This window comes from Ovis aries, chromosome 6 (assembly GCF_016772045.2).
Source record: "Ovis aries strain OAR_USU_Benz2616 breed Rambouillet chromosome 6, ARS-UI_Ramb_v3.0, whole genome shotgun sequence".
NCBI lineage: Eukaryota > Metazoa > Chordata > Mammalia > Artiodactyla > Bovidae > Ovis > Ovis aries.
The window spans coordinates 72,698,999-72,771,087 of record NC_056059.1 but is presented as its reverse complement, the minus strand read 5'-3'; the positions used below and the strand labels follow the sequence as shown (position 1 = coordinate 72,771,087).

At 43.9% G+C, this 72,089-nt stretch overlaps 1 protein-coding gene across 6 annotated transcripts; it reads left to right on the top strand.

The window, feature by feature from the left end:
* Nucleotides 1–28,224: 28,224 nt before the first annotated feature.
* On the top strand, nucleotides 28,225–59,471 carry HOPX (HOP homeobox). Of its 6 annotated transcripts, none has more exons than XM_060417141.1 (3): nucleotides 28,225–28,261; nucleotides 51,008–51,164; nucleotides 58,661–59,471. In XM_060417141.1, exons 2-3 carry the CDS (start codon nucleotides 51,021–51,023, stop codon nucleotides 58,736–58,738), a joined length of 222 nt encoding a protein of 73 aa, XP_060273124.1. In that variant the 5' UTR covers nucleotides 28,225–28,261; nucleotides 51,008–51,020; the 3' UTR covers nucleotides 58,739–59,471. The 6 variants fall into 6 exon arrangements, with proteins under 6 accessions (XP_060273124.1, XP_060273126.1, XP_060273127.1 ...); XM_060417143.1 differs by having other exon boundaries at nucleotides 51,005–51,164; XM_060417144.1 differs by having other exon boundaries at nucleotides 28,225–32,111.
* Nucleotides 59,472–72,089: the final 12,618 nt, after the last annotated feature.

Genomic DNA, 72,089 nt, shown 5'->3' with positions numbered 1-72,089 from the left:
CTGTACTGTTCTCTTCTTGATAACACACTTTCTTTCTTGACATCACACTCCTCAGTCATGTCCAACTCTTTGTGACCCCATGGACTGCAGCACACCAGGCTCCCCATCCATCACTAACTCCCAGATCTTGCTCAAACACATGTCCATCAAGTCGGTGATGCCATCCAACCATCTCATCCTCTGTTGTCCCTTTCTCCTGCCTTCAGTCTTTCCCAGCATCAGGGTCTTTTCAAATGGGTCAGTTCTTCCCATCAGGTGGTCAAAGGATTGGAGTTTCAGCTTCAACATCAGGTTTCAGGGGTCCCTCCTCAGTAAAAAACCTAGGCCAAGTCCTGCTATCAGACTCTGATCTGGGGTGAACTCAAACTAAGACAAGAGCTCATGGAAAATCTGGGGAGCACTAACTGTTCTCAGACAGCTTGTCTGTCAACTTAAGGTGAGGAAAAGTTTGGAGATGCAAGAGCCTATTGGAAAATTCTAATTTAAGGCCTCAGTGGTTTGCAGAGCCCTAGGGAGAGGCAGCAGTATCAGACCATCTTTGCCTCACTCCTTCATGATTACATCTTGGATTTTCAGTTCAGTTCAGTCACTCAGTTGTGTCCGACTCTTTGCAACCCCATGGACTGCAGCATGCCAGGTCACCCTATCCATCACCAACTCCCAGAGTTCACTCAAACTCATGTTCATTGAGTCAGTGATGCCATCCAACCATCTCATCCTCTGTTGTCACCTTCTCTTCTCACCTTCAATCTTTCTCAGCATCAGGGTCTTTTCAAATGAGTCAGCTTTTCACATCAGGTAGCCAAAGTATTGGAGTTTCAGCTTCAACATTAGTCCTATCAATGAACAGCCAGGACTGATCTCCTTTAGGATGGACTGGTTGGATCTCCTTGCAGTCCAAGGGACTCTCAAGACTCTTCTCCAACACCACAGTTCAAAAGCACCAATTCTTTGCTGCTCAGCTTCCTTTATAGTTCAACTCTCACATCCATACATGACCACTGGAAAAACCATAGCCTTGACTAGACGGACCTTTGTTGACAAAGTAATGTCTCTGCTTTTGAATATGCTATCTAAGTTGGTCATAACTTTCCTTCCAAGGAGTAAGCATCTTTTAATTTCATGGCTGCAATCACCATCTGCAGTGATTTTGAAGCCCCGAAAAATAAAGTCTGACATTGTTTACCCATCTATTTGCCATGAAGTGATGGGACCAGATGCCATGATCTTCATTTTCTGAATGTTGAGCTTTAAGCCAACTTTTGCACTCTCCTCTTTCACTTTCATCAAGAGGCTCTTTAGTTCTTCTTCACTTTCTGCCATAAGGGTGGTGTCATCTGCATATCTGAGGTTATTGATATTTCTCCCGGCAATCTTGATTCCAGCTTGTGCTTCCTCCAGCCCAGCATTTCTCATGATGCACTCTTCATATAAGTTAAGTAAGCAGGGTGACAATATACAGCCTTGACGTACTCCTTTTCCTATTCAATTAAATTGAATACACTTCAATTAAAGTTAATAAAAGAGGGGCTTCCCTGGTGGTCCAGTGGTTAAGAATCGACCTTGCAATGGAGGGGACAAGGGTTTGATCCCTTGTTGGGGAAGGTCCCACAGGCTGAGGAGCAACCAAGCCCAAGTGCCACAACTACTGAGCTCAAGAGCTGAAACTACTGAAGCCTGTACACCCTAGAGCCTGTACCCCACCACAAGAGAAGTCATTGCAATGATAAGCCAACTCACCATAACTAGAGAAAGCCTAGGATCAGCAAGGAAGACCTAGATCAGCCAAAAATAAAAATCAATTTAGAAAAATGTAAAAAAAAAAAAAGAAGAAGAAGAAAGGAAAGTAATTAAAGCATCTCTATTCCTTATCTGAGCCCACACCTGTGCTGTTCAGTGCTGCTGGAGAAAACCTGCCAGCCTCAGCCATGAGTGCCTGATCTCTGCAGAGCTCTTGTGCTGTCCACCAATCCCTTCACACGTCCGTGGGGAAGGGCTTTCTCTTGCTCCCCATGAGGCTGCTTCAAAGTTCTCTTCTTAAAATTCACTCCGCAAGAGGATCTCCTCCACTCACATCAAATGACCCCGCTGGTAACTTGTCAATGAAAAGGACATCTCTCAAAGGCAACTCCCGAGTACCCTGCTATTCCTCCTCCACACCTCACTGTTACTCTTCCTTCCAGTTAAAAGGAATTCTGCCAAGAATCATTCTGGTCTTTGGATCCCATCTCTTCTAGCCTCTGAAAAGCTCATACTCTTTTGCAGTGTTCTTGTATTTATAAATAAATCCACACTTCCTTCGGCTAATAGAAAGATCTCTCTCATCCCTTCTCACTGCATGTCCTGGAGATTCTGAAATGTGTTCCCTAGCAAGCTGTGCTTGGGTACGTTTTGAGAATCCCTCCATCTTCTCTGTGTCCTCATCTGTGTCATATATTGATCTTTTGACCTGGTATTTCCTGTTGACCCCTCCCCTGCCCCACATTCAGGCAGCTAGGCATTTTGTTTTGTTGTCTCAGGGAAGAGGTGACACAGCAGAATGTGGATAACAAAAGAGGCTCATTTTAGGCTTTGGGGTTTCAAAATCTCAGGCCAGAGAGTAAACGCAATAAATTAGGAAAAATGAAAACAAGCCAAGCTACCTCTGCAGACTAGACAATGAAGAGTGCAAAGAGAGAGCAGCCAGCGGCACACAGAGAGCTCAGAGCCAGTCTGGGGAGAGTGGTGCTATGGAGGCTGCCCACACCCCACTTCAGGACGGAATGCCCCCTTCCCCCAGCTTGCTGGAGTGCTGACCACTGATGGCTCACATCTGAGTCCCTCCCCAGGTGTACAGAAGGCCGCTTTGCCCAGAGTGTGCCCCCTCCCTAGAGACAACCAGAGATTCTTCTGTGTGGATGAACAAAGGTCCAGTCCTCTTGCTTCAACTTAGGATAACTCTTCGAGGACACTCCATGTCCAAGCTTCCTGAGGAACTGGTGGGGGCATCTGCAGCACCCCCAGTTCAATCTCTGCCTCAGCCTGAACATAGCTGCTGTTCCCCAGGTGTTCCCCATTCCCATGCCTTTCTAGCTTCTTGCACTCAAACATCCATCTCCCTAAATAAAGGCTCCAATGGGTCTTGCCACCTCCTGGGAAGACACATCTGAAAACTGAGGAACGGAAGGAGTCTGGAGGGTTCCTAGAGCCCCTGAAGCTCAGCCTAGTGCAGGATCATAGGGAAGAAGTGACACTCGACCTGTGTTGGCTGAGAAAGCCTGAGTCTCTCACTTCCCACGGGCCTGAGCTTCTGCCAGAACAGTAAGGGATCACTGATCTTCTCAGGAGGGTCCCAGACATGAAGAGTGCAAACTGATGATGATGAACCTGAGGAGGCCTCAGGGATGGGGCCTGCATGGACCTACACCGATGACCAGATGGGAACAAGGGGACCTGAGAAGGTGCTGCTATGATGGACTGTGATACGGAGAGCCCAGTATTCTGGCCCTTCACATCCAAGTATTGATACTATACACACACTCCCTCTGAACTTCCTTAAGGAAAGAAAGTCAGCCCGGAAATGGGCAGAAATATAGTTTACATGGGCTATGAAATCATATTTATCAAACCTCCAGATGACCTCCAAGCCAAAAATAAAAAATGAAACATAGATTAGGGGAAATATCAAGCAAATAGGAAGAAGACAATGGATTACTATTTTTTTATATATTTATTTTCATTTATTTATTTGGCTTCACTGGGTCTTAGTTATGGCAGGCAGGATCTTTAGTTACAGCATGCCAGCACTTAGCTGCAGCAAGTGGGATCTAGCTCCTTTCCTAGCAATTGAATCCAGTTCCCCTGCACTGGGAGCTCAGAGTCTTAGCCACCAGGGAAGTCCCAGGACTACTATTTTTAATATGAAGTATCCATACCGAGTCCATACTGATGGACGAGAAAAATACAAAAACCCTAAATGGGGGGAGTCTCTGTTATTTGCATTCATTACCTTACTCAGCTATTACCTCAGTCGTCTTTTAAGCAGGTGCTATGTTTTCTCCGCCTGAGGAATGTGACGGACAGGAGAGGATGGCCATCGCCCAGTGGTGGAATTAGGATTCAAACCAGGAGCCTGACTCTGTAGACGTGGTCTTGACTAGCATGTGGCATACATAAATATGTGTATATACATACATATATACTTGCAGTTAAAATATTTATGAAGACAATCACAAACATTAAAAATGCTAATGAGATAATGTTCCCTGAAAGGTGAATGCGTGTGCACAGTGATTTGTGATTTTCCGTGTGCATGCATATGGTGATCTTTTCTTTTATTTGTCAAAGTCCAGAAAAGTAAGTATCGATCATGAGCTGAGGAGTGAAGTCATTCGTATACAGTTCAGGTGTCCACACAGGACCAGCTCCCTCTCCTTCCTGCTCTACCACCCTGCCGCATCATGCCGGGCTATCATTGCTGGTGTCATTGTTTGTCTCCCCAAACAGCACCATTAGGTCAAAAGGGAACTAGGGATCAGAGAGATAAAGTGTTTGGGCAGCACGGCTGGGAAGAAGCCAAGCATGGACTTAAATCCAAGGTCCTCTAGATCTGACCCTAGTTTTTCCGACTTCTATTAAGGTTTCTATTTCCATTCCATTATTCTACTTCCTTGAGAAACCTGTATGCCGGTCAGGAAGCAACAGTTAGAACTGGACATGGAACAACAGACTGGTTCCAAATAGGAAAAGGAATACATCAAGGTTGTATATTGTCATCCTGCTTATTTAACTTATATGCAGAGTACATCATGAGAAACGCTGGACTGGAAGAAGCACAAGCTGGAATCAAGATTGCTGGGAGAAATATCAATAACCTCAGATATGCAGATGACACCACCCTTATGGCAAAGTGGAGAGGAACTAAAAAGCCTCTTGATGAAAGTGAGAGGAGAGTGAAAAAGTTGACTTAAAGCTCGACATTCAGAAAACGAAGATCATGGCATCTAGTCCCATCACTTCATGGCAAATAGATGGGGAAACAGTGGAAACAGTGTCAGACTTTATTTTGGGGGCTCAAAATCACTGCAGATGGTGACTGCAGCCATGAAATTAAAAGACGCTTACTCCTTGGAAGGAAAGTTATGACCAACTTAGATAGCATATTCAAAAGCAGAGACATTACTTTGCCAACAAAGGTCCATCTAGTCAAGGCTATGGTTTTCCAGTGGTCATGTATGGATGTGAGAGTTGGACTGTGAAGAAAGCTGAGTGCCAAAGAATTGATGCTTTTGAACTGTAGTGTTGGAGAAGCCTCTTGAGAGTCCCTTGGACTGCAAGGAGATCCAACCAGTCCATCCTAAAGGAGATGGGCATGGGTTTGGGTGGACTCCGGGAGTTGGTGATGCTGATGGACAGGGAGGCCTGGCATGCTGTGGTTCATGGGGTCGTGAACAGTCAGACACGACTGAGTGACTGAACTGAACTAAACTGATCTATCTAGGAACTGAAGACTGTTTTTAAAATACACTTTTTATTCTGGAATAATTTTAGAACTATAGAAGAGTTTCAAAGATAGTATAGAGAATTGTGTATAGTCTTCTCCAGTTTACCCTAAATGTTAACATCTTTCAAACTTAACTTTTTCAAAGTTAAGGAATTGGTATTATTATTATTAACCAAACTCGAGACTTTATTCAGATTTCACCAGTTTTCTCACCAATAATCTTTTTCTGTTCTAGGAACCAATCTGCATGTGTGCATGCTAAGTCATGTCAGTCATGTCTGACTTTGTGACCTTACAGACCATAGCCTGCCAGGCTCCTCTGTCCATGGAGATTCTCCAGGCAAGAATACTGCAGTGGGTTGCTGTGCCCTCCTGCAAGGGATCTTCCCAGCCTACAGATCTAAACTGCATGGCATGTCTCCTGTGTCGGCAGGCCGGTTCTTTACCATTAGAGCCACCTGGGAAGCCAGGAACCAATCTAAGATACTGTATTTAGTTGAAACCCATTTTTCTTTCATATACTAAAAGCATGAAAACCCACACTTTAATTCCAGTGGAAAGCACTGTACAATTCTGGCTGTGGTTTTCCAAGTCTGCTCAAACAGCTTTTAGTTTTTTGAACTTCTTTGGGGAACCATGATTCTGACTATCATGAGGGCTTTGAGCAATGAAGTAATGATCACTCTAGCTGCTCTGTTGAAAACAGTTGTGGGAAGGGGTAGGGAGGCCAAGAAAGAAAACAGGGAAACTGGTAAGGAGACTAAAGCAATAATTCAGCAGAGAAATGCTGGTGCCAGGATCAGGGGAGAGGTTATGGAGGAGGGAGTTGAGGTTGGATAAGTGATGGTAGGTTTTATGTGTCAACTTGGCTAGGCTACAGTCCCCAGTTATTCAATCAAACATTGATCTGGGGAACTTCCCTCATGGTCCAGGGGTTAATAATCTGCCTGCCAGTGCAGGGGACACAGGTTCAATCCCCAGCCCAGGAAGATCCCATGTGCCATGGGACAACTAAGCCCATGTGCCACGACTACTGAAGCCTGCACACTCTAGAGCCCGTGCTCCACAATGAGAAGCCCACGCACTGACGCTAGAGAACAGCGCCCACTCCCCGCAACTAGAGGAAGACTGAGAGCAGTAAACAAGACCAGCACAGCCGAAATAAATTCATTTAATTTTTAAAAATTATTTTAGAAAACCCGCTGATCTGGGTATAACTGTGTTGATGTGATTAAGTTTCTAATTCTTGTTTTGTTGCTAAGCCATGTCTGACTCTTTGTGACCTCATGGACTGTACCAGGCTTCCCTGTCCTTCACCATCTGCCAGAGTTTGCTCAAACTCATGTCCATTAAGTAGGTGATGCCATCCAATCATCTCATCCTCTGTTGTCCCCTTCTCCTCCTGCCTTCTATCTTTGCAAGCATCAGGATATTTTCCAATGAGTCAGTTCTTCAAATCAGGCGGCCAAAATATTGGAGCTTCAGCTTCAGCATCAGTCTTTGCAATGACTATTCAGGGTTGATTTCTTTTAGGATTGACTGGTTTGATCTCCCTGTAGTCCAAAGGACTCTCAAGAGTCTTCTCTAATGCCACAGTTCAAAAGCATCAATTCTTTGACACTCAGCCTTCTTTATGGTCCAACTCTCACATCCATACATGACTATTGGAAAAACCATAGCTTTGACTATTTGGACCTTTGTCGGAAAAATGATGTCTCTGCTTTTCAATATACTGTCTAGGTTAGTCATAGCTTTTCTTCCAAGGAGCAAGCTTTTAGCTGACTTTAACTTGGGGAAATCATCCTAGATTCAGGGTGGGCCTGATTCAATCAGCTGGAAAGCCTTGTGAGTGGAACTAAGGTTTCCTTGATGAAGAAGTTCTGCCTGTGGACAGCACCTTTGGCTCACGCCCGAGCGTCTTCTCCTGCCCTTCCTCATGGCCCACGCCACAGATTTCAGACTCATCTAACCAGCTCTACAATCATTTAAGCCAGTTCCTGGCAATACATCTACTGGGTCTGTTTCTGTTGTTGAACCATATATATATAGATACAGATATTGAATACCTTTTGTGATTTAGGTTGTTTTAAATATGAAAAAATTTCTAACGTGGAGCTGACAGGATATGCTGGTGGGCTGGAAGTGGAATGTGAGGAAGAAAGGAGTCAAGGATGATTCCAAAATTTTTACCCTGAGCAGCTAGAAAGTGGCTCACTAGTCTCTATCTAAGGTAGGAATCAATCAACTATGCAAATAATCCAAAGGAGCTCATTCAAACGACATGAAAGAAGATGCCCCATTTCCTCCCGAGGAAGCCCTTTTTGAGAGAGGGAGTCACAGGCAGGAATGGGCAGGAGAGCCTGGCCAGCCTTGAGGTGGGCAGGCTTCAATCCAAGGGGAAAATAGGGACTAGAGTCCCCCTGTGTTTCCCGCCACTCATCCAGAGATAGTGGGGTTTTATCCTGACTCTGGAAGAGCAGATCTTTTCAATGTCCCCTGCTGTGAACCCTACCTCCCCCGCTGGTGTGCACTGTGTGGGAACAAGTTAGCTAACCCCTGAGCCAAAAACAAGCCAGGAGGGCTGAATAGAGACTTTATGAGTACATGCTGCGCTTTGGGCTTCTTTTTCCTGTGAAGGAACAGGGTGTGCTTGAAAGCAGAAAGTGACCTGGGTTTTTTATTTTGTTTTTTTAAAAAATCTTCCTGGAAGGCAGAAAGGAAAAAGGGGAAAAGGAAAGCACAGCATTTGTTTGTCACTCGTTCTGCTCTGGTGAACACAGCGGCGGGGCCTCTGATCCCAACCTGGCACTGAGCAAAACTGAAGAAATGAAAGGGGCGCTCCCCTAAGTCTGGCTGCTCAGAGAGACACTGAGGCGGCAGAGCTGTGAGCTACCGGCCCACACACCAAGACCTCCATTTCTTCTACCTTCCAGAATGCAACCAGCAAACTGGCAGTCCTGTTTCACCCAGCCTCACCAGCACATCAGCTGTTCACAGAGAATGGAAACCTCCACCCCTGTGGGTCTGCAGTGGATTCCTCAGTTTCTAGCCCAGTCGGTGCCAGTATAAACGTTTGAGGGGTTCTCCAGTAAATAAGTCAATGGACTTCCTATGTGGCACATTAGTAAAGAACCTGCCTGTCAATGCAGGAGACTCGGAAGACACAGGTTCGATCCCTGGGTTGGGAAGACCCTCTGGAGAAGGAAATGCCAAGCCACTCCAGTATTCTTGCCTGGAGAATTCCAGGGACAGAGGAACCGGGAGGGCTATAGTCCATGGGGGGTCACAAAGAGTCAGAGAAGAATGAGTGACTGAGTACACACACACACACACACACACACACACAGAGGTAAGTAAATCAGTAGAGCATCTTTCATCTGAAGGGGCCAGATACTGTGCTTCTTCAGTCTCAGATAAACAGCCAATGATTTCATGCCAGGAGGCACTTTTTTAAACCAGCTAGTTTCCAGAACCTTCTTTCTCCCTCTCTCTCCATCTGTACTGGACCTGCAGTGAGAAATCAGGAGCAGATCCTTTGACCCAGAAAAGTATCAGGTGTTTGTTTTTCCTAAAAAAAGCCAACTCTGGGACTTCTCTGGTGGTCTAATGGTTAAGAATCCATCTTCCAATGCAGGGGACGTGGGTTTGATCCCCGGTCAGGGAACTAAGATCCTAAATGTTTTGGAGCACCTAAGCCCATACATCACAACTAGAGAGTCCATGCCCATCAACAGAAGATCCTGTGTGCTGCCACTGAGACCCAATGCAGCCAAATAAATAAATATTTTTTTAAAAAGCCAAGTACTCAGGTTTCAGGTGCACTTTGAGTGATTTCTGCAGGGTCATTGCTTCCTCTCTGTCTGAAAGACTCATTGCTGAGGGAAAATTGGATGAGATCCTAATCACTCAGGTCTGTGCTGCAAAGAAAGTGAAGTATATTTGTCCTACTTCTCTCTGCCCTTGATCTCTACAGGAAAGGGGGAAAGCCCCAAGGAGTCTGGTTTGGGGTAAAAACATGCACCGTACAAGATTTTCATGAAGATTAGACAACTTGGGCCAAGGGCTTGACGACTTGGAAGCTGCTACGGGCTCTACAGATGGGATATACAGAAGTCTTGGCTGAAAACTGACTTAGATTGACAAGCCTAATGCAGACACAAGAAACTGAAATGGCCTCTATGGTCTCTGGAGGGGTGAGGGGTAGGGGGTGCTAGCCAGGCAAGGATGGGAAGGGAATCTCCCTAAAGAAGACTAGAAGAATTCTCAACCCAGCAAAAAGCTAAGGAGACGGGACTGCAAGTAATGTAAGAGGATCTGTGGGGTTTTCCCGTTTCTAGTCTCTAGGGCTTTATATGTATGAAGGACACACTCGGTGAGGGCACAGCCCAGGGGCTTGTGGGAAACCAGCCCCAGGAGTCCCTGTCTTCTCTGTCACAGTGCACGGGGTGAAGGACATCCAGAGCGTGGGATCTGGGGAGCATGGGGAATTTTGGCTTCTATATGGTGTTTCCAGACAAAATATTTCTTCCTTTCTGTTTGTGAAGCTTCTTTTCTGATGATCCTGGCAACGCAAGCTAGCACAAGGACTGAGCTGACCATGTCTGTCCACATCTTTCCAGCTCTTTCCAGTGGTGCTTGGCAAAGGAAAACGAGGATGGAAAGTGTGACAGCAAAACGCCTCAGAAACACGCAGAAGCGGCCACTGCTGGGGAGGATGAAGACAAAGCTAGTGTAAATTGACTGATGACTTGCTATGGGCCAGGCATTCTTCTAAGTATTGTTTATGTATTAGCTCACTTGATCTTCAGTACAGTCCTATGAGGCAAGATAATTCTTGTCGCCATTTAATGGATGAGGAAGCCAAGGCACAAAAAAGTAGTTCTCCCAAGGTCACGAGGGTAAAGTCAGGCTTTGAACACAGATCACCTAACTACACAATCTTCCATTCGGTGGATATAACATATTCCCCTAGCTTGTCATCAGAAAATAAGGAAACAACATGCCAGAAAGGGTAAGACACAGTTCAGTTCAGTTCAGTTGCTCAGTCGTGTCTGACTCTTTGCGACCCCATGAATCGCAGCACGCCAGGCCTCCCTGTCCATCACCATCTCCCGGAGTTCACTCAGACTCATGTTCATCAAGTCCGTGATGCCATCCAGCCATCTCATCCTCGGTCGTCCCGTTCTCCTCTTGCCCCCAATCCCTCCCAGCAGCAGAGTCTTTTCCAATGAGTCAACTCTTCGCATGAGGTGGCCAAAGTACTGGAGTTTCAGCTTCAGCATCATTCCCTCCAAAGAAATCCCAGGGTTGATCTCCTTCAGAATGGACTGGTTGGATCTCCTTGGAGTTCAAAGGACTATCAAGAGTCTTCTCCAACACCACAGTTCAAAAGCATCAATTCTTCGGCCCTCAGCCTTCTTCACAGTCCAACTCTCACATCCATACAGTTCCTATGCAATACTGCATATATATAAAGACACAGGGTGGACTATAAAGATGTAGCTAGAGATGTAGCATAACAGCTTAGAAGGTAAAATGGTTTTGGCTACTCTATCAGCAAGTTACTCTACAAATAACAGAATATCTATGGGGCTTCCCAGGTGGTGCTAGTGGCTAAGAACCCACCCACCCCTGCAGGAAACTTAAGAGATTTGGGTTTGATCCCTGGGACTGGAGATCCCCTGGAGTAGGGCATGGCAACCCACCCCTGTATTCTTACCTGGAGAGTACCACGGACAGAGGAGCCTGGCGGGCTACAGCCCACAGGGTTGAAAGGAGTCAGATACGACTGAAGTGACTTAGCATGCACATACAGAATATCTAACCAAAATTAATTAAACATAAGGACATTTATTCTTTCACATAGCAATAAACCCAGATTCAGTCCAACTTTAAAGGACTGGATCAATGATGTCTTCATGGATCTAGATATTTCCCATCTCTTGGCTCTGCCTTCCTGGGTATCTCAACCATGTCTCCCTCCTACTAACAAGAGGGCTGCACCAGTTCCAGGCACCACGTGTCAACAAGAATATATCCAACAGAGAAGCAGGTTCCCATAAGGCTCTCAGCAGATGTCAGGTCAGTTGTACTAAATTGGATCTCATGTCTGTGCCTTATGCTGCAGGAGAATCTGAGGATGTGAGTAGCTACAATTCACAGCTCTCCCGAAGGACAAGCACCTCCAACAGTCAGAATGAGGTTGGGGAAAGGGGTGTAGTGCCACTAATTTGACCACCTACTTATTGTTTTTATATTTTACTTGTCTTTATCCCTAAGGTGTGGATGCATGAAGAACAAATCAAGGTCATGACATCACAAATTGCTAAACCATGACCCAAAGCCAGCTCCAGTCACGTTCCTGATCTAAGGCTGGGTTTACATTCACATTGGGCAAAACATCCATTTCTGGTGCTGCTACTGGTTCCCTGAAGAGACTGTGCCAACAGTGAGACCCGGGGTCCCCATGGTGTCATGGATGATAGCAGCCTAGAGTCCCTAATTTTACTCCTACTTTTCCCCACCCATTTAGAAAGAATCTATGCTTCTCTTTTATTCCTCAATCAGATAGCTTCCTGTTCACTCAAAGAGAGAGCTGAACAGTTAAACTGGATCATTTCCTCTTAATAGAATGTTTGCAAAATCCTAGAAATTTCTCATGGCCACCAGAGAGACGTTAGCTGCGTGCAGCACTAGAGTGACAGGAATCGTGACTGTTAGAATTAAGTTCGCTGCAACAGGGATGTTAAACATGGCTTAAATATGACTGGTGTGTATTTTTGTCTCATGTAAAAGTCCTGATTTAGCATTTCAGGGCTAGTCAGAGGGTTCCATAGTGGGGCTAGTTAGGGCATGATCCTCTTACTTCATAGGGTAGACGTTCAGATTAAATAAGGTCATTTATACAGTGTCTAGTATTGATACATCATAAAACATCTTTTGTTTAATAATGAAAATAAAGGTAACTAATATTAACTGAGCTTTATCTATGAATATGTGTCAGTCCTGGGTAAGAGGTCTTTACATATTCACTCATTTAATCCTCACAACACCACTATAAGGAAAGGATTGTCATTATCCTCATCTTACAGATGAGGACACTGAGAGATTTGTTGTTGTTCAGTTGCTAAGTCGTGTCTGACTCTGCGACCACATGGACTGCAGCATGCCAGTCTTCCCTGTCCTTCACTGTTTCCTGGAGTTTGCTCAAACTCATGTCCATCGAGTTAGTCATAGCTTTTCTTCCAAGGAGCAAGTTCTTTTAATTTCATGGCTGCAGTAACTGTCTGCAGTGATTTTGGAGCCCAAGATTAGGTGTAATAAGACTGTGTCTTTAGTCAGTGCAGAGCTGAGAGGCAAACCCAGCTTGTGTGATTTCTGAGCCCAAGAGCATAACCACCAATCTGCACCACTGTAGCCCACGTCATCGGCCTCCCACCACCCCTCTCCCTCAGTCCTCTGGCTGTAAGACAGTCACAACAGGGAAAGTAAAGCATATGCTAAGGGCTTATTGGGAATATGAGGCAGTAGGGCTCAGTGCTGAATGTGCGGTATGATTCGGACAGGGAGAGACTCCGTTCCCTGGAGTGCTCAGGGAAGGCATCACAGCGGGGAGGGGCTGAGCTGGGCCGTGATAGCTGGAGGGGGGTGAGCCAGGGGTGGGGACTGGAGTGGGCAAAGGCTTGGATTCCCAGGTGGCTCAGGGGTAAAGAACCTTTCTGCAATGCAGGAGATTCAAGAGATGCAGTTTCAACCCCTAGGTCGGGAAGATCTCCTGGAGAAAGAAATGGCAACCCACTCCAGTATTCTTGCTTGGAAAATTCCATGGACAGAGGAGTCTGGAGGGTTACAGTCTGTGGGGTCACAAAGAGTTGGACACGACAGAGAACGAACCACCAAAGGCTTGGAGGAAGGAAATAGCATGTTTAAGAAATAACAAGGAAACAGTCCTGGCTAAATCATAGGATTCTTACAGAGGAGTCCTGAGGAAAGCATTTGGAAATGAAGATTGGAATTAGATTAAAAAGAAGCCTGAATGTTGTTCTAGAAAGCTGAGCTGTATTCAGTAGACACTGGGTAGTCATTAGGGGGTTTTGAACAGTGAAATCACATGATGGAAGCAGTTTCTTGAGGAATAATGTGGTGGTGGGAGGGGTGACATGGAGCTTGGGAGTCGGGCTAAGAGGCCCTTGAAATGGTCTGGACATGAGGTAATGTGAACTTGAAGTGTTAGCATAAGGTATGGGTGGAATGGAAAGGACATGAGAGGCATCGCTAGAGTAGAAATGGGGTGACTGGTGACTGGAGCTGGGAGCGAGGGAACAGGAGGCGTTGGGAATGACTGCCAGTTTTTAAGGGTGTGTGCTGGGAGAATACTGTCATAAACAGAAGCTCTGACTCTCGTAGTCAGAGGGGAACCCTGTGTGCCATCCTCTGAGAGGTCTCTATCAAGGTACCTGAACCAGCCCGTTGTCTTCTCTTTCTTCTTTGCTGCAAAGTCCCACTTCCTCCAGAGAAGAATCTAGGGAACTAGGGAAAGCATGGATTTAAGGTCAAAGATAGAAATTTAAATCTTCCCCGATTGTTACCAGCAGGGGCACATTTCTTATGGCACGTTTCTGTCACCTTGGACACATTTCTTCATTTCCCTGAGATTCAGTTCTTTTACGTTAAGGATGATAACACATACTTGATAGCGTTTCGGGGGTTTCAATAACACAAAGCAACCCAGTTGGTGCAGTGGTAAAGAACCTGCCTGCCAGTGCTGGCAGTTTCAGTCCTTGGGTCAGGAAGATCCTCTGGAATAGGAAATGGCAACCCATTCCAGTGTTTTTGTCCGGAGAATTCCATGGACAGAGGAGCTTGGTGGGCTACAGTCCACAGGGCTGCAAAGAGTTGAACACGACTGAAGTGACTTAGCATGCACACAAAACATTGTGAAGATTTTATAACTGAAAACCTAAACTAAGACTCTAATGAAGCTGAGCACTAAATTGGGCTCTGAGTTTCTCAGCAGCCAATGTGAAATGAGAAATAGGATGAATTTCCTAGTAGTGATTATGAAAATAGGCCTAAAAGATTATATCCACATGCTTAGGATTTCTGTGCAAGACATAAAGATGGTACCTTGATATGAATATGAGATACCTCAGTTTATATTCTTGCTCATAAAGAATTCCACCTTAGTATCATATAATCAAAGTATCATATAATCAAAGTGAAGCATACCTTACTAAATATACTTCTGCCTAGTAAAAAGCCAGGCACAGTTTTAAAGTAAATGACTAAAGAAAAAAGCAAGGAAAAGGTATGTTTGACACCTTGGGAGAGGAGAATGCAGTTTGGTAAATGTAATTTTGCTTCAGTGGTCTGCCTAAGAGGAATATGCTGGTCTGAGTGGCATCTTGAATTATCTTAAACAAGATAATGTGCATGCCATTGGTTTCCCTTCACTCAAGTGTAAGACCAGCCAATTACATGCAATCTTTCCTCACCAGGGAAATAACAGAGAACTTTGCAAATACTACAGGGCATTATGGTGCCTACCAGTCTTCAGGGAAAGGCTGCCACATAAGATGTCTGGAACTCTTTCTTGTAGAAAATTCCTTGAATTAAGAATAAAGGTTGCTATTATTGTTTTTGGCATAACACAAGACCAAAGTGCTGGGGGCGGGGCTTATTTCTAATAAAGTCTGTGATCAAGACGATGACAGTGTTATAGGACTAGAAGGAACACATTCCGTGTCTTTAGCAGTGTTATTATCATACTGCCTGAAGTTCCCAGATCGCACTACTCAGTAAGTACCAAAGAAATTGCACTTGGATGCCCACCTGCTGACTCATATTCCAAAATGTTTCCTTAAGATTTCTGGGACTTACAGGGGAAGTTTTACGGACACTAATAACAAGCCTACTCTCAGGGGGTATCTGCTAGTCATCCTCCTTGTTTGCTGGGCATGGGCTAAAATCTGCCTTTCCTGCTGCCCCTCTAATGATTGCAGAGCAAGGGGAAAAGTGGGCATGTGGCTTCTGGGAAGAGAAGATAAGGATATGGCCATGAGAATCTGTCCCTGGGCTTGCCCTGAACATAGCTTTAGTTAATGGAATGGCAGACCTCTGCATCTACTCCTGATTTGTTATATCACCTTGCGCAGGTCACCTTGGTGCCTTGACTTCAATTTCCTTTACTAAAAATGGCAAGAATGTTCACATTTTACAAAGATGTAGTGGGAACTGGCTATTTAATGATTGGATGGTATTTTGAAAACAACAAGTGCAAGGTAAGTGCTAGGTCAGGAAAGCCAAAGACTTGTGGCTTCCCTAATGGGACAGTGAGATGAGCCTTTTTTTTTTTTTTTTCACTTTTTGCTTTAGACACACAAAGAAAATAAAATTTAAAATGTGTATATAATATTGAGAGAGACCAATATCAAATCCCCCAAATCAATAGATTATTCTTTCAGTCAGTTCAGTTGCTCAGTCATGTCTGACTCTTTGTGACCCCATGGACTGCTGTGCGCCAGGCTTCCCTGTCCATCGGCAACTCCTGCTGCTTGTTCAAACTCATGTCCATCAAGTCGGTGATGGCATCCAACTGTTTGCTGCTGCTAAGTCACTTCAGTCATGTCCGACTCTATGTGACCCCATAGATGGCAGCCCACCAGGCTCCCCTATCCCTGGGATTCTCCAGGCAAGGATACTGGAGTGGAGTGCCATTGCCTTCTCCATCCGATTGTTTAAACCTCCTTAAATGAATTAGGTTGCTGGAGGTTATAAGGGGACCAGATGGTCAACACCGAAATCAGATTGATTATATTCTTTGCAGCCAAAGATGGAGAAGCTCTATACAGTCAGCAAAAACAAGACCGGGACCTGACTGTGGCTCAGATCATGAACTCCTTATTGCCAAATTCAGACTTAAATTGAAGAAAGTAGGGAAAACCACTAGACCATTCAGGTATGACCTATATCAAATCCCTTATGATTATACAGTAGAAGTGAGAAATAGATTTAAGGGACTAGATCTGATAGATAGAGTGCCTGATGAACTATGGACGGAGGTTTGTGACATTGTACAGGAGACAGGGATCAAGACCATCCTCATGGAAAAGAAATGCAAAAAAGCAAAATGGCTGTCTGGGGAGGCCTTACAAATAGCTGTGAAAAGAAGAGAGCGAAAAGCAAAGGAGAAAAGGAAAGATATAAGCATTTGAATGCAGAGTTCTAAAGAATAGCAAGGAGAGATAAGAAAGCCTTCTTCAGCGATCAATGCAAAGAAATAGAGGAAAACAACAGAATGGGAAAGACTAGAGATCTCTTCAAGAAAATGAGAGATACCAAGGGAACATTTCATGCAAAGATGGGCTCAATAAAGGACAGAAATGGTGTGCACCTAACAGAAGCAGAAGATATTAAGAAGAGGTGGCAAGAATACACAGAAGAACTGTACAAAAAAGATCTTTACAACCCAGATAATCACGATGGTGTGATCACTCACCTAGAGCCAGACATCCTGGAATGTGAAGTCAAGTGGGCCTTAGAAAGCATCACTATGAACAAAGCTAGTGGAGGTGATGGAATTCCAGTTGAGCTATTTCAGATCCTGAAAGATGATGCTGTGAAAGTGTTGCACTCAATATGCCAGCAAATTTGGAAAACTCAGCAGTGGCCACAGGACTGGAAAAGGTCCCAAAGAAAGGCAATGCCAAAGAATGCTCAAACTACCGCACAATTGCACTCATCTCACATGCTAGTAAAGTAATGCTCAAAATTCTCCAAGCCAGGCTTCAGCAATACATGAACCGTGAACTCCCTGATGTTTAAGCTGGTTTTAGAAAAGGCAGAGGAACCAGAGATCAAATTGCCAACATCCACTGGATCATGGAAAAAGCAAGAGAGTTCCAGAAAAACATCTACTTCTGCTCTATTGGCTACGCCAAAGCCTTTGACTGTGTGGATCACAATAAATTGTGGAAAATTCTGAAAGAGATGGGAATACCAGACCACTTAACCTGCCTCTTGAGAAACCTATATGCAGGTCAGGAAGCAACAGTTAGAACTGGACATGGAACCACAGACTGGTTCCAAATAGGAAAAGGAGTATGTCAAGGCTGTATATTGTCACCCTGCTTATTTAACTTATATTCAAAGTACATCATGAGAAATGCTGGGCTGGAAGAAGCATAAGCTGGAATCAAGATTGCCGGGAGAAATATCAACAACCTCAGATATGCAGATGACACCACCCTTATGGCAGAAAGTAAAGAAGAGCTAAAAGGCCTCTTGATGAAAAGTGAAACAGGAGAGTGCAAAAGTTGGCTTAAAGCTCAACATTCAGAAAATGAAGATCATGGCATCTGGTCCCATCACTTCATGGCAAATAGATGGGGAAACAGTGGAAACAGTGTCAGACTTTATTTTGGGGGGCTCCAAAATCCCTGCAGATGGTGACTGCAGCCGTGAAATTAAAAGACGCTTACTCCTTGGCAGGAAAGTTATGACCAACCTAGATAGCATATTCAAAAGCAGAGACATTACCTGGCCAACAAAGGTCCGTCTAGTCAAGGCTATGGTTTTCCAGTGGTCATGTATGGATGTGAGAGTTGGACTGTGAAGAAGGCTGAGCACCAAAGAATTGATGCTTTTGAACTGTGGTGTTGGAGAAGACTCTTGAGAGTCCCTTGGACTGCCAGGAGATCCAACCAGTCCATTCTGAAGGAGATCAGCCCTGGGATTTCTTTGGAAGGAATGATGCTAAAGCTGAAGCTCCAGTACTTTGGCCACCTCATGCGAAGAGTTGACTCATTGGAAAAGACTCTGATGCTGGGAGGGTTTGGGGGCAGGAGGAGAAGGGGACAACAGAGGATGAGATGGCTGGATGGCGTCACCGACTCGATGGACATGAGTTTGGGTAAACTCTGGGAGTTGGTGATGGACAGGGAGGCCTGACTTGCTGCGGTTCATGGGGTCGAAAACAGTCGGACACGACAGAGCGACTTAACTGAACTGAACTGAAAGCCATGAAAAATTCTGTGCCATGTGAAGTTACATAACTAGGGGCATTAGGATGATAGAAAATTTGGGGGTGGGGTGGGGAATGAAATCCCATAGACAACATTTGATCATTACATTTTAACAAAAAGGACATTTACTCCTAAAATATTCTAATGGCATTAACAGCCTTAATGAAAACCTTTCCTTAAAATTTAAAGAAGGTTTTAAGGAGATGCAAGAGTACTGGAGTGGGTTGCCATTTCCTTCTCCAGGGGATCTTCCTGACCCAGGGATCAACCCTGGGTCTCCTGCATTGTAGTCAGATTCTTTGTCCTTTGAGCACTATGCTGCTAATGGGTGTGGCTTAACATGCTACTCTTGATAATCAAATTTCTTGACTTTTAAACTAATTATTCTAGATTTTAATTGTCTTTAGAAAAGAGTAGGGCACATAGGAGAAAAGATGATCTGGTAACCTAGAAACATCTACTTCTCAGATTTCCCCAGAATCTGGGGGCAGTTTTGTATACTCCCTAAAGCCAGCACAGTTGCTGTCCTTGACATGCTTCCCCTTTGTTAGAGAATGAAATGAGAAGGAGGTTGAGAACGAAAATGTAAAGGAGGTACTGTAGGCTGGCTTCGACCCCTCCGGTTATACTCTCGTTTGTGTAAATCAGTAAATTCCTCATTGCAGAGTTCTTTTTCCTTTCTACTCCCAAAGGCGTCCTAACCATGCAAAATTATTCCATCAGTTGCCTTGAACTTCCCTCGTGGCTCAGACAGTAAAGAACCTACCTACAGTTCAGGAGACCCGGGTTTGATCCTCAGGTTGGGAAGATAACCTGGAGAAAGGAATGACTACCCACTCCAGTTTTCCTGCCTGGAGAATCCCATGGACAGAGGAGCCTGGCGGGCTGCCATCCATAGGGTCACAGAGTCAGACACGACTGAGTGACTAACACTTGCCTTGGACACAAGCTAGTTAGTTATCATTGTGCCAGAGTCTTGCATGCTGAATTTTCCAATTTTTGAAGACTTGTATTTTCAGTTAGACCCTGGCACTAATTGTAATGATTCTTATTTCATTTGCAGTCAGGGTGAGAGGGCTGGGGTGGTGATGATGTTTGTACTTTAAATAATCCCCCGGCCTTGGGATCTTCCTAAATAGGGCCTCCTCCTGTCCTTAGCACTGACAGAACTCTGCTCCAGTCATTTCCTTCCTTTCAGAGAAAGCCTGGATCCCTTTTACACCTTCATGTTCCAAATACTCCCTATCAGCCTGTGGGTTGTTTTCTATAATAGTGTCTTTGATTAAGGCCTTCTTCTATCAGGGCGTTTGAATACACAATCCCCACCCCCCACCCCCACCACCCCGCCTCTCTTTTGTCATCCAAGTTCTTGCCTGATGCTTCTGGTCTCCAAGACAGCCCTCAGCTGTCACTGCCAAGGATTAAGATGCTTGTGAAATCCACCCTTGTGCTGCAAATGCCTTGCAAAGGAGTCTTTTGAAAACATTGACTTCTTTTCCTTTTTCAGACCTGAAGCAGTAGTTACCAGGAGATATTCGGAACATGGCTATTAGGTAAGACACCCTGCAGACAATAGCTAAGAGGCAGCAAAGAAATTGAAAAGGCTTCATAATCCCTTATTTGTGCCTCCCAAGTGGTAACTGCTAAAAGTGACTTCTGCAAACAGGCATCTGCTTCTGCCATTTACACTTAATCAGATAATCATAGAGCTGGGAGAGCCCTTAATCTGCCCTTTCGCATTAGCCAGGGCCTGCAAGACTTTCTGCAGACTGTTCCAGAATCTTCAAGTGCTGTACTCATGCCTACACCTGGAAAAGGAAAAACGCCTGGGGAGATGAGACATCCACTCCTTCTGGGACCAGAGGAAGAAAGATATAATTTTTCTCACCCAATCCTCTTTTCTTCCTGAACAATCTCTGGGTGGATATCAACCCCAGCTCTCAAATACCATATAAGGTTGTTATAATTATCCTCATTTCACATATGGAGAAACAAATGTTCAAAGAGGTTAAATTACCAGCTTCCCTGGTGGCTCAGGCGGTAAAGAATCTGCATGCAACGGGGCAGACCCAGGTTCGATCCCTGGGTTGGGAAGATCTCCTGAAGAAGGGAAGGGCAACCCACTCCAGTATTCTTGCCTCCTTTAGACAGAGGAGCCTGGTCGGCTAGAGTCCATGGGGTCTCAAAGTCAGACACAACTGAGCGGACTAATATTTTGACACTTTTGATGAAGTGAGAGAACTAGGGTCAAGTGACCATACCAGACAGACTAGAGGATTTTCTGGGACAAGGAACTTTGAGAGCTAAAACCAGGACAATGCTGGGAAAGGCAGGAAGATTGTTTCCCCAAAGGTTGAACCAGGTCTCTAGAGCCTTTCCCCTGAACCCTGAATCATCCTCAGCCTGAGTTCTGAGCTTGGAACAGTCAGGACACCATGCAAAATGCACAGTTCGTTTCCCTTTGAGTCAGAGAACAAAGTCAGGGCCGTCGGATTTGGGAGATCAGCTCGGTTCACCCAGTTGCAGGCTCCTCAGAATCACTGGAATGATGAGTCTGGGAGCTCCCTCTGCAGAGAGGTGAAAGCCAGACACGAGAGCACGCACCAGCACTTATGCAGTTCCCCACATCATGAGACGCTTACGGGAGACCTCAAATCACTGCCCACTGCACTGCCAGGGCCTCATTACAGAAACCTCAGAGAAGGCCACGGAGGAGTCAGGCTTTTGCTGAAATGCACAGAGCAGGATTGAGCTGAATTAGTTTACAAAATCAGACCACAGCATATTTTTTTCAGGGATGATCTACAGTCCCTTCTCTCTTTTCTCCCCGCACCCTCACCCCCCGGCTTTCTCTTTCAAGATGTCTCCCTGGGTGACAGCAGACTAAACAATGATTGGCTAAACACATGGTGGAAGTGTTGTCACTGGAGCCCAGTCCTGAGTGGGTGGTCCCCCTACACACACACACACACACGCACACACACACATACACACTCACACACACACACTGTGTCAGGTGTTACCCTCTCATTGCTGGATCCTAGGAGGGTAGGGGGTCCCAGGTTATTGAAGGGGAGGACCAGGGAGTGGATACTTACCAATGATAAGGGAGTGGGGGGTTTCAATGTTACAAGTGGTAAAGCTGGGCCTGGGTATTGAGTCTCCTCTCAGCCCTAAGTGGGGGAGCCATCCTTCTACCCTAGCTGCTGGGGGTCCCTCCTTTCCACCCACCCGTGCCTGACTCTGTCTTCTTGGAGGACAGAAGATTAAAATAGAAAGGGCTTCGAAGAGATCATCTAGCTGGACTCCCTCCTCACACAGGGCTGAGGCAGGGGAGGAGCTGAAAGCTGGCAGCACGGCCAGCCCGGGAGTCCACGGGCGCCGCTGGGGTGGAAAGGAGGAGGCAGGAGGAAGACGGTCTGTAGCTTCTGATCAAAACTCTCCTCTCCCTTCTGCTGATCCACAGTTTTAGCCTGAATTATTTTCAACCCTTTTTCCTCCACTATATAAAATATGCAAATCTCTCTGTTTTGTTTTGTCTTAAAACATCATATTTTTGTTAGCTCTGTCCTTTCTTCTTCCTCTCTGTTCCCAACTCCAATCATTCACGGAAGTCAAGTGTCTTAAATAGATGGAGCTCAGAGCTGGGGGGACCAGGGGCGGAGGAGGAGGGGCCGCTCTTCCTCTCCTTCTTGGGGTTTGGCAAGTTGCTGTTAGAAGAGGCTGCAGCATGGGCTCTGGGGCGTGTGGGCTTCAGTAGTTGAGGCACACTGGCTCAATAGCTGTGGCTCACGGGCTCACCGCAACTAGAGAAAAGGCCCAGCAGCAACCATCAAAAAATAAATAGACTTATTTATTTAAAAAAAGAGAAATGGCTGTAAAGATCCTCCCACGCAGTGGTCAGGAACGTGGACTGTACCTGGGTTGGACACCTGGTCAAGCAAGTTTTTACCTAAGGGTTTTGTTTTTCTTTACTCCACTCTCCACCACCTGCTTTCTAAACGCATGGGGCCCATCCCTGAAATTTCAGTAGTGGGTGTGGGGACTCTTTCCTCACCCCATGTGTTAGGGGATTACAAGCAGGCTGAGGTGGCCCCAAACTGCAACATCTTCCCATTATTCATGGACCAGAAAGCCTCTCCGGTGAGGCTCTACCCTGAGAAAGTCGCCATGCTGCTTCTCTTGCAGCTCATGTCAGAGATGGTAGGTCCTCATGCTGAGGGAGGCAGGGGTGACGCAAGGCATCTGGGCTGAAGAGATGTCCCCCTCCATCCTCATTTCACAGATAGGGTGATGCTCCTCATTACCAAGGGCCTTTCCCTCCTCTGACCATTAGATGAATGGAACTTCAAAGGAAAACAAGACCCTCCCCATTCATTAGACTCTGGATGAAACTAAATGGAATGAGAAGAAAAGGCAGCGCAGGCCACACCAGATGGAACAGCCTTACCCAGGCCACTTTGTTAATGGGTGCTGCTTACAGGCAGCAGCATTCTCACCCCCAGTCATCCGCTGACTCAGAACTCTGTCCGGATAACAGATGGATTAGGTAAGATGATGGATTCCACACTGAGGATGGAATGCCTATGGTTCACCGAGAGAATGACCTAATCACTGCTAGGTGTACAACAAACTACAACGAACAGAGTGTGGTTATGTCGTAACCGCCAGCCCTACTTCACCAGGGAACCTGTGACACCCACTGACGGGAGCAGCCAAGGGAGACGCCTCCTACCCAGGCCAACTGGCATCCTCTTCTGGATCCAGGCTCTCTGTCGTCTGCAGATCCTTTTCTGCATCCCACGCTGTTCTGTTCTGCACCCCGGACAGGCTGGACCAGGAAGGGCACGCAGCAGTCAGAACTTCCACATCAACTGTAGAGAATTCTCAGTCTCTCTGTCTACAGGTTCATACCTTGGGGGCAGAACGTCCAGCAAGTATGCTTCTGCATTTTAGTTACCCCCTCTTCCCCATCTGCTTCTGTACAAGTCAGATTTGGGCCTTTGGGAGGTTTGTATCCTTCACAGTGAATTTTCTTAAATGCTTTTGATAGTTTCCTGACTCCCAAGGAATGACTTCTCTCTCTGCTCTAGTGCCCTGTTGCACGTGCTCCCCATTCATATGGGGATGCACCCAGTGATGTCTAGCTTTGGACAGGAAGACAATAGTTATTCAGATATCACTGCCATCTATGTGACTCTACCAAACACCTTTGTTTATTGTAGTACTTGGGGGTTTTAGGCTCAAATACTTTATGCCCACCATGTGTGGGTTCCACAAAGACCAAGGAAAATCTGGGGTCCTGTTTTAAGTATTAGCAGTAGCTACTAATTGTTGGTCATATACCATGTTCTAGGCACTATACTACAATTTACCTATATTATATCTGGTCTTTACGGCAAACCTGTGAGATAAGCATCATTATTCCCATTTTACAGCTGAGGAAACTAAGTCTGAGAGAAGTTACGCAACTTTCTGTGGGTCACATGGATGGAAAGTGGCAGAGATGGGGCTTAAATCCAAGTCTGTATGATTCAGGAGCCCATACGCTTTCCTTTCTACCATTTTTCCAGTCGCTTGGCAAAAACTTTTTTTTTTTTTTTTACCAATTCCCGGACATTGTTCCTTCCTTGTAGAGCATAACAACTAGCTCACTTCTTAATTTGCTCTCTCTTTTTTCTTCTGGTAAGTCAGCAAAAGAGATGATTTATTGTACACGTTACATTCAGCCACAACTGGGAAGAGAACTAGCCCAGAATGTCACAGGTCCAGGGCAGAGGACCAAAAGGGAGGGCTTTGATGTGAACAAGGTGAATCTCCCAAAGCTGGTGGAGGGGATCAGAATGGCCATAGACATTCCAGATCCACTGAGACAAGCTCTAGATAGTAGGCAATTCAACAATTTGTACCACTGTCCCTGGCCTCTGGCTTCTCTTGTTTCTGCTTTGGTGGCTTCCATGGGGTACAAGTTTACTTGGACCTCCGCCTCATCTTTCTTCTTTTGCGCTTTAGCCTGCACTTCTTTCCTCCACTTCATTCTGCTGTTTCTCAAAAGATGGTGCTAAGGCTGAGAGCCATCCTAATTCTCTTGATGGTGACAACAGATAATTCCTGAAGCTCAGGGAAGAGGTCTAGAACAGCAAAGCAAGGGAAAGTAATTACCCATCTGCAGGTGTTAATTTGAAGTGTGTTAACCACCAGGAGAAAAAAAAAAAAAACACATGTGAGAATTACTGTATCAACCATATATTTCTAATTCACACATCCCAGGCAATAGCTGAAGCCCTCAGGCAGAGGCAGATGCATGTGGGATTATGTTGTTCACCAAAAAATAATAAACAAGAGGAGGAGCAGGAAACTGAGCCTTAAACCCCCATACCTTGTTTTGTAATCCTTTTCATAATTAGTTGCATTATTGGGCTTGATGTTTCTAAGGAGTCAACAGCTCCATCAACCCCATTTGACATAGGAGAAGATGAGAGGCTAACAGATTATATGCTATTCCTTGGATATGCAGAACATCAGTGGTCATATAAAGACCTAGGTTCTAAATCGATAGAAAAAAACCACTGTGGTCAGCTACTTCTCTTAATTATGGCTTGATGAAATCGTTTTAATTCTGCTGAGAGCCAAAGCAACCTTTTCTCATTTAAAACAGGTGCATGCATGCATGCTAAGTTGCTTCAGTTGTGTCTAACTCTTTGCAATGCTATGGACCGTAGCCCGACAAGCTCCTCTGTCCTTGGGGATTCTCCAGGCAAGAATACTGAAGCGGGTTGCCATGTGCTCCTCCAGGGATCTTTCCGACCAGGGATTGAACCTGCATCTCTTTTGTCTTCTGCATTGGCAGGCGAGTTCTTTACCACTAGCACCACCTGGGAAGCTCCCACTTAAAACACACCTACACAAATTGAAAACCCGATTTTTGAGGCCTGGATGGTGCCTAAGCACTAAAGCTGTTGAGGTTGTCATACTTCAAAGGACTTCTTAGATTGACAGAACTGTTGGTAGCACTTCTGTACTACCTCTCTATTCACTGAACCCTGATTTTGTTTAGATAACAGGGAAACTTGTCTGAGGAATATGGAACTTTTGCTCTGGGCTCATGAGATAAACTTTGATCAGTGTGATTCATTTCCTCCCTGCAGATGATGGATTTAGCCAATGTGGTATTCATATGATCCACTTCTCAGCAAGAAGACCTAACTGGAAATTTGCTGATGGTTTCTGGATAGATTTTTCTCTCTGACAAAGAGAGATACTAAGGAGAAAGCCCACATTACCTCCTACCTGTCTTGTTGTTGTTCAGTTGCTAAGTCATATCAGACTCTTTGCGACCCCATGGATTGCAGCATGCTAGGCTTCCCTGTCCTTCACCATCTTCCAGAGTTTGCTCAAATTCATGTCTATTAAGTCAGTGATGCCATCCAACCATCTCATTCTCTGTTGCCCCCTTATCCTCCTGCCCACAGTCTTTCCCAGCATCAGGGTCTTTTCCAGTGAGGCAGCTCTTCACATCAGGTGTCTAAAGTACCGGAGCTTCAGCTTCATCTAAGAATGAAATGTACCCAACTACTGCAGCAACCTTGCCACCATGAGGGGTGGTAACACTGCCACTCTGAAGGCTACAGAATGAAAAATAGAAAAAGTCTGGGTCTTGAGGACCTCATTGCACCACTGGACAAACTGAAACCACATACCTGCAGAGTTCTTAATTGACGTAAAACTGCTCTGTGGTTTCAGCCACTTTTAGTTTCATCTCCATGATACACTGGATAAAGAGAAACAGCTTGAAACCAGTGCATTATACAAGAGCGAAAGAAATGTGTCTGGAGCAAGATAAGACTGTTGATGTCAGACTCCGTCTCTTGGGATACACAGCCTTCAAAGGAATTTAGAAACTGAACAAGTATACGCTCAGTAGCGTATACTTACTGAGCAAGCACCTGCTTTGTACTGTACACTGTGCTGGGTGCTGGGTTTACAGGATTGGACAAGTAGGCAAGGTCATTAAGGTCAAGGAAATCACATTCTGGGAGACTAATGATAAACAAGTAAACAAATAAGAATAGGTGAAAACATTCTTAGGCAACTTTCAAAATATTGCTTCAAATCAATCCTGAGTATCATCAGACGCTGGAACCAGAGGCAGGGATTCAAATTCTACCTCTATCACTTGCTGTGACCTTAGGAAAGTCATTTAATTTTTTCTGAGTATCAGTTCCCTCATCTGTGAAGGGATGATACTAAAAAAAAACTAACTCATAGAATTGTGAGGATTAAACAAGCAAGCAAACTCTCTATAAACCATTTTGCCCAGATGCTGGCATGTAGTCAGTTTCTCTAGATCCTAGATGATGATGATGATCACCTTCATTGTCACAAGAGTTTGTGCCAGGAACTGTGGGTGTCAAAAGATGAACAAGACATAGACCTTGTATTCAAGAAACCTGGGAGGCGAGAATCCAGATTTGGCCACAGAACAGTCAGAAGTTAGCCAATGAATTAGGAGAAACAAAAGAATTCCTCTGGTAACCAGGGATAGGGTGGGCTAGGCTCCCTGTCTCCGCTTTTCTCCTACACATGTTTTATGACCATTATCCCCTTTTCCAAGAGAGAAAGAAATATTCTGAATGATTGCTGCTCTTCTTTCACCTACAGCCGCTGTTCCCAAGAGAATCAAGTGGGCCTTTTCTTTCTCCAGTGAAGTGAAAAATATAGGTTGTGTTTATCTGGATGGTACTTACCAGTATGGGCTACATACCAGCAAATATACACAGATGCTCTCATAAATGATCTCACCAAACCCTGTCTCCCTTCATCCTCTTAAAATCAAACCCACTTAATGTGTTTAGTGTCATGCAGTTGACTATTAACTCCTGTATCTAGCTGTAAAATCCAGATAAACACTGACTACCTGGGTCCCCACACCCACTCACATACCCTTACCCTTAGGAAGCTTTCCTCTGATGGCCACACAAACCACTGAACATGCACCCTGAGAGAGCATCTTCCCACAGCCTTGCTCACACACTGGTTATTTATTTGAGCTCTCATGGGGAATCCTGCAACTCTCAGCTAGGAATTTCATTAACAAAGGAAGAGGAGGGACAACTGGGAGGACAGTCTAGATGCAGAGGGAAAGAAATTAACATCTCTTTCAAAAGGGACCTCACATTGTATCATCCTAGCCTGATCCTCCCTTATAACTGTTATTTGAACATTCTGTGCCTGAAGAAAACAAAACAAAACACTTTTCATTGATTGGGCTGTTGCCCAGGCTTTTAGTTTGTCATCCTGTCCACGGAGCTGCAAAATCAACCTCACCAAGCCTATGCTTTGAAATGAGGCAACATTTAACTGGAAGTCCATTCAAAATAAGGAGCTCAGCCCAAGGGTCCAGGGTCTTGCATTTGTTCCTTTTTCTCTCAGCTGCACCTCTCTCATGCGATCTTGGTGAAGAGTTCTCCTCTGCCAAGAAAGAGATCAGGGATAAGAAGGCAGTGCCGAGAAAGTTCCACGAGACTGTCAGAAGTCACCGCCTGAATACCAAACCTGAATTACCAGGAGGGATGGAACTCTCGGCTGTTCTCCGCCTGCCCACGCTGCAGGTTTTTCAGGCCCCTGCTTGAGCGTGCACTCACAGGCGTAAATAAACGTGCTATCCACAGCCTGCGTCAGCCAACCCAGCTATTTAAGCAGGCTGGCATCAGCTAACTCAGCATCTAAATCCAGGGCTTGCCTTTGCCGCTTCCACGTAAGTAACTTTCAGAGGTTTGCCTTTCGGGCAGAGGAATGAACTTGTGTAGAGACTGGACTGAAATGCTGTCGTGACCGTGTTTGCTATTCTGATAGGAAAAGGTAGAATTAGCAAAAGGGAGAATTAAAGAGCCGGCCCCAAGCAGGGAGCCAGAGAACGCTGAGGGATGTGAGGCATTAGACGTTTGCAACCCTGCCTGGGGGTGGAGGGGGATTTGGAGCCAGGGGGAGTCTGTGTTGACCTTTTGACTAGCAGGTGAGATATTTTTCTTTTTCTCTCCTATCTCTGAGAGACGCAGTGAAAGCAGCGCTTGTAGGACTATGCTCAATGCATGTGAATTTCTATCCTTTAGAAGTCGATATTGTTATTCTACACCTTAGTTTAAAATCAGATGTAGTATCATTTTAAAATATTTTTTGACCCAAAAGAGTCAAAATTTCTCAAAGGGAAGGTGTCTCTGGGTTGATTAGAGGTGGCTCCGCTGAGAATCTGCCATGCTGTTTGTTGTTACTTCTGGTTCTCATAATCCTTATCAGTTATAATAATGAAAACATTGATCTTGTTTAAGATGAAAGTAAATATGCTCTGGGGCTTTGCAGAAATGTAGCTGTGTGATATTTGAGCACTAGGTATCTAGGCAGATTGTTAAGTAAAAGTGGAATAAGAATTAAAAGGCACAACATACCACAAAGCTTAGGTGAGACGATCTTAGACTAGGAATGCAAAAAAATTTCCATGAGGTAGCACTGACAGTCGACAGGACCCTGGAGCGTGTTTAGTTCAGTAGGGTTAAGAGTAACCAGAGTCCAGAAAACAAAACACAGGTACTGGGGATTGGGGAAGGAAAAAGTAGGGGGAGCAGATAGTAGGGGGTTTATAATTAGACATCATGTTCATAAATGCCTAGGACTAGAATAAGGAATGAAACATGATGTGAATTCCATGTGTGTGTCTTAGTAGCTCAGTCGTGTCCAACTCTGTGCGACCCCATGGACTGTAGCCCACCAGACTCCTCTGTCCATGGAATTCTCCAGGCAAGAATACTGTAGTGGGTTGCCATTCCCTTCTCCAGGGGATCTTCCCGACCCAGGGATCAAACCCGGAATTCCATAGTTCCTCCTTTTGGATCAAGAGTCTGGTAATTAAGAATCTGGGGAAATCCAAGAGCTTTTTCCATGTAGTTCCCCTGCCCTCTGCCCTCAGTACTAATCTGGACGCTCATTTTCTGGATCCCTAGTAGTCCATGACCCTAAATAGACTCAGATTTAAGAAAGTGCATAATTTTTTAACTGAGCTGAAGCTGCTGACTAGGAACCTACAGAGAAGTAGAGGGGAGTCGAGATCATTAACACAGCAGGCACTTCTTGCCACCAAACCGAAGCTCAGTTGTAAGGTCATAAAGGTCTGATTTCCATCGAGCAAATAATGATTAAGGGGCTTCTCTGAGCAAAGGTTAGTTGGGGGCCGAGAGGAAGAGAAAAGAAATATAAGGTGGCTTCTGTTCCTAAAGAGTTTGAAATCTCAAGCACAAGGATATAAGAAGCCAAGCAAAAAGTAGTACATACTGCATGGCACAAAATGATAAAATATTCAAACTACTCTATAGTAACAGCAAGCAGCTCAGTGGCTACCTGAGACAGGGGAGCTGGAAAGACAGTTACGCAGATTAGGAGGGTTTGGGGATGATGGGTGTGTTCACTATCATGATTAGGCAACCATTTCTCACTTGTGAAAACTGATCAGATCGCACACTTTAAACGTGCAGTGTTAGAAACCAGTTATATTCAACAAGCAATAATTTAACAATTCATCTTTTTTTAGGTAACTAAAAGCATTTCTAAGAATCTGCCTATGCAGCATAATGAAAATGAAAAATGAGTATTTTGGGGGAAAATTAACTCAGTAAATAAAGTGAAGGCTCAAACCATCAGGATTGTGGACTTTTATAGAACTGGAAGGGTCCCAGAGATCATCTCAGGCAGTGGTTGTGCACCTGGAGAAAAATACCTGGGACTGAGCCTCGCCCCAACCTATTAAATCAGAACCCAGGAATGGGTGGTTCCAGTATTACTTTTTAAAGCTCCGCAGGTGATTCTAATGTGCAGCTGGGGATGGGAACCAGTGAAACCCAAATCACTCACGAGACACATGGACAGGGCAGGGCCTGCCCTTGGCCACATGACCCCCCAAACCCCTCAACCATCGTGTTCCAGGGACCGAGTTGGATAGTGATAGGACCTCAGAGGATGAGGGACCCCCAAGACCACTGCTTCTGAGTCCTCAGCACCACACTTCCAACTCTAGCTAGGGAAGGGTATCCGGCGCATTTCCAGCAAATTCTTAGAACCCAGACATGTTCCCGGTGGCAGGCGTGACGAATTAGTCAGAGCCTCAAAGGTGCATTATTTAAGGATTGTGCTAACGTGTGAGAAGGGATGTTTCAAAACTAAAGCTTCCTTTTGTTTCCTACATAATATCTAATCTAAGCCAGGGGATTATAATTATTGAAAAGAATCAGGGCGGATGCACCAGGCGCTCTGCTCTGGGGGACAGCCAAGTCGGTCTTTTGGGAGCTAGCCCAGGTTCTCAGCGTTGGGATGAGTCTATTTGGCACCATGGGTCTTTTCATCATGATTCCCAGGGCAGCTCGGGCAGAAACATGAGCGGAGTGGAGTTTGTGGTTTCTGCTCTTCCTGTGGGGCCCTTGCCTTCGCACCTGTGTCCATGCAGGGGTGGGTGTGGGGCTGCCCTTGGGGCCACAGAGCCTCACCTGCTCTGCCTGGGCCACCTGCCGTATTTTAGGTGGTTTCTTCCATTTCTCCTCCAAGTCCAATAATTTCTAGGGTCTCATCCCCGTAGGGCTTTGCTTACCCAGCTCTGGAAAACTAATTAAAGTTATAATGTTAATAGACAATGATTGTTTAATGAGTTATGTCCCTCCCTGGTATATTACATAGGTTCCAGCAAGATAACACATCTGAGAGTTCTTTGAATATAATTACCATTGGGAGTAATCAGCAGAATCAAAGTTTTAGGCAAAATGTGCTGTGCAGGAGACGTGGGTTCAATCCCTGGGTTAGGAAGATCCCCTGGAGAAGGGAATGGCAACCCACTCCAGTATTCTTGCCCAGGAAATCCCATGGACGGAGGAGCCTGCCAGGCTACAGTCCATGGGGTCACAAAAGAGTTGGATATGACTTGGCGACTAAACCATCACCATCACCATAATGCCTATTACTCAGAATCCCAGGCAACTTGCTGGGGGAAATTATACCAAGATGGGGAGTTTTCAATAGAAGTCCTGCAGTCACTTCCCCTATGGACCTTCCTACACATTGTGGGCCCTAAGAGATTTCTTTTTCTGAATGAATCTTTGTTAAATGCATTCATCCTCCTCAAAGAGGGCTGCCTTTCATGTATCTCTCTGAGAAATGGAAAGTCACCGTCAGGTTACTATAGCAGAGATTAAGAAGTCAATAAATTCTGCTCCCAGGGCTCTATAAATATTACCTTCTTCCTTCTCAGGGCAGAAGGCTGGCACTGGCAGAGCAACTTGCCCAGGCTTAGTGACAATGGGCCTCCTCCCTTGGGGACCCAGTCCTGCAGCCTGGGGCAAGGCGTCCCCTTAGTTCCTGTGACTCTGACAGACTTGCTTCCATTTGGAAAGCTCAGATTGCTGCAGCTCTTGTTGGCAAGTGGCCCTATACTAGGTAGGGCCAGCCTCTGAAGAGGGGTGTGGTCGGGGTGTTCTGAACCTCTCTCTGGGGAAGCAGAGTCTGCTGGATACAGGAGCCACACGGCACAGAGTCCTGACTGGTGAGAACAGCCGTGAGCGAGGAGGGGAAAGGTGAGCATTGTCCTGGGCCTCTGGGGACCAGGAGACAGCAGACCCAAGCTCTGGGGTAAAGAATTAGACTGTTGTCACCAGGGTAGCACCCTCAAATTTGGTTTAATGCTGCAGATGAAGCCAAACGTTTCTTCTTCTTACCATTCAGAGTTTCACCAAAAAAAAAAAAAAATTTTTTTTTAAGTAAGTGACAGGTTTGCACCACTGATGAAATAGGGTTATAAAACAATGACAGAATTTCTACCTTCTTGGTATGACATGTCTGAATATTTTCCCTTGATCTTTGTTTCTAAATTCTCTCAGTGTAGAATGGCTTACTTTTCTTGGCTATACATATATATTTTAAGGCTTTGTCATGATCTGTCACCCAGATCAGTTTTTGGATTTTTTTGATGGTTTCCCCCAAATTGAAAAAGCCAGGTGAATAGGGCTATGCAATGATGAAATTGTTAGAGGGGTGGCCTGTGGCCTGGAGTGATTTATGAAGAACTAACCTGTGATCTTGCCTGGAGAATCCCAGGAATGGGGGAGCCTGGTGGGCTGCTGTCTATGGGGTCACACAGAGTTGGACATGACTGAAGTGACTTAGCAGCAGCAGCAGCAGCAGCAGCAACCTGCCTATTAAAAACCAACACCTGAGGAGGGACTCCGTGCTTCCATGCAGGGGGCACAGATTAAATCACTGGTCAGGAACTAAGATCCTGAATTCCATGTGATGCCTTACCCCCCACCCCCACCCCACCCCCATAAAAAAACCCAACAACTGAGGATCCCAAGGCAGCCCCTGGAACACGCCTGTCCTGTCCACAGGCCTTGGGCCAGTGGAGAACAGGCTTGAGGCTGCAAAGAAAAGGGCCTGTCCCCACACAGGGGTTGCCTGCATCTGCCCTCTTCCTGGCCCGGCTCCCTTAGCCTCCCCTGCCTGCCAGTGACCTTGATGTGGCTTTAGGGTTCCAGTGCTGTAGATTCTGAACACAGGCAGGGTCTGGGTCATATGAGTGCCTGACCAAGCAGGTGCAGATCAGGCTATCCTTTTTAATGGCTGGGGAAGTGCCTTGATCTTTAGGTGATACAGGAAACACTCCTCCACAGATCTCCAAGGTAGACAGGTCCTCACAGTGCAGACAGCCTACCCTGGGAAGCAGAGCAGGAGTCTGGTGGTCAGGAACCTGTTATATTTTCAGCTCTACTTCAGCTATTATGGAATTTTAAGTGGGAAGGAAAATCTTAAAACATCAGTTGTTCCAGTGGATTACTACTAGTGCCTCCTTTCATTCTAAAAAATACCTGACCTTGAGCAATATATTATTTGGTCACCTGTGACTACAGTATATGAAGGTACAAGAGAGTAGGGTGAGTTGCCCTCTATCTTGAGTTAGTTGGAGGCTGAGCTGACTGTGAACCCAGGCCTCCTCACTCTTTATTCTGGCCTCTCTGCCAAGTCACTCACTCCCCAATGACTCAGGTTCCCTGTGGGAAGCACTGTATCCGTCCTGCCCGGCCAGAGAGCTGGTTTATTTATATTGGCACACCAAAAAGAAGTTCAAAATGAATGCTAGGGGTTCAAGGAAACTTGTGATCAACAAATCACAAGGTCAAGTTACTCTGATATTTGCTTTAGGCTCTTGTTAGCACATGGCCATGTTTAGGACATGATAGAAGGTCTTTTGAAAGTAGAGAAGTTAAGCTTTTCAGGTGGCGCTAGTGGTAAGAACCCACCTGCCAATGCAGGAGACTTAAGAGACTGAGTTTCGGTCCCTGGGTTGGGAAGATCCCCTGGAGAAGGACATGGCAACCTGCTAGTATTCTTGCCTGGAGAATCCCATGGACAGAGGAGCCTGGAGGGCTACAGTCCACAAGGTTGCAAAGAGTCGGACACAACTGAAGAGACTTAGCACGCACATTACTTTTACCTATCCTCATATAATTTCTTGTAACTTACTTCTGGTGGTTTTGATAAAAAGTGATCAAACATAAAAATCCAATCAGATCATTCGTGAATGAACTATTCTATCTTTATATGTTAAAACAAAAACAAAGTCACATACAACATAAGGCAGACACTGATCCACTCTAATCTCTCTGTGTACACTGGGCAGGAAACTAATGGCCGTCATTCCAGCTATTAGACCTAGATGGATCATGAAGGAAGCTTCCTGTAATTCTTAAGAGCATGACAGATCTGTTTAGACAGTCTAGTTTTTGTTGATGTATTTTTGTTTCCTTCCTGTGTGCTTGCTCCCTGAGGAAATTCACATAAACGACTTTCCCTGGTGCTTATATTCCCTCCCTCCTTTCCAAATTTCTAGTCTACTGGTCCAGGAGTGAAATCTGTTTTTTTAAAAATCTTCAATAATTTATGCCTGTACGTGTCTATCACTTTATTATGTGTTCTTCACGCTCTTTGTGAATAGTAGAATAGCATCCTTTGGAGATGACTAGAACTGAGGTTTATGAAGCATGTGTGAAGAAAGAGGGAGGTCTTCTCCTGCCTTCATTAGCCTGGTACCCAGTTTAGGGTTCCACAGTTTAAAAGGAAAGAGAGTCTTCCCAACTAGCTCAAAAGAAACAAGTCTATGAGAAGTGGCAAAAGGACCCTATGCTGTTTCAACTGGGTGAGAGACGGCTAGAGAGTCATTTGATGATGGCACTGAAAAGCATGGAGTATGTGGACATGGAGGTCAATGACCAGCTATTCACCTTGTCCTTCGGGAAAAAAAGCCAGCCCAGGTAGTCTGCAGCATGAAGGGTATGAGGTAAGCTGTAATATATTCCCTCATTATGCAGCAAATGCATTGGAAAGAATTATACAGGCAAGCTCTGAAAGATGGGGCAGTCCAACAGTATTTTCGTCTTCAAAGTCTCTTTTTTGTCTTTAGGCTCATGTTGAATTAACACATTCCTTAATTCATAGTACACCACATTTTTGTGGTCTACCTATGTTGCCAGTTATATTTCTAATATTTCCAATGCATTATTTCTAACTCCATTTTAATAGTCTGCTACTTAATCCATTGGTTTATCTAATCCTCTAGTTTTAGACATTTCTTCTGCCTACAATTCTCGCAAATGTTGCTATAATGAATACCCTCACAGGTATATTCAACCACCATTTAGATCTGGTTAGTGGAAGACAGGGGAATGGAGTGGAGTGGGCTAGCTGGCCTGTGTTTTCTCTAAGCAGTATGGAATATTGAATCGCCCATACAAAATGGAGATGCCTGATATTGTACGGAGAAGGAAATGGCATCCCACTCCAGTATTCTTGCCTGGAGACTCCTGTGGATGGAGGAGCCTGGTGGGCTGCTGTCCATGGGGGTCGCACAGAGTTGGATACAACTGAAGTGACTTGGCATGCATGCATGCATTGGAGAAGGAAATGGCAACCCACTCCAGTGTTCGTGACTGGAGAATCCCAGGGACAGAGGAGCCTGGTGGGCTGCCAGCTATGGGGTCGCAGAGTTGGACACGACTGAAGCAACTTAGCAGCAGCAGCAGTCTAGTATTCAAACATTTAGAAGCTTCACTAAGTTTCTTTTATAAGACTTTAAAAACTGATTGAAATAATTTTCTAGAACTTGAAGAGCATGATCAAAATGTTATTTTCTTAAACTTGAGTTGGCAGTTTTAGAAGCATTTCATTTCTCTGTATTGCTGACTGATTGCTGGACAAAGCAAATAAAATATTTTAAGAAATCTTATTGGGAATAAAGCAGAGTAAAGTCTTTATGGTGTTTTGTCAGATTAATGATCTCAAAACCTGATGTTATCAGTTGCCCAACGTTGTATCCTGAACCACTGAAAGCTGGATTAGAACCTTAACAATGGTATCTTATATCTATACCATGTTTATAATCTATAGTGATATTCATCAGCTTAATCTGTCTCACTGAATCCTACATCAACCCTGTGAGACAAGTGGAGTAGGATTATAGCTTCAATTATAGATGAAGAAATGGAGGTTCAAAACAATGAAGTGAGTTGTCCAAAGTCACTTGGAGACTTAAGTGCTACTGTTGGAAGGAGCATGCAGGTCTTCTGATGCTCCATCCAGGCTCTTTCTGCAAAATTATATCTGATGCTCAGAGAAAAGATCTACTGTAGGTTCAGAGCTAGCTTTCTGGTATATCTGTCCTTTCTAATTATTTTGTGATGTTAATTGTTAGGCTAGAGCTGCACGCTCTCTGTTTATCCCATTAGCTGAACACCTGTTCATAAAAACCACTCAATGGGGGAAAAAATAAGGCCCATATAACTGAGTATCATGGCAACAAGCAGCATGCATGGTTGGACTTTGGCATAATTTGGAGCTCTACAAAGAAACCAGGTGTGTGTCATTTTATCCATTACTTAAAGTACAGTCATAAAATAAGAATGATAGTTGGACCATAAAAAATAATAATTGATTCAAGTGTATTTGTGCAAAGAGATAATTCCATTCTATCAAAGAACCTTTCCAGCAAATGCACAAACAACCGGAGGAAGTTACGCCTGCTTGCACTGGGCAGGTTTCAACAGCCTATGAGCCAGCAGCCTGAACATCTACTGATCATGCATGTGTAGTCCCATGAAGGTGCCCAACTACTGTTCCTTACTAGGTAATTAGGACTCTGGCAAAAATACTATATAACCCAGCATACATTTTGAAAACAATAAATCATGATGACATGTCCCCAGATTTACAAATGAACAACCCTCTTCAGAGTCAGGCACAGGAGTGAGAACATTTTCAGAAAGAAACTAATTTTTTAACATTCTAAAGTGACAGGATGATGACAGAGAAATATGACAGTTCTACTTTAATCTCAATTATCTATGCATGGTTTAGAGGGACCAAATTTTTAAAATACCAGATTGATTTCCATGATCAGAATTTAAAGTTTATTTTTATTTTTTATTTGGCTATGCTAGGTCTTATGAGGGATCATAGTTGCAGTATGCGGAATCTAGTTCTATGACCAGGGATGGAACCCAGACCCCTTGCATTGGGAGGGCAGAGTCTTAACCAATGGACCACTAGGGAAGTCCCAACTTTTTAAGTTTGTGAGCATCCTTCCTTTTCTATGCAACAAACACATGCACCTCAATACTGACTTTATATAATTAATGTTCTAGATAAAACATAATTAGGAAGCTTAATGGGTGACATAAAAACTAATATTAAAAATATACTCCAAAACATAGAAAGAATGTTAATCTGCCCTTTTGACTTGTTTGTGCCATTTTTTTTCTCCACAAACTTCAGAAAGTTGATCTTTTGTTACTTGATTCTGCAAATTTGTCTTTATGGTTAATGGTTCTCTTTAGAAATACCATAACAGAAGTCTAATTTCTTCGTGTGTTAGAGCATCAGACATTTTTCAAACAGAAGGTTTGATGATTCAGTTTTCTTCACAAGTCTCATGCCTCCTGTTTTATCTGGTTTGAAAAGGCTTGGCTCTGATTCATGGAAATCTCTAGTACAAGCTATTTTCGTTTTATTTATGTTTGGTCATAGGACCAATCTCTGTTTGATAGGTAATAGGTATTCACACTTACTAAGCTCTAGTACAACTCTGCTAACAATATCCAAAGCAGGCAGAAGCCCAAGCATTATTCACCCTTTGAGATAAATTCTATTCTGTGTATTCAAACTGAAATAAAAATGAAAGTTAGGAAATTTGAAGCTATAGTGTATCCTCTTACCTTTTAACCATAGAGCTGCAAGAGTATGCTTTCTTGAGAGCAAAAAGCAGCCTCCTATTCAATACTTTGGGTAGGTATATGTCGTCTATCCTCAAGATCCTAATAAGGCCTGCATATTGCTAATACATAACAGTAGCTCAGATCCCTAAATTCAAAGGAGAATTTTTACTATCCCACACCAAAATGAGAAATTTAAAGTTTTACATGTAATGAGGGGACTAGACGTCCAGGTTTGCCTGGACATTTTTCATATATGCCTGTGGTTCTGGTGTGATTATTCAAGTGTCCCTTTTACACTTAAATGTCACCACTCAAGTGATGACAAATTATATGGCCATGTTAATTTAACTGATAGACTGAATATTTAAAAAGGCACTGTGGCTCAAAATGTTTCTTGGGTCCCTCAGTTGTCCTTTGAAGTACAAACTAGGTACAAAGTGCTGAGTAGATCATGGACATGCTCTAGGGGGACACTGTATTCCCCTTTCTCAGGTCCATGACATCATTAAACAGCTGATGAAGAATAACATGAAAATTCAAAACCCAGGCCATTCTCATCATCAGAATTTAAAAAGAGAAACGATCTCAGAGGTCATCTGACCCAATAACTTCACTTTTTCTGGCTGAAGAAATAATCATAACACTCTTAGAAATGTGTATGTTATTTTACAGCTTTCTAAGTTGTCTCATGAGCATAACATTCAGCAATTTCACTGGATCACAACCAGAGTAAATAGGCAGGAAGGGAAGTTTTTATTCACATTTTACAGAGAAGAGAACTAAATTTCAAATAAGTTAAAAAAGAAAAAAATCCCCAAACTAAAAAAACCAAACCTCAGCCAAGATAATGTAACTATTAAGTAGAGGCGTTAAAGTTAAAATCAGCTCTGACTTCTTGCTCAATGATCTTTCCATTATTCAATACGAGTTTAGTATTTTCACTCATTAATGAGGATTTAACATGTATCCCCTACATATAATTCATCTGTTAAAGAAACACAAACATTCCCTCTTTTTTATTTTTTTTTATTTTTTTATTTTTTATTTTCAAACATTCCCTCTTTCAAGAGAACTTTATTTCTGCTTCTCTTTCCCTTCCCACCTACAAAGAGCTCTGGCCAGCAACTAAACTGTTCTTGTCTGACAGCGCCACTTAGGGACTGGCTAAAAGGATGAGGAGGAGAGGACCATGCAAAGTAACCTCTGGCTTTTTCTTCACCATTCACATCATTAATCGTATCTCAGATGACCTGCTTTTCACATCAATCCTTCTCAACATTCCCCTTTTCTTCTTCTTCCTCTTTCCCCCTCCTTAGTTCATCTAGGACACACAGACAAAATGCAGTTCTAATTACTATGCCTTCATATCAAGACAAAGATAAGTCATGATTTTTGAAAATAAAGTTCAATCAACATATGTTTGATCATAAGCCTTCACTACACACCCAGCAAAGTGTCAGGGACTATTCTGCATACTTCACATGCACCAAAGTTGTGCTATAAGCATCTAATATTCTCAAAACTTTCCCTGCCAAACCCCTTTCATATCTGCACCAAAACCTCGTCTCTCTTAAGTCAAATTTTAATTAACATTCCTTTTTCTTAAGCATTGCTTTCAGAATAAAGAAATGATTTCTTATTAAATTTCACTAGGATAATTTATCAGGATTATTTTCTATTCTTTTCCAGTTATGAATTATATAGCATTTCAGTTACATTTCCCTTTGTGGGTTAGCCTGGGATTCTATCTACTATAATTATAATACTATAGTTTATAGTATTATTCCTAGAGAAAAATTTCTGAATTCATAACAATCATAGTGGAAATGACCCTTTGAAAAGCAACCTGCTTACAAAATGGAGATCTCCTCTAGGATGGTTGTGGAAATGGGATTGCCCTCTTTCATTCGCCCATCTATTTCTAAGGAGGTATAGACTGAGTGCTCCACTTATTTCACAAAAGGAGTCTAAGGTTTTATTATTGATTTTCACTGTTTTCCCATGTTTCCACATACAAATCTTTGGATTAGAACATGAGTTGGGCTATCAGTGAAAAGAACTCAGTGTTCAGGCAAAGAATTTTATGTCCAAAGTTAATTAATGATTAATTCACTGCTGGAAGTCATTCATTCCCAACAGTTTTTCACAATATCTTGCTATTTTCTGTAAATGGCTATAGAAGGTCTGGACTGCTGAAGGATTTGTTCCAACAATAGTCTTAGGAAGTTCCTTAATCAAGTCAACGAAACTGCGTACATGTAGGGGTTAAAATAGCAGCAATACTCACTAAGATCCAGCTGATCTGGTTGGAGCCAACCCATCTGACCCATTCTGTCAGATGCTGTAACTCTTTCTCATTTGTATACTGTATTATTCATAGAATGTCATCTTTCAAGCACATCTGTACTAATTAAAGAAGAGCATGCGTGGGGGGGAAAAAAAGCTACCCTGACTGGTGGTGCTGCTGGTATTAACTGAAATCACAACTAATCCATTTAGCTGGGTCAGAGTCATGTCTGGTCACCAGGGTTGAGAAACGTGTCACAGGGAGGAAGCTCTGCTCTCAGACCAGCCCCACCCCACAGAAGCTGGAGCAGACAGGGAACACAGCCCACTCCTGTCCCAGGAGCACCACTTACTGCCCCCCTTCCCGCAACCAGCTATCAGGGTGCTTCTATCTACCTAGCTACTTGGTACACATAGGAAAGGCAATGTGATGGTTAAAAACGTGGATGCAGAAATTACACTTTCTGGGTTTTAATGCCTGCTCTGCCACTCACTTTGATTTGTGACCTGGGGAAAGTTACACACATTTCCTTGTGGGAAAGTGTATAATTTCCATCAGTTTACACATGTATTAAGTGGAGACAATAAGAGTGTCTATCACATAGTGTTATTGTTCTTCTAACACTTAAACGAGTCAATATGTCTAAGACATTTAGGACTGTGCCTGGCACATAATAATTCCTCAATACATATGTTGTTGTGAGGTTTCTGTATCTGATTCAAAAATAGGAATCAGCTCTGTTGTTTGGGGCAGTGAGAACCAAAGGGCATTATTAGGAGGCTAGAATGTTATTTTTTCCAGTATTATGTTTTGGTTTTGAACATGGCAGGTCCTGATTGTTGAAAACACAGAGCACTGTCTTCCTAACTTTTGTCCTAAATCAAGTCATGTCAGATGCCATTGGCTACATTCAGTTCAAAAGACACACAATGAGCACCTATTAAGTGGTAGACACGCCTAATGAATGCTGAAGAAATGGAAATCTGTAAGAGATGACATAAACACCAAGGAAAGCCTATAATTTGGTTGGGAAGACAAGCCTATGAACAAATTATTTCAAAATGACTTCAATTTGGTCATTATTCTCATAGGCCAAGATAGCCTCAAAAACTCTACTCACCAATTCATGGAATAATTGTTCCTGCTTATTAACTTCCTCACTACTCAACTTCTGTCCTAGTAATGCTTTCTCATTAGTAGATGAAAGTAGAAGTTAGGGAGTGGTGGTGAGGAATGAGCGAAGAAACTAATATTTTATGGAAAATATCAATAGCTAAGTTCAAATCAATATACAAGTGTAGAACTGCTAATGAGAAAACCTGCCACCCTCATCTGGTTAGTACTGAGAAGTTCCATCTAGGAATATCTCTAAAGATGGAGCAATATATACAGCATTTGTTTTTTGTTTTTTTTTTTTTCAAAAAAAGGTTCTGATTTCAACCATTGTGCATTACCATTCCAGAAAGATTGAAAAAGGGACTGAAACTCAGAAAGAATGAAACCTAAAATTCTTATCAGTTTGCTACCCAGAAGATGCCCTACGGAAGTACGGTTTTTAAAAAACAATAGTACAGGACTGGGGCTTCCTAGGTAGCTCTAGTGGTGAAGAACCCTCCTGCCAATGCAGGAGACATAAGAGACGTGGGTTCTATCCCTGGGTCAGGGAAGATCCCCTGGAGGAGAGGATGACAACCCACTCAGTATTCTTGCCTGGGAAATCCCATGGACAGAGGAGCCTGGCAGGCTATAGTCCATAGGGTGGCAAAGAGTCGGACACGACTGATGTGATTTAGCATGAACGCACGCATAAGGATTTCCCTGGTGATTCAGTGGGTAGGGCTCTGCACTCCCAAAGCAGAGGACCTGCGTTCCATCCCTAGTCAGGGAACTAGATCCCACATGTTGCAACTAAAATCCTACATGCCATAAGGAAGACCTGGCACTGCCAAATAAGTTAGTTACTTTAAAAACTAGTATTTTCCATAAGCAAACACTTTACAGTTTAGAAACACTTTCCTTACAACGATATCATATGAACTTTACAACAGAGCTGTGAACTAGACTCAGGTGAGTATTATTATACCCCTTCTTTCCATGAAAGAAACGGAGGCTCAGCAAAGTGATATTTCAAACGATTAGTGCTCAAGATTTCTAATTATTTGACCTTTTGACTACATTAACTCAAGTTTCAGTTTGCTTTTCATTCTGCTGAGTTTCCTGAAATAGAGCAGCTTCTAAGGCAAGAGGAAAGCAAGTCTAAAGAGGAGGACCTGGAAAGTACTAAGCCGAATTAGCAAATACACAGAACATATATAAAAGTGTACACAGGATATACAGAACTTAGAATATAGCAAGGCAGCATTTCATATTTTTAAGTCTTGGCTTAACTCCTAAGAGATAAGCAACCCCAGAGCAGGGCTGAAACACTGAAAACTAAATCTGATGATACCTTCGCCTAACAAAACTTTGAGAAATGAGAGGTACTTGGGGTGGTAGCATTGCTGGTGACCAGTAGGAAGGAATGAATTCAAGCACTAAGCCTTCCTGCCCCATGAGGTCAAGTGCAGCATGTTTGGGGAGAATAAAGCGTACTTGTCATTGTGAGCTGGCAGGTGGTTCCGTGTGTGCCCATAGCTGTTACACTGGATCAGAAGTTAAGGGTTCAGATCTTACCAGACAGACTTGAACGTTTCCCCAAAATGTACTTCAAAGTGTGGAGTCAGAACAAAACTTGAAAGGGGGTGATTTCATTCTCTCTGTTGCCTTGGTGTCAAGTAGATACTAGGGGTTTCCCAGGAGAGGTGAAGAATTCTACAAGAGGGTTGGGCAGTGGCAGCCACTAAGGGAATGAGGCTGGAGAGACCAGTCAGTCAGAAATGGCCTGGCTGCCCCAGTTCCAGCTCTTCACTAAAGGGAAAGACCATGACCAAAACTGGAGCTCAAAGATCCAAGTAGGTGATTTAATCATACCTTAGAGTTCCTGTGACATCAAAAGAGTGCAAGGAGACTGCCTTTTGGAAGTAGGCATCAATCTTGCTCATGACATCAAGAGCTGACGTTACAGCTGTGGCCAGAATAAAAAGGAGAATTCTGAGTCTTCCTCTGACACTGTAGATAAGTTAGTTAACCTTTCTTGATCACAAAACAGGATCAATTCCATTCTATTTCTAAGAGGATTGTGAGCAAAACTGAAAGAGCTAATACTAACCCGCTTTTAAACTGGAAGGCAGTACCCCCATGATCACGGTATTGCGGTTCAAACACTGAGCACATTAGTTGGTCTCACATGTTTATATCTTATTTTAAGCCCACAGCCAAATAATCCCTTTCATTCTTCCTGCCTATCCCTACATCCTTTCTTCTTCCTTATTCAGTTGTTTTAAGTCCATCTCTGTCCTTTTGATCTGGAGACTTTGATATTTGCTTTAAGGGTGAGGGAAAAATAAATTGATACAGCTAACGCATTTTTTAAGTGCAGAGTCAAGTCCTGACTCCCAGGAGCTCTGTAGAAGGGAAGATAGAAACATTTTTAGCATTATACAGACAAAAGGTCTGCTGTAATTAGTTTTCCATCCATCTTTCCTATTGTTCTTGGTGACCAGTGGAAATAACGAGCTAGCCTGCAGACAGTCTAAACTCTCCAAAAATACCTCAAATCTCCTTCTGGGCTCCAGCAGGAAACACTCTTTTTACACACTAAATAGTAAATGTATGGAAACTTTTAGCGTCAAGAAGTTAAGCAGGATGGAAACATAAACAGCTTCAAGAAGATTTAGATATTATTCATGGACGAAAAAAAAACTAACCATTTTGGAAAAAAATTAAAAAGTTTGACAGTACAAGTGTTGATGAGAATGTAGAGAAAAGGAAATGCTATTCATTGCTGGTAGTAGTACAGTTTTTCTTTTTTCCATTTGCAGTTTTTTAAAACTAATCTTTATTGGAGTATTGTTCCTTTACAATGTTGTTAGTTTCTACTGTACAACAAAGTGAGTCAGCTATACATATATATCCCCCCCTTTTTTGGGGATTTTCTTCCCATTTAGGTCACCAGAGAGCATTGAGTCCCCTGTGCTATATTAGTCCCCTGTTCTTGTAGTTATCTATTTTATACACGGTATCAATAGTATATGTATGAGGAGTATAGTATAGTTTTGTTTAACAATTTTGGAAAAGAAGTTGGTATAATGCTGTAAAGCTACTAGTCACATGCCTTATGACCAGTTCCACTCCTAGAAAAATCTTCCTAAAAGTGCTTCAGAGGACATATACAAAAGTGTTCAGAGACACAGTGTTCATAATAGCAATACACTGGAGACAACCCAAATATCCACCAACAGGAAAAGACATAAATACATTGTAGTATGTTCACTAAATGGAAACAACTGAATATAAATAAACTTCTCTACGTGCTGAGATATGAATGAATCTTGAAAACATGTTGATGGATAAAGCAATCTACGGAAGAATTATATATAGTGTGATATTGTTTTTATAGATCTCAAAAACATAAAAACTTTCAGAAAGCTCTTTTAGGGATGCATACACATGTGATAGAACTAATTTTTCCACAATATTGTAAAGTAATTAGCCTCAAATTAAAATAAGTAAATGAATTTTTAAAATTAAAAATAAATAAAAATAAAGGACTAATTTTTAAAGAAAAATACTAAATCTTCTAATTTCAAGGTAATAAATATTAAAAAGAGAAAAATATAAAAAAGAAAAAATTTAGGTCATCTGTTTCCCACAGTCTAGATATAAACACTGTTAATATTTTGTTGTATTTTCCTCTGTTTTTTTTTAACAAGTAAAATTGTAATCAATATAGCATTAAAAAGTCTTTTCCTATTTAGATTTGGAACCTTGTTTATCTGAAGACAGCAATGATGCTAGGTGTGTAGGTGTATTCATAATCTAATGTTCAGTTTTAAGTTGTATTCTATAAATTGTCTATATAAATAATAACTTAAACTTGAGCATTTCCTGCATTGGAAAATTCAAAAATGTATAGAATCGTTTGTCAAGGTTGGCAAATCTCTTCCACTGTAATCTTTGGTTTCTAAATCAATTATGGAAATTTGTATGGTAATAAGGTAGAAGGAATTTTCCTTATGATGCTCTGCTTTCTTACATTCTAATCTTGGAGTTCCCTGGTGTCGCAGTGGTTAAGAATCTGCCTGCCGATGCAGGGGACACAGATTGGATCCCTGATCTGGGGAGATTCTACACGCCGTGGAGCAGCTAACCCCATGGGCCACGACTCCTGAGTCCGGGCTCTAGAGCCTGTGCTCCAGAACAAGTGAAAGCACCGCAAGGAGAAGCCTGTGCTCCACAACAAAGAGTAGCTCGTGTTCACCACAGCTAGAGAAATCCTGTGCAAGGCAAAGAAGACCCAGCACAGCCAAAAATAAATTGAAAAAAAAATTCTAATCTCAACACAAGAATGTGTTTTTCTATGAGGGAGGGGATATATGCATAAACTTAGTCATGCAGCAGAAAGTTAACATAACATTGTAGAGCAATTGTACTCCAATTTAAAAAAAGAAAAAACTTCAAAGAAAACAGAATTTTTTTTAAGATTTATTTTATTTTTGGACTGTGGTGGGTTTTTTGCCGCTGCATGAAGGCTTTCTCAGTCGAGGTGAGCAGGGGCCACCCTTCATTGTGTGCTCCGACTTCTCATTTCGGTGCCTTGTCTTTTTATCTCGATGGCTTGTCTTGCTGCACGGGCTCAGTAGTTGTGGCGCATGGGCTTAGTTGCTCCTCGGCACATGGGATCTCCGATTCTTAACCACTGAATCACCAGGGAAGCCCAAGAATATGTTCTATTTGAAAAAGATTTTTAAAGGGTTTTATATTATTTCTGAATTTTTCAAAGCATAGTGAAATTTCTCTTAATAATTCATAATATTAAAGACATTTTCCACATTCCTGACCATATATATGAAAGGTAAATAGTGTAATGTCTAAATTTCTTCTCCAATGTATATTTTTAGAAGTTTATTCCTTTAAAACTACCTCAACCTACTGTCTGCTCAAGTGTTGAGATGATATATAGCAGCAGAGTTAGAAGATACTTTAAAGCATCTTTACAGTATAAGAAATGCTGCTAAGTCGCTTCAGTCGTGTCCGACTCTGTGCGACCCCATAGATGGCAGCCCACGAGGCTCTCCCGTCCCTGGGATTCTCCAGGCAAGAACAGTGGAGTGGGTTGCCATTTCCTTCTCCAATGCATGAAAGTGAAAAGTGAAAGTGAAGTCATGTCCGACTCTTAGTGACCCCATGGACTGCAGCCCACCAGGCTCCTCTGCCCATGGGATTTTCCAGGCAAGAGTACTGGAGTGGGGTGCCATCGCCTTCTCTGAGTATAAGAAATAAGAGGTCCTAAATGTTTATAGTTGATTTTAACAATTAAGTTGTAAAATCTTGTGAGAGCCAAAATATTCTTTGTGTTTCTACCGTGCTGGCTTCCTACAGTGTGGTTTTGGTTCAGGAGGTCTGTAGTGGTCCTGGACATTTCTACAGGTGATTGTAAGGCCCAGCAGGCATGAGAACTACTGTTCTAAGCTTAAAGACATTAACCACCAGGTTCATATTTGAAGAACAAACACAAACAAGAAAGTCCTTTCCTTTAACATAGCCTTGTGTTAACCTGAGGAAGCAGATCAATATTCTACTCCTATGCGTCAATTTCTGAGAGACACTGACAGCCTGGGTGATCCCCCCTGGCTCTCCATCCAGAGTAGCTCAGTAAGTGATGAGGGAGAAAGCTCTGCTTCCAAAGACCCACCACCTTCCTTGGAGAAATGGTGGCATGTTATTTTTTTCACTTAAGAAAATACAGAATGGTTCAAGAGCTCGTTGCTTTCAGAAAGTCCACAGTGAACATAAAGGAGACACAAGCTAAAGTAAATTGGGAGATGACCCTAAAGAATGATCCATCTGCTTTCTTTGTTTTGTCAGTTCACCATGGGACGGTTTATTGAGAGTATCTGCCACTGATCTTTTTTTTTTTTTTTAATGTATTTATTTGACTGTACTGGGTCTTAGCTGTGGCTTATGGGATCTAGTTCCCCGACCAGGAATGGAACCCAGGGCCCTTGCATTGGGAGCTAGGATTCTCTGCCACTGGACCACCAGAAAAGTCCAGGAAGCCCCTCCCATGCCACTGATAACCTTTTTCTCTTAGTTGGTATTTTCGGCATTACAGAGATATCAGAATGACTGGGAGGGGGAGGAGAAGATGGTAAATGTGAGCCCAGAGAGATTTCTGCAGGTCCCAGCTAGTAGCACCTTCCATGAGCTGGTTCATATAGGTAGATGCTTTCAAAAAAATAAAATAAAATAAATGACTATAGGATTAAGGGTGGAGAAGGCAATGGCACTCCACTCCAGTACTCTTGCCTGGAAAATCCCATGGATGGAGGAGTCTGGTAGGCTGCAGTCTAAGGGGTCGCTAAGAGTCGGACACGACTGAGCAACTTCACTTTCACTTTTCTCTTTCATGCATTGGAGAAGGAAATGGCAACCCACTCCAGTGTTCTTGCCTGGAGAATCCCAGGGACGGGGGAGCCTGGTGGGCCGCCGTCCATAGGGTCACACAGAGTCAGACACGACTGAAGTGACTTAGCAATAGCAATAGGATTAAGGGACAAAGGTAAAGCTATAAGATTGGCACAAATGTCTATCCAGGCATTGAAATTTACAAAAGAGCCAGCAGTTTTCATTTAACCTCTTGCAAAAGTTTATGCATTGTCTTCTTGCAACCACAAAAGAAAACACAACCACAGGACTCTTTGAATGTTTCATAAGATATTAATAACCACAGCAATGATACAATTGTGCTCAGAGTAAAGTTTAAGAAGCTTTAAAATATTTTTAGTTCCTTTCATCTGACATTGTTTAGACTACCTTCAGAGATGTTTTTCAACAGTTTCCTTACTGGAAAGAGTTGAGAAGTTTTATAAGGCCAAGGTTACTACGGTGATGTGATTTATAAATTTCCTTTGAAAGAAAGAGGGGGAAAGAAGAAATGGAGGAGCAGCAGCAAACACATGTTAACCAAAGATAACTGAAGTAACAGAGACTGAGTTTTGTGGAGAAATAAAAGGTAGATATCTCTATTGTGGTTAGATCTTCTATCCTCGTTTCTAGAAATCAAGTTTGTTTGGTGTACGTTAGAGAAGTAGGTACTTTCTTTTTTTTTTTTTAATTTTAGTTTTTTATTTTTTAAATTTTAAAATCTTTAATTCTTACATGCGTTCCCAAACATGAACCCCCTCCCACCTCCCTCCCCATAACATCTAGAAGTAGGTACTTTCTAATGGTCCTCCCATAGCAACCAACCAAGTCCAATGCCCTTAGTCCAATAACTCAAGGAGAACTTTAAAGCCAAGTGGACCTATCCATAAAACTTCATATGAAGTCCTGTAACAGGGAGCCACAAAATTATCAGAGAAAATGCACCTGATTAAGAATGTGTCACCTTTGAATCATGTAATAATGGTTAAGACACAAAAAGAGGGAAAGAAGTACACGAGGAACAGTCCTTGAATCTGAGTTCAGTTTATAAATTTGTGCATTTGATGAACACTTCTGAAAGACTGGGGATTCTACAAAGAAGCAGCAAAAATTTTCCTGGAAGAGCCACCGTAACTGTGTCACTGGAAATAGTTGGGCTCTTTCTAGGGCAAGGAACAAAATCAGAGGCAGGAGTTTCCTCTTGCCTGTGTTTTCTTTCTTCTTTTTTTTTTCCAGGCAAAATGAGCAGTGGTGGGTGTTTCCAGTGGTCAGGTTTGGCTGGAGTTGGTATCCTATGAGGTCAGTCAGTGCCCATTCGAAATAGCAACAAGCCCCTACCTGATTTTTTCTGCCAAACTAAAGACAGGATGGCCTGTTGAGAAGGGTCTAGAAGAGCACAGTATTGAAACAGAAGCAAAGGCTTTCCATTCTAGGATGCTGGGCATCAAGGTTCTTTCCAGCTTTGAAGTTTTGTGTCAAAGAAAGAGGGACAGGTACCAACAGGAGAAGAGGCATTTACGACCTGGCTTAACCTCATCCTGCCTCACCACTGGGACAGGCATCACTGGGACAGATTTTAAAGTTGGGGAGCACAGAACTGCCTAAAAACACCAAGATTTCACTATGACCCAACAACTGGTTTGACCCCAGGCTCTCTCACAGTAGAATGATTTCTTGTCTCACCGGAAACCCTCTTCAAGTGACCAAGAGGAGAGTGAAAAACATTTAGGGAGCCCAGGATGCAGGTCACAATATAAAAGTTTATCACAGCCTCAGGGACATTATGCAGGCAGGTCAGTGGAGTGTGGCTCATCCCCAGGTACAAACTACATCAAAATCCACTCAGGATTGTGCTGGCTGATTTTGCAATTGTTTGTTAAAACAACAAACCAAGGTGTTTCCCACACATGTGCTTATCTTTTACTGTCAGAGATGGCAAGTCCTGACCTGTCTGTCCAAAGTCCTCAGCCAAGAACTTGAACACTCTAACTTCCTATATCTCAATACATTTTAAACTGGGGGAAGGGGATGGGTGCACATCTGCCATTTTTTAGCCCCATTTCAGAGGCTACTTAGGTATGAGATATGCAGCGGGAAGTCATGTTGCCTCAAATTTGCTAGAACAATCCATACGTGCATGCTATTGCTGCAGTTGTGTCCGACTTTGTGACTGCATGGACTGCAGCCTCCCAGGCTCCTCTGTCCCTGGGATTCTCCAGACAAGAATACTTGAGTGGGTTGCCATGCCCTCCTCCACGGGATCTTCCCTGGACCAGGGATTGAACCGGCATCTCTACCTCTCCGGTATTGGCAGGTGGTTCTTCACCATTAACGTCACCTGAGAAGCCCCTGCTAGAGCACTGTTTGGCTCTAAAGTAAGGAAATATAAACGACCTTGAAGCTGGTCAAAGACCTGTTCTCTTGACTTTGCAGTTATTTTTAATGCAATCACAGGGGATGTCGGATTAAAAAGACAGTTGCTGTAGATCCTTCTCAGCTGGATTTGGGCTCTGTCTTGGAAATCCTCATCTAGAGAGGCTCATAGTGAAGTGGACACTGCACCCTGCCGGAACCATGTCCAGGCCACGCTGGGCCATGAAGAGCCGGTTGACAGGAAGATTCCTACTCACAGCTTTAGTTCGAAAAACCTGGGGTAGAGGGATGAAGGAGGTTGCAGATTGCAGGGTGACTCACACAAGCCCTCAGGTGGAAATTTCTCCTGCTTCTCAGTCCCTGGCCCTGGGAAGTGTAGGGGTGAAGCGCTGCGGACCTATCTCCACCTCTGTAAAAGGCAGAGATTAAAAGCGCCGCCCCCATTTCCCCAACTATGAAAAGTAACTTCTGTCCTCTGGGTCATTTCTCTGAAGGAGGTGTGGGGTGTACCGCCCTCCCTGGAGAGGCTGCAAAGTGCTAAACCGCTTTAGAGGCAGCAGGGCTTGCAAGGGTGAGGCGTCCCGCCGTGGAACCGGGCTGCCAGCCCAGCGATCCGTCAGGACTGTCCCCAGGGCAGCTCTCTCTGCCCAGAGGAAGCGTTTGAAGGCGATTTTTCCAAAATCACCGCCGCTCTTCCTCCACTCCTTCCTTAAAGCCTCAAGGCGGGGAGGGCGCGGCCGCCTTCTCCTCCCACTGCCTTAGAGCAGGGGCCCCGGGGAAACCTGTTGTAAAAATTGGGGTCAGGAGGGAGGCCCAAGGACGCGCAGGTCTACGGGGGGATCCCCTAGGCGGGCCCCCGGAAGGGCCCCGCGCAGGCTCCCGGCACAGCCTGCAGCGCGGGACACCCGCGCGCCGTGCCACCGCGGGCGGGGACAGCCCGGTGGGCTGAGGGCGCCCCGGATCGCCGTTCCTCCCTGCGCTCTGCCCACGGCCTCGCTCATCACCGCCGCTTCTCCCTCTCCAGCAGCCGTGCCGGGACCATGTCGACCGAGACCGCGAGCGGCCCCACTGAGGACCAGGTGGAGATCCTGGAGTACAACTTCAACAAGGTCAACAAGCATCCGGACCCCACCACGCTGTGCCTGATCGCGGCGGAGGCAGGCCTTTCAGAGGAGGAGACCCAGGTAAGCCCCGGCGCGCGCCCCGCGCGCCCACACGCCCGCCCCTCGGGACAGCCTCGATCTCGAGAAGGTGAGGGCCTCCCTCACCCTCGGCTCCCGCCTGGCCCTCTTCCCCCGATCTGTCAGCGTTTCTGCCCGCACCCCGGGAGCCCAGACCTGCATCGCTTCCACCGCAGCATCCCTGCTTCTCGGCTCCACCCGCGCCGGGTCTGCCCTGCACCCCAGCCGAGTGGCTCCCGCAGGAGCTGCTTAGAAACCCCACGCCCGCCTTCCTGTCTGTTTGATTTTCCTCTCTCCCCTACAGCCAGAGAAAGCACTCTCTCCTCCCGCCGGGCTGGGAGCCGCGTCAATGGGCCCACTTTTGTCTCGCTTTCCCGGGTTCACTTTCCCCTTTGGGCTCTGAGCGAAATCTTCCGGAGAGGTGCGGTGTGCGCCCACTGAGCCCAGCGTCCACAAATCTGTTCCCAGCGGGAATGTCAGAGCTGGACGAGATCCTAGTGATAAGCTATAAATTTAGTCCTCGGGGTTGGTAAACGAGGAAACAGGTTCAGGGGGAGGGAATTGTCATGATGGCTCAGGTCGTTATGCATCCTCTTTCCACCACATCTCGCTGCAGCTTCCGCTCAGCTGCAGAGCTAAAATTGAAGGGAGTCAGGGAGATTTGGTTCTGATTTTTAAAAATTCCACGGCCCTAGGAGATCTAGGATCTTCTTTTTCTGGAGTTTTCTGACAAGGTAGACATCTAACATTACAACTGAAGGGAGTGAAGAAAGATGTCACTATAAGTGCATTGATTTATTTATCTATTTTAAAAGCTTCTGTATTATCCTGAAAATCGTTTAGGACAGAGAATGTAACACTGCCCAGGATTTTAACCACTAGGAGCTGGCTTGAAGGAGTACTGGCTCCTTCAACCGACTTTTTTTTTTTAACCCCTGCCTAAACTCTGACTTCTATTTTCCCTTTGGTCATGGAAAGACAATTAGTTATGCCTGATAATATCACTTGGAACTCCTCTAGCATCTCTCCCATGGGAACCCAAAGCACTTCGCACCACTCATCACAAGTCTAAAGCAGAGACTTTCTTAATCTTCCCATTTTATAGACCAGGGCATCAGACATTTTGTTCTCTCCTCACCATGAATCATTCTTAGATGAAGCTTAAGAGCTTACAATGGGTACTTCAATGGATCCTAGAATCAAGACCCCAAGATACATCTTGGATCCCAAGTCCAAAATGACTTTTACTAACTAAGCCTTTGAACGTGGTGGGCTACAGTCCATGGGGTTGCAAAGAGTCGGACACGACTGAGCGACTAACACTTTTGAAGAATTTGCCTGTAGGAGATCCTCCCATTTCTAGGTCAAACAGAAAGTCAAACATATCTTTTTAGAGAAGGAAACAGCTGTCTGGCTAACCAGAACCAGAACTTAATAGAAGGTAATTTAGTGATTTAGTGTAACCCAAGTCTAACAGCTCAAGTTTCTGTGAACCACCCCCTCTTTCCCCAGGAGGCAGCCTGCTGAACTTCTGTCATTTAAAATCCCACGCTATATTTAGAAAAGAGGAGTGATCATAGAGACAGTAACTCAACTTCTTAAAAAGAAAGCTGTGGATTCACTGTGGGCTCTGTGAAAGTGTTAGTCACTCAGTTATGTCCAAGCTGCTCTGTTTGTGGGATTTTCCAGACAAGAATACTGGAGTGGGTCACCATTCCCTTCTCCAGGGGATCTTCCCCACCCAGGGATTAAACCTGAGTCTCCCACATTACAGGCAGATTCTTTATCATCTGAGTCAGATTCTCCCTTGGCAAGTTACTGTCATTCCCTTACCTGTAAAGCAGAATGATTACGTTGACCTTTATGAGAGATGATACTTGCCACCTATTGTTCCAGGTATTCTCCAAGTATTAAATCCTTTATTTTCCACAACAATGCTGTGAAGTAGGTGCTTTTGGCCCCATTGCACAGATTAGGGAATTGATTTACAGAAAGGTTAAATAATTTGCTTAAGGCCACAGCTAGGAGGTGGCAGAGCTGGGATCTGTGCCCTGGCAGTCTGGCCCCCTGGCCTGGATGCTTAAACACCATGCTGTTTTGTCTCCACAGAAAAGAAATGGAAACAACTGGATGGGATGGGAGGAAAGGACTGAAAATTCAATTTATGTTCTCTTTATTCCTAAAAAAAAAAAAAAAAAAAAACTATACCAAAAATGACAGTCATCTCAGGCCACATTTAGTCTTTCCTCAGGATACACCTTATATGAGAGAATTGCACTGAAATCAGGTTTGAGGCAGGAAGAAAGAGAGGGCACCCTTCTGTAATCAAGGTCAGTCAGTTCAGACCCTTGCACAGCAGGTTCCTCCACCATCTTAGGCATCCCTTCTCCCATCTCACCTCTTCTCCCACCCTCAAATGGGCAAATGGTCGACCCAGCTCTGAAGTGAGCCTTTGCGGGGATGAGTCAGCCTCATAGCAGGGCCCTTTGCTTCCTTTTCCTGCCACAAGGCCAACACCTTCTTCCTCCCCAACATTGCCACAGCTCGGCTTTACCCCTCTGTCTTCCAGCACCAACTACAAGGAAGCATCTGAGACCCCAGAGCTCAGAGAGAGGAGAAATTGAGCAATTTCAGAGGAAGAGGCTTCCTAGGTGACCCTCTGTCCTCTCTTATCAGATTGGATCTCATCTTCCAACTTCCCATCCTCCCCACCAACCCACCATCCCCTTAACTCCTTGCCAGCCGTCCCACCCCCAACGTGGACTGGTGGGTGGGAACAGTTTCCCTGGAGGGACCCTGTAAACAACTGCTGGAGACCAGGGTGTGCCCAGCCTGCATGTAAGCAGTGTCTGCTATCAATGCTTTCTCTGTTTCTTTTCTTTATTAATGTTACCTTTTTCCATAAGAAAAGGTCATCAAAGCCAAGATAATATTTATTTCACATGCTTGCTCTCTTTATGCCTAATACCACCCACCTCCAGAATTGGATTCATATTCTTTTTCCTAGAACAAGGAATACTAGGAAAAGAAAAATAAGCATGCTATGCTACTGTGAGATATTAACAGTTTACTCAAGCTGATTCACACTGCTGATACTTTGGCAAAAGTAAGAGGGACTAAAAGGTTAAACTGTTCCCTGACTGGGGACTTTGACCCCTTTGTAACTGTCCCACTGTAGGACAGTGTTCTCTACTTGCAGGGAACGCCAACAGGAACCCAGCATGAGGTGAAGGATGCTCTAATGTAAATTACTTTTTAAGGTGCATTTGCTGGGATCCTTGTTATCCAGCTGTGTCTAACTCTTTGCGATCCCGTGCACTGCAGCACACCAGGCTTCCCTGTCCTTCACTAGGTCCCAAAGTTTGAGCAAACTTCTGTCCATTCAGTCCATGATGCTGTCCAACCATCTCATCCTCTGCTGTGCCCTTCTCCTTCTGCCTTCAATCTTTCCCAACATCAGGGTCTTTTCTAATGGGTCAGTTCTTTGCATCAGAATGCCAAAGTATTGGAGCTTCAGCTTCAGTCCCAGAATGGATTTTTTTCTCATGACAGTAATTAGATTTCCCTTATATTTAAATTAGATAAACTTTACAGAATCTCAACCCCTGTGTCTTTTATTATTTTGGAGTCAGTGTGAGAAGGGGCTGGGAAAGCTCTCATCAGCCCCTTGGGAGGTTAGGATGATCTGCCATTTTCTATTTTCACTGATTCAACCCCAGTGTAGTTGGCATTGGTTCTTAGATTGGTTTCCAGAATTTTTATCTCCTCTTAATATCCTGGGATTCTTCCCAGAACCCTGGTTTTAGTTGTTAGATGTTTCATCAGTGGAAAAAGACCTCTAAAGGTCTCTTACTAAAAAGAATGAAATGTTAGTTACTGGAGAAAAGGACAGGAACAGTGTTATTTTGCCTCAACCCCTCCACATCACAGGGTCTAATTATCATCTGTCCCCTTGGAGTAAATAAATCTCCATCAATGGGTGAGGCTAATGAGGGCATCCATTTATAAGCAAGAAAGGGATGAATGTCTTTCCCAGGGGATGACCGACCAAAACAAAGAAGAGAAGGAGAAAAGCCAGGTGGAAAATTAGTCTCAACATGAGTGAGATGTGATAAGATTCTGCTCTGAAGGTGAAAAAAAGCAAGCAAGGTGTTTAATGGTTTTTGTTGAAGAGCAACTGGTTTGCTAAATTATTATACATGTGTGTGATTTAAAATATATATCTTCAGAAAATCAGTTCAGTTGCTCAAAAAGCTGAGCTTTTCTTGAGCCTCCCCCCATTCCCCAATGCTAGGGTTCAATTTATTAAGCATTCGGATGCCAACTCACCGATTCACAAATGTGGTCATTGCTGAAGTTATTTTCAGTAACTGTATATTAATATTCTGCTTCATTACTCATGTAAGAATTGGCTCTTCTGAATGAGTCCAGCTCAATCATTTTGTCCTAAATGAATCCTGATAGAAAATGAGCCTTTCTCCCCCCAAGTTTTAATTAGTTGGTCTGTAAAACTCTGCTGCTTATTCAGCTCTAGTAACTGGAAATTCTGTTGAATCAGACCTTGTAGCCTCAAAATCCCTGCAGAGGCACCTCATTAATGAAACTGGAACCATGCTGCTCTCACACCAGATTCCAGAGTTAGCTAAATATACACATGGATCCCTGAAGCAAATATGCCCATCTTTAGCAGTAGAACATTGGCTGAAGTGTGAAGTGTTAGTCACTCAGTTGTGTCTGACTCCTTTTGAACCTGTGGACTGCAGCCCACCAAGCTTCTCTGCCCATGGAGTTTTCCAGGCAAGAGTACTGGAGTGTATAGCCATTGCCTTCTCTAGGGGATCTTCCCCACCCAGGGATTGAACCCGGGTCTCCAGCACTGCAGGCAGATTCTTTACCATCTGTGCCACCAGGGAAGCCCAGAACATTGGTTAAAGCTACCAAAAACGTGAGCTCTCTATTGTCCTTAAGGAGGGAGACCCCTAAGAGCGAAATACTGCATCCAGAAAGCAACCCCTAAGAGGTTTCCCCAAGAGCAATCTGCTGCCACTGGTTTTCAATTCTTTTCTCTGCTGCCGCATCAACAGTACAAAGGTGTATAAGACCACAGATCTCAGTGGCTGTGTAACGGACTTCAGTGTGTAAACTCTGTTGAACAGTTAGGGTGAAGTATAGGCGTGGTCCCTTGCTGTTCAGCCAGCTGAGCCTTGGTGCAGACCCTAGACCATCCTGTTTCCTCACTTCCTAGCTCTCAGGCCTTGAGACACAGAAGCACTCCTTCCCCTGTGGTCCTTGCCCTTTCTTCTCATCTGGGGTGTATGCTGAAGTGCCTTTTGATTCCCTAGATCTCTGTAGAGATGAGGTCTTCCCAAGTGTGGCGCTGGAGCCCACGCTGTTTGTTGGGAGGCTGTGCTAAGTCAGAGACGTCTAGGTGTCACCACACAATCTCCACACCATCTCCATCAGCACATCCCAGGTCTGGCATCCATCCCACAGCTGTGTTCTTTCTCTCTGCTTCCTTTCTGTCCCCTCATCTATTGGCCCCTAGAATAGGTACATTTAAAGTTTTATTTTATCTTTTAATATTTGTTCATTTATTTGGCTGTACTGGGGCTTAGTTGCAATGTACAGACCCTCTAGTTGCGGTGCCTGGGCTCAGTTGCTCCCAGGCATGTGGGATCTTAGTTCCCTGACCAGGGAACGAATCTGCATGCCATGCATTGCAAGGTGGATTCTTAACCACCAGACTCCCAGGGAAGTCCTAGGAATAGGTAAATGTTAGAAACCCTAACCAGGACAATAGAGACTCCCTAAGATTCCCTCTTCACTTATAGTTGAGCTGACTGGTGCTCTAACGTCCTCAAGTTCTCAGAGCCAGTTGATTAGAATAGAGCTTCCTGTTGGCAGGGCCCAGGACTACAGAGCCACCAGTGGTCACCTACTCAAGCATTGAGGTAGAGAAAGTGTGCCATGTTATGTGAAAGGTTGGGAAGCACAGGAGAATAAAGCCTAGAGGTTCCGTCCTGCCCATAGAACCTTCTACTCATCATCTCCCGTGTAGATCAATGCTTGCTGCTTCTATGCCTTCACTCTTCTCTCTTCAATGTTGTTTTCTGAAAAATCCAGATCCCTCCTGGCCAACCTGCTTCAGTCGTGTCTGACTCTTTGTGACCCCATGGACTATAGCCCCTCCAGGCTCCTCTGTCCGTGGAATTTTCCAGGCAAGAATATTGGAATGAGTTGCCATTTCTTTCTCCAATGGTATAATCTCAGTGGTGTAATTATGGTGTACTTGATGCTTTTGAACTGTGGTGTTGGAGAAGACTTTTGACAGTCTCTTGGACTGCAAGGAGATCAAACCAGTCAATCCTAAATGAAATCAGTCCTGAATATTCGTTGGCCACCTGACGTGAAAAACTGACTCATCAGAAAAGACCCTGATGCTGGGAAAGATTGAAGGTGGGAGGAGAAGGGGACGACAGAGGATGAGTTGGTCGGATAGCATCACTGACTCGATGGACATGAGTTTGAGTAAGCTCCAGAAGTTGGTGATGGACAGGGAAGCCTGGCGTGCTGCAGTCGATGAGGTCAAAAAGAGACAGAAGCAACTGAGTGACTGAACTGAACTGACTGATATGTTGTAAGGCAATTCTACAACATATGAAGAATGTTTTAGCCTTCACATAGGACCATGGCTAGAACTATCCCATCTGGGGCTTTTCTAAATCCATGGTTAATTTTGTGAGGTATGAATATTTGGGTCACACAAATCTAGAAGATTTTAAGTAAACTGGGAGTTCTACTCTATCTTTTCTCACTGCTCAGTGGCCCTGGAGCAAGAAAGATTGGGCCAGACTACTCCATAGATTCCCCCAAAAGAAGAGCCCCAAGGCTGTCCAGTGCTTAGTTTTTCATTCATTTTATTCAACAAATTCTAATGAAGCACTGTGGATGACCAAGGCCCTTGGGATCACCCCATACTGATGAGGTAAAACAGTTATATAGATTTATCTGGGGCAACAAGAAGATGCTTTGATTTCTTTTATCATTCAACGAACATTGATTAATCTCTGTTAAGCCCTTATGCTAGGGGCTAATAGTGATAAGACAGATACAGACTCTGCTTTCACGGCTCTTATCTTTTAGAAGGAAACGTAGACTAAAAGCAAGTGAATGCACAAGTTGATGAATTCATTACAGATATTCAAAGTTCTGGGAAGGTAACCAAGTATTAAAATAGAGACTAAGGAGAAGGATAGAGAATCTACTTTAGATAAAATGGTCAGGGAAGGCTTCAGTGAGGTTTTATTTAAGCATAGGAAATAGTATGTGCAAAGGTCCTGGGGCAGAAAGGTAAGTAAGTATCACAGAGAGAAGAACCAGCCCCATGGGCTCAGTTCTTACTTTCCTTTTTTACAACTGGGTCACAGAAGCTACTTTGAGAAAGGGAATGGATATTTTTCAATACGTGACAAGTAACTTTGCACATTTTCCTCCTCCAGAAATGGTTCAAGCAGCGCCTGGCCCAGTGGCGGCGGTCTGAAGGCCTACCCTCTGAGTGCAGATCCGTCACAGACTGAGGAGATGGTGGGCATTGGCACTCCCCTTCATGAAGACCATCTGCTATTTCTCTTCTCAGCTTCATTAAGCTATTTTGGTTTTTCAGTGTAGCGTTGTTATGTCCCACTGTTAGCTGTCCTGCTATTTAACACAATGTTGTATTTTTTTTTAATGTACATAACTAAAGAAGATAATAACAATCTTTCTGTGTGCAAGCACATAGGAAGCTATGTGCAGCAGCTTCTGTGTAAAGCAGAGGTGTGGCTGCAAATGGTGTGGCTGGCATTTCCTTTTGAGTCATGATAACAGATGGTGTTAAAAACCACCTAAGTTTCCTTTTGACCATCACCTCCCAATAACAATTTACTGTCAACATCCATTTCAGAATGGTCAAGGCTTCTGTTGAAAAGATAACATGACCAAGAGAAAGACGCATCTCCTTCTAATTCCACTTCCCTAATTCATTTTCCTTGTGTTTCATTTAATACATTGAGTGAGAATACAGAGGGACTTTGAGTCATGTGGATTTCATAAAGCAGTTCCTTGGATTATAGCTGAATTAACTTGGAAAGCACTCAGGCTGGAAGTCAGAAATCCCAACTGGCAAAAATCAAATAACTAAGGGGAAAAATCCACAAAAGTCTTAAATTTCCCTTATTTAAATACATTTGTCAATTTATTTTGCTAAACAAAATGAACTGCTTTTTGTCTCTGAAATGATGTTCTAAATAAAACCTTAACATTTTGTGAAAATGCACTGAGTCCTCTGCAGATTTTTAACTGAATAATAAGCATATCAAAGGAAAGCAGAATAGCTCAGCATAAGAGCAGCCTGACAAAAGAGCTGTCATTTTCTAATCCTTGCTATTCAAAGTGTGGTCCAGGACTGGCATCATCAGCATTAGCTGCAAGCTTGTGAGAAAGAAAAGTACAGAATCTCAGCTCCAATCCAGGCCTACTGAATCAGAATCTGCATTTTCAACAAGCTCTCCAGGTGATGTACATGCACACAAAAGCTTGAGCAACACTGATCTGAAAACTCTACGGTCGATTTGCATCCATTTTTTATTATACACAGCACATGAAACAGCTTAGCGGGGTCTATATTTGAGTGCATGAACAGTAACGTAATTACAATGGATTAACCAAATAGGCTTTCTATATGTTTGTTTAATTGACTGTTTTTACATAAGACATCAGCAGGTGAGGGTGACAAGGAACTGCAGTTGTTTTATTTTCCTACTTTCCTATCTTTAGCATGTGGCTCTTGTGTTCATGGAGACAAGATGGGTGCATTTTAAATAAAAAAGGAAAAAACAAAGGGCAAATGCTAGGTAAAACTCTTCCCTTTAAAAGTTTCTGGAGGCCCCTACCTAGGGACTTGCACCTACATCTCATCGGCCAGAGTTGGGTCACATGGTCACTCCCAATTGCAAGGGAGTCTGGGAAGGTGAGCATATGTAATTGGGCATCATACTGCCTTAAGAAAAATTAGGGTTCTGTTGGTAAGGAAGAAGAAAGGGGAGGATGGATATTGGAAAGGCCACTAGCAGTATCTGCCAACCCAGCCCAGAATGAGGCTGGTGTCCACTTCTGAACTCTTATGCAGGCACGGTCTTTTCAGTTCTTTATAAAGAGCTCAGAATAAGAAACAGTAACAGTTATTTGGAATACAAATATTTACAAGATCCCATTAAACATCTGCGGCAAGCTTCCTCCTCCTTTACCTTAAAACATTTCTTCTCTAAACAACACACAGTGAACCAGCATCTGAGCAGGACAGCCTCGTCTGGCATACTCCTCTGCAGCCCAGTCGGCGGTAGTCGGAGCATCTGTCAGCACGTGGCTCGGTGCTGACGTCATGTTCTGGAAGGAGAGAAGGGAGATGCACAAGAATGTGCACACTTCATAAGCACCTGCATAGAGAGAGCATTCTTTACTGTTCAGAGCACCTTCATAGTCACGGTCTAACAGGGAAAAAATGCACTGTTAATATTACAGGGGGCGAAGCAAACCCAGACAGCATGGAGATGAGCCCATGTCAGGCAATGAGAGAGTTGCTAAACCAGGTCTAAGCCCCAGCTCAGAAGTCTGTCCAACACCAGAGAAATGATTCAAGAACAAGCCATCCAGAACAAGAAGAGTTAACCAGCTGAGCAGAAAGTGCACCTTTGGCTTGGAGTTGAGAAGCATGTTTATGATAGAGGATCACTTCCCGTGTTTATCTGGCCCAAGAGTTGAATCCTCGAATGGCAGGTGCTGGAGGGGAATGAAGATAGAGTATCCTTTAACAAATTAATTATTCAATTAATATATGTATCTAACTAGGGTCAGGATCATTGTTTGTTCATTTCTTGCATTTTAAGTATTCCTTGACGATATCGTTGTCATAGTCCTTAACCACCACACAACAGCAACCAACCACTATGCCATGTTTTTCTCTCTGTCAGTGTTTCAGCGGTCTACCCACTGCCCTCGTTTCTTGATGTCATCAGCCTTAAGGTTGATTTAGTGTTCAGCAAGCGGAGCAAGCCCGGTCTGTGCTTCTGATGGACTGGCTGTAAATTGGAGGTTTCATGATCTTCTCCTCGGGGTGGATTGATTTTCCAGAGCAGCTCACAGAACTCAGGAAAAGTGTACTCCCTAGATTACCAGTTTATTATAAAGGCTGTAACTCAGCAACAGTCGGATGGAAGAGATGCAGAGGGCAAGACTTGGGGGAAGAATGTGGAGCTCCCAGGCTGGCTCTGGGCGCCACTCTCCCAGCACCTTCTCCTCTTTACCAAGCCAGGAGCTCTCTGAACCTTGCACTTTAGGGGCTTTTTACAGAGATTTCATTATGTAGGTGTGATTGGTTAAATCATTGGCTAATCATGATTAAACTCAATCTCCAGCCCTGATCCCCTCCCTGGAGGTCAGCAGTGGGAGGTGGGAGGGGGCTGAAAGTTCCAGCTCTCTAACCACCTGCTTGGTTCCCCTGGTGACCAGTCCCCAGTCCTGTGGTTATCTAAGGGCTTTCCAAAAATCACCTCCATAACACAAACTCAGGTGTGGTTGAAAGTGAAGTGAAATTCACTCAGCCGTGTCCGACTCTTCGACTCCATGGACTGTAGCCTGCCAGACTACTCTGTCCATTGGCTTACTCAAGCGAGAATACTGGAGTGGGTTGCCATTTCCTTCTCCAGGGGATCTTCCCGACCTAGAGATTGAACCCGGGTCTCCTGCATTGCAGGCAGATTCTTTACCATCTGAGCCACCAGGGAAGTCCTTGTTATTCATGACAAGAGGTTTCTTTTGCCTTTCTCACTCTGGAGCTACTTCAGGAACTGGAGCTATTTGAGGGCAAAAGACCAAATACTATTAAAAAAAAATAGCAAGACGTTCCCATTGCTCTCATCACTTAGGAAATTACAAGGGTTTTGGGAACTCTGTGCCAGGAGCAAGATGAAGAGCAAACATATATATTACTTATTAATAATCATAAGATCACAATATCCTTAGAAAGATTCTTCCTAAGGGAGAATTTGCTCTTTTGTTTATGAAAACACCTTGATGAGTTTGGGGGACCATAAAACATAAGCCTAGAAGGGAAGAAAATGAAGAATTCAGTGGCTGTGCACAAGAAAGTAGAAGAAACTTAGGACTGTATCCCATGGATGCTCAGGTGGGCAGCTAGCTGGGGCCCTCAGGCACTGAGGGGAGAGACAGAGGAGCATGATCTGGGACAGAGCACAAGCTCCAGCAACCTGCCTGCTGACCCAGAAGGCTGGTGGGTTGGCTCAGGGACTTTTAAATGCCATTTTATATTAACACTGCACAGTGGCTACCATCCCGCCACTGCTCTTTGTTATCCGTCACCTCGAGGATGGCGCTATTACACAAAATGGCCTTGCCTTGGCGATGCTTTGCGGGGTGGAGAGGGCAGGAGCCGCTTGGGCCATGTCTGTGGCCCAGAGCGGGCAGTAGAAGCACTTGTTTCTGTCGGCTGTCTTCCTGTGAAGGGGTAATAACACCCCTTTACATCTGGGGAGCACCTCCCACTTCATGCAGTAGAGCGGTTAATCATAGCATCCCCGTTTCCCTGCCCTACTCAGAGTTAGACACACGACCCAGGCCAGACAGTCACAACGTCACGGCCCTTCACACTTGGGGACTGAACCAAGATATGGGCTTTGGATCTAAGCTGGGCCAATTAAAATCCCTCACCAGAGTTTTCCCAACTGGAATGGTAGGGGAAGTTCTTTACTGTCCTTGTGCTTAGAGAGTTGTGAGGGTGGAGGCCTGGGGTTGCAGGCAGCCATAGACCCAGCTAGGGAGGGAACGTCATGAGAGAGAATGAAGCCAGACAGTGATGAAAGTTAGAAAGAGAGAGACACAGAGAGTGAGAGAGCACTAGGTTCACGCTTCCATCCCTGCCTTCCTAGATCTGTGAACTAGTGAATCCCCTTCTTGGTGTGTATCTGCCATTGGCAGCAAAAAGAATCCTAACTAATGGGAGAGTGAAAAAAGGAAGAGAGGAGTGCACAGAAGGAGGAATCCTGGCCACTAGAGTAACTATGAATCCAGAAGAAGCAGGAATTCAGAGTAAAAGAAAGCCAGGAATACATAGGCCAACAAACCCTAAACAGAACCAGACAGAACACCAGACAATTCTCAGTTGATGGGGACTTGAGAAAAAAGTTATTTTTGCATATTAAAGGAAAAGATGACCACTGACAGGTAGGTAATTTATGGACATTAAATACATACTTTTTGTAAGTAAGTGCAAATGTTTGATAGATAGGATTTTGTTACTTTCTTGTGGACATTTGGCTGCTCTCCCTCAACCCTGGCCATCTCCATGCAGCAATCTTGTTCCACATATTCCACTTTCCACTAAAGGGTCATTTGAAAACCTTAACAAACTGTTTCAAATGTATCCTTGCCCAACGTCAATGCCAGAGTAACTAGCAATAACAACGGTAAGAAGAAAAGTCATTTTAAAATGTCATATTCTCAGATTTCCCTGGTGGTCCAGTGGATAAGAATTTGCCTGATCCAGAAAGATCGCACATGCCTTGGAGCAGCTAAGCCTATGCACCTCAACTACTGGTCCATGCGCTGCAACTACTGAAGCCCGTCTGCCGAGAGCCCACGCTCCACGACAAGAAGCCCCTACGATGAGAAGCGTGTGCGCTGCAACTAAAGAAAGCCTGCTTGCAGCTACAAGGACCCAGTGCAACCAAAAGATAAATAAATAAATAAATAAATTTTAAAAACTTCATAGTCTCTTCCCATGATGGAAGTACTAGGAGACGGTAGTGGAGTGCACAGAAGTCAGGCAAGGATACGGAACATGAGCCGTGCTTATATTGACAAGGCAGGAGAATAAGATTTCTTGGTTTTATGAAGCCCGGGGCTTTGATGGTGTGGTCTCCGTGAACAATTATAGGCATGAAGAAGTGAAGGTTTTAGAGAGAGTCTCCCTTCAGCTTCACCATCATCAGCTGTCATCTTACAAATATTTGAGCACTGCTCCCCTGGGGATGTACTCCTATAAAGATAAGTTTCCATGTGACTTCTTATAAGAGTTTTCCACCTAAACTTAGAAAAATATGAGAAACATTGGACTGGAATCTCAATTTATGTAACGCATCCAACTACCGAAATACTCATGACTCACTGACTCACAGTTCATGTGACTCATCCTTGGAGTTCCAGATGAGCAATGCAGAAGGATTTCCTTTCTCTTTCTTCCAGATGCAAGCTCCCTCTCCTCCTGCATTAAAAAAACAAAACAAAACAAAAAACAAACAAACAAAAAAAACCTTGTACCTTGGAATTCGACACTGCCCAGGAGCAAAGAAGGCAAGTTTCTGGGGATAGTGACGCTGAGGATGAGAATCCTCAAGGCACAGCATAGGAACCATACTACAGAAGCACAGAATCTTTTCAAGATACAGAATGTGTGTTCATGAACCAGGAGAGATGTGAGCACATATATATATGTCCCCTTTCTCCAGGGGGAGAGCTGAGGCAGAGAACGCTGGTTGTCCCCTTAGGCCTTCTCTCTCTCTCTTTTCAAGAGTGCTTGCTGTTGGGTTTTTGTTTATCTGGTTGTGTGTACACTAGCACTTCTCTCTTTCTTCCTGTAATTTTATCTGAGGAGAACGGCTGTCCAGCTAAAGACTAAATAGTCTCATTTCCCACGTAGATAGATTTTTTTAGCCAGCCTCCAACGAGCTCTGCTTCCTGGTATTCACATATTTGCATAGGCCCTTCCCACACTGAACCAGGGCTGGTCTGTGTGACCAGAAAAAAAAAACAAAAACAAAAACGATGTGTCACTTCTGAGATTAGTTTCTAAAAGATACTGCAGCTTCTCTCTCTCTTTCTCTCTCTCTCTCCCCCTGCTTCTTGGATTAGTTGCTCTGGGGAAAGGCAGCTGCCATGTGGAACTGAGAGCCCTGAAAACAGCCAGTGAGGATAGAGGTCTGCCAAGAACCTATGAGTAGGCTTGAAAGTGCATCCTCCGGCCCCTGTCTAGCCTTTAGATAACTGCAACCTCAGAACCACAACCACCCAGCTAAGCTGCTCTTGGAATGGTTTGATAGAATAAAGGTCTGTTGTTTTAGTCTGGTAAGCTTGGGGATATTTGTTATGCAGCAATAGATAACTAAAGCACTGGATATGACCAATGAAGTGATGTGTGCTACTTCCAGGTAATGCTCCTAAAAAGAGTAAGTGCGCTCTCTTGTTACTCTTTCCCACTTCCCATGATCAAGGATGTGAGTATCTTAGTAAGCAGGAAGCCCACGTGGCCCAGTGGTAAAGAATCCACCTGCCAGCAGGAGATGCAAAAGACACGTGTTTCAATCCCGTCAGACACTGAAATCCCATGGACCGAGGAGCCTGGGGGGCTACAGTCCATGGCATCGCACAGAGTCAGACACGACTGAGTGCCATCCATACAATGTAGTGAGCTTTCTCAGATATGCAGATGACTGCAACCCTTTAGGCTCAGGAGGGCAACAGAAGAGAAAGACCCTGGGTCTCAGGATTAGTCAAGAAATGCCAGGTTTAGCTGTGCTAACAACCTCTGATCTCAGAGGCCTGAGAGCAATGCTGTGTTTCTCACATCCACAAATCTGATACAGTTCTCTTCTGCAAGAGTTTCCGAAGAGAAACTCTCAGGATGGCTGTCCTTCATGTCAATAGTTCGCCCACAAATTTCAGGGAAAGGGGAAACAAGCACGAGAGCCTCGCGTTGGCATCTAAATGCTTCGGTGACACACCTCACACTCACTCACATTGTTGCTGTTGTTCAGTAGCTAAGCTGTGTCCGACTCTTTGTGACCCTATGGACTGCAGCATGCCAGGCTTCCCTGTCCTTCACCATCTCCCAGAGTTTGCGCAAACTCATGTCCACTGACTTGATAATGCCATCCAGCCATCTCGTTCTCTGTCACATTTCACTGGCCAAAGCAAGCTGCATGACCACAACTAACCCCAAGCAGGCAGAGAAGCACATTCCTTCCTTATTCGCAGAGGAAGAAGACTGGAAACACTTTTTCATAGAACTAACAATCACCAAAGTACTCAACACCACCAAGTCATTACATCAACCCTGGACTTCTATGCAGGATGATAACTGGTAGAGAAATAAACTTACATATTGATTAAGTCACAGTGTTGGGGATCTCTTATTATAGAGCTTAGCTTTTATCCTGAGCAATAAAGGCATATAGATTAATGAATGGATCTATATTTTAGTCAAGGCCATGGCTTCTGGCAGGAAGTCCTTTCACAGCTATAAGTCTCTTCAGCTTCCAGTTACCTCTTCCTTTCCTTGACCCATTCTAATCCAAGAGGTAATAACTGTTATCAGCTGGCATATTTCACTTCCTTGTTGGTTCCCTTACATCCTTGTAGAGGCCTTTCATTTAGTTCAGTTCAGTAGCTTGTCATGTCCGACTCTTTGCAACCCCATGGACTGCAGCATACCAGGTTTCCCTGTCCATCACCAACTCCCAGAGCTTGCTCAAACTCACGTCCTTCTCTTAATTACTTCTGATATCTCTTTCCTGTCAGTACCGAAACCAATACAACATTCCTCCCTGGACTTAAAGCTGTTAGTCAAAATAAGCAATGACATAAGAAATGGGCAGATATGAAAATCTCAGAAGGATGGTGATGATGTTTCAGATCAACAATGTAATAAAAGAGCAAACAGGGATTAGCACCCAGATCTCAGAGTGCACAGGAAATCTATCCCATGTATTGGCATCATCAAGATGGTGAGAAGCCAAGTGGCATCTTAAATACTTGCAACTTTACACTAAAATTGTTCCAGCAAAAGCTATTTGACATACTTATTCCAAAATTAAAGCTTATCCCCAAATATCTCCATTATTCATTTCAAATATCCCTGGCTTACCAACTTAATTCCTTAGCTGGAGTTCCACTGAGTTCAGCCAGGAAGCTTTGAATTAGAACATGGAATTTGCCCGGTTTCTCTTTGAACAAGATTCAAGGAGCCTCCAAAAATTTCACAGGTTACAAAGAGTACAGCTCACAGCCTCACTCATCTCGGGTAAAAGAAAGAAAGAGAAAAAAATAGTGAATGAGAGTGTGTGTGAGAGAGAGTGCTGGGGTGGGGGAAGAGAAGGAGGAAGTTTAGGGAGAGAGGGAGGGAGGAAGGAATGAAACCGCCTATCAAATTCATAGTAAGAAAGGTGATTCTTCAAACAAGGAGCTGCCTCTTCCGCATTAAAAAACCAAAATACCCTCAATTTGGAGTGCTCCCAAAGGCCCAACAGCTAGGGGACCCAGAAGAGAATGTGGCTTTGCTGCCAGACACATCAGCTTCCTGTGGAGGGATCTGCAATGGCTGAAGGAAGAGACAGATCAAGGGAAATGACTTTCACACATAGAGATGTCTGGGATTTAAATTCCTCTAAGATCAAACAACACAGTTGAGAAGAAAATGAAAAATATGAGTCTTCATCCATTTATTAAAATATTCACTTCAGTTCAGTTCAGTCGCTCAGTCATGTCCAACTCTTTGCGACCCCATCAATCGCAGCACACCAGGCCTCCCTGTCCATCACCAACTCCCGGAGTTCACTCAAACTCATGTCCATTGAGTCAGTGATGCCATCCAGCCATCTCATCCTCTGTTGTCCCCTGCTCCTCCTGCCCCCAATCCCTCCCAGCATCAGAGTCTTTTCCAATGAGTCAACTCTTCGCATGAGGTGGCCAAAGTTTTGGAGTTTCAGCTTTAGCATCATTCCTTCCAAAGAACACCCAGGACTGATCTCCTTCAGAATGGACTGGTTGGATCTCCTTGCAGTCCAGGGGACTCTCAAGAGTCTTCTCCAACACCACAGTTCAAAAGCATCAATTCTACAGTGCTCAGCTTTCTTCACAGTCCAACTCTCACATCCATACATGACCACAGGAAAAACCATAGCCTTGACTAGATGGACCTTAGTCGGCAAAGTAATGTCTCTGCTTTTTTTTTTTTAATTTATTTATTTTAATTGGAGGTTAATTACTTCACAATACTGTATTGGTTCTGTCATACATCAACATGAATCCACCACAGGTATACACATGTTCCCCATCCTGAACCCCCCTCCCTCCCCCCTCCCTGTACCACCCCTCCGGGTCATCCCCAGCACCAGCCCCAAGCATCCAGTATCATGCATCGAACCTGGACTGACGATTCGTTTCATATATGATATTATACATGTTTCAATGCCATTCTCCCAAATCATCCCACCCTTTCCTTCTCCCACAGAGTCCAAAAGACTGTTCTATACATCTGTGTCTCTTTTGCTGACTTGCATATAGGGTTATCATTACCATCTTTCTAAATTCCGTTAGTATACTGTACTGGTGTTTTTCTTTCCGGCTTACTTCACTCTGTATAATAGGCTCCAGTTTCATCCACCTCATTAGAACTGATTCAAATGTATTCTTTTTAATGGCTGAGTAATATTCCATGTACCACAGCTTTCTTATCCATTCATCTGCTGATGGACATCTAGGTTGCTTCCATGTCCTGGCTATTATAAACAGTGCTGTGATGAACATTGGGGTACATGTGTCTCTTTCAGTTCTGGTTTCCTCAGTGTGTATGCCCAGCAGTGGGATTGCTGGGTCATAAGGCAATTCTATTTCCAGTTTTTTAAGGCATCTCCACACTGTTCTCCATAGTGGCTGTACTAGTTTGCATTCCCACCAACAGCGTAAGAGGGTTCCCTTTTCTCCACACCCTCTCCAGCATTTATTGCTTGTAGACTTTTGGATCGCAGCCATTCTGACTGGTGTGAAATGGTACCACATTATGGTTTTGATTTGCATTTCTCTGATAATAAGTGATATTGAGCATCTTTTCATGTGTTTGTTAGCCATCTGTATGTCTTCTTAGGAGAAATGCCTATTTGGTTCTTTGGCCCATTTTTTGATTGGGTCATTTATTTTTCTGGAATTGAGCTGCATAAGTTGCTTGTATATTTTTGAGATTAGTTGTTTGTCAGTTGCTTCATTTGCTATTATTTTCTCCCATTCTGAAGGCTGTCTTTTCACCTTGCTTATAGTTTTCTTTTCAATGTCCTGTCTAGGTTGCTCATAACTTTCCTTCCAAGGAGTAAGCATCTTTTAATTTCATGGCTGCAATCACCATCTGCAGTGATTTTGGAGCCCAGAAAAATAAAGTTTGACACTGTTTCCACTCTTTCCCCATCTATTTCTCATGAAATGATGGGACCAGATGCCATGATCTTCGTTTTCTGAATGTTGAGCTTTAAGCCAACTTTTTCACTCTCCTCTTTCACTTTCAGCAAGAGGCTTTTTAGTTCCTCTTCACTTTCTGCCATAAGGGTGGTGTCACCTGCATATCTGAGGTTATTGATATTTCTCCTGACAGTCTTGATTCCAGCTTGTGCTTCTTCCAGCCCAGCGTTTCTCATGATGTACTCTGCATATAAATTAAATAAACAAGGTGACAATATACAGCCTTGATGTACTTCTTTTCCTATTTGGAACCAGTCTGTTGTTCCATGTCCAGTTCTAACTGTTGCTTCCTGACCTGCATACAGATTTCTCAAGAGGCAGGTCAGGTGGTCTGGTATTCCCATCTCTTGAAGAATTTTCCATAATTTATTGTGATCCACACAGACAAAGGCTTTGGCATAGTCAATAAAGCAGAGATAGATGTTTTTTCTGGAACTCTCTGGCTTTTTCCATGATCCAGCAGATGTTGGCAATTTGATCTCTGGTTCCTCTGCCTTTTCTAAAACCAGCTTGAACATCTGGAAGTTCATGGTTCATGTATTGCTGAAGCCTGGCTTGGAGCATTACTTTACTAGTGTGTGAGATGAGTGCAATTGTGTGGTAGTTTGAGCATTCTTTGGCATTGCCTTTCTTTGGGATTGGAATGAAAACTGACCTTTTCCAGTCCTGTGGCCTCTGGTGAGTTTTCCAAATTTGCTGGTATATTGAGTGCAGCACTTTCACAGCATCATCTTTCAGGATTTGAAATAGCTCCACTGGAATTCCATCACCTCCACTAGCTTTGTTCGTAGTGATGCTTCCTAAGGCCCATTTGACTTCACATTCCAGGATGTCTGGCTCTAGGTGAGTGATCACACCATCGTGATTATCTGGGTTGTGAAGATCTTTTTGTACAGTTCTTCTGTGTATTCTTGCCACCTCTTCTTAATATCTTCTGCTTCTGTTAGGTCCGTACCATTTTGGTCCTTTATTGAGCCCATCTTTGCATGAAATGTTCCCTTGGTATCTCTAATTTTCTTGAAGAGATCTCTAGTCTTTCCCATTCTGTTGTTTTCCTCTATTTCTTTGCATTGATCACTGAAGAAGGCTTTCTTATCTCTCCTTGCTATTCTTTGGAGCTCTGCATTCAGATGCTTGTATCTTTCCTTTTCTCCTTTGCTTTTTGCTTCTCTTCTTTTCACAGCTATTTGTAAGGCCTCCTCAGACAGCCATTTTGCTTTTTTGCATTTCTTTTCCATGGGGATGGTCTTAATCCCTGTCTCCTGTACAATGTCACAAACCTCTGTCCATAGTTCATCAGGCACTCTATCTATCAGATCTAGTCCCTTAAATCTATTTCTCACTTTCACTGTATAATCATAAGGGATTTGATATAGGTCATACCTGAATGGTCTAGTGGTTTTCCCTACTTTCTTCAATTTAAGTCTGAATTTGGCAATAAGGAGCTCATGATCTGAGCCACAGTCAGCTCCTAGTCTTGTTTTTGCTGACTGTATAAAGCTTCTCCATCTTTGGCTGCAAAGAATATAATCAATCTGATTTCAGTGTTGACCATCTGGTGATGTCCATGTGTAGAGTCTTCTCTTGTGTTGTTGGAAGAGGGTGTTTGCTATGACCAGTGTGTTCTCTTGGCAAAATTTTATTAGCCTTTGCCCTGCTTCATTCTGTATTCCAAGGCCAAATTTGCCTGTTACCCCAGGTGTTTCTTGACTTCTTACTTTTGCATTCCAGCCCCCTACAATGAAAAGGACATCTTTTTGGGTGTCAGTTCTGAAAGGTCTTGTAGGTCTTCATAGAACCATTCAACTTCAGCTTCTTCAGCGTTACTGGTTGGGGTGTAGACTTGGATTACTGTGATATTGAATGGTTTGCCTTGGAAACAAACAGAGATCATTCTGTTGTTTGTGAGATTGCATCCAAGTACTGCATTTCGGACTCTTTTGTTGACCATGATGGCTACTCCATTTCTTCTGAGGGATTCCTGCCTGCAGTAGTAGATATAATGGTCATCTGAGTTAAATTCAGCCATTCAAGTCCATTTTAGTTCGCTGATTCCTAGAATGTCGACGTTCACTCTTGCCATCTCTTGTTTGACCACTTCCAATTTGCCTTGATTCATGGACCTGATATTCCAGGTTCCTATGCAATATTGCTCTTTACAGCATCGGACCTTGCTTCTATCACCAGTCACATCCACAACTGGGTATTGTTTTTGCTTTGGCTCCATCCCTCCATTCTTTCTGGAGTTATTTCTGCACTGATCTCCAGTAGCATATTGGGCACCTACTGACCTGGGGAGTTCCTCATTCAGTACCCTATCATTTTGCCTTTTCATACTGTTCATGGGGTTCTCAAGGCAAGAATAGTGAAGTGGTTTGCAATTACCTTCTCCAGTGGACCACATTCTGTCAGACCTCTCCACCATGCCTGCCCATCTTGCGTGGCCCCACTCAGTTTCATTGAGTTAGATGAGGCTGTGGTCCATGTGATTAGATTGACTAGTTTTCTGCGATTATAGTTTCAGTGTGTCTGCCCTCTGATGCCCTCTTGCAACACCTACCGTCTTACTTGGGTTTCTCTTACCTTGAACGT

Bases quoted from the DNA above. Each gene is read 5' to 3' on its own strand.
- HOPX (XM_060417141.1), top strand. From the start codon at position 51,021: ATGTCGACCGAGACCGCGAGCGGCCCCACTGAGGACCAGGTGGAGATC. The intron at 51,165-58,660 runs GTAAGCCCCGGC...TTCCTCCTCCAG, and splicing joins TTTCAGAGGAGGAGACCCAG to AAATGGTTCAAGCAGCGCCT.